This window comes from Helianthus annuus, chromosome 10 (assembly GCF_002127325.2).
Source record: "Helianthus annuus cultivar XRQ/B chromosome 10, HanXRQr2.0-SUNRISE, whole genome shotgun sequence".
In the NCBI taxonomy this organism is placed as follows: domain Eukaryota; kingdom Viridiplantae; phylum Streptophyta; class Magnoliopsida; order Asterales; family Asteraceae; genus Helianthus; species Helianthus annuus.
Window position 1 is genome coordinate 10,165,613 of NC_035442.2, and position 71,388 is coordinate 10,237,000.

The 71,388-nt window shown below is 40.5% G+C and overlaps 4 protein-coding genes, 1 long non-coding RNA gene and 2 other non-coding genes across 8 annotated transcripts; all 7 read right to left on the minus strand.

Annotated features, from left to right (window-relative positions):
* Positions 1-24,493: 24,493 nt before the first annotated feature.
* On the minus strand, positions 24,494-27,989 carry LOC110883970 (nuclear transport factor 2-like). Its single transcript, XM_022131634.2, has 6 exons — positions 27,675-27,989; positions 27,374-27,536; positions 26,346-26,470; positions 26,187-26,252; positions 25,946-26,027; positions 24,494-24,789 (listed from the first exon to the last, which is right to left on the minus strand). Exons 1-6 carry the CDS (start codon positions 27,987-27,989, stop codon positions 24,689-24,691), a joined length of 852 nt encoding a protein of 283 aa, XP_021987326.2. The 3' UTR covers positions 24,494-24,688.
* Positions 27,990-28,338: 349 nt separating this feature from the next.
* LOC110880712 (nuclear transport factor 2-like) lies at positions 28,339-29,984 on the minus strand. Its single transcript, XM_022129181.2, has 3 exons — positions 29,704-29,984; positions 29,492-29,626; positions 28,339-28,478 (listed from the first exon to the last, which is right to left on the minus strand). The coding sequence occupies exons 1-3, from the start codon at positions 29,740-29,742 to the stop codon at positions 28,353-28,355; spliced, it is 300 nt and encodes a 99-aa protein (XP_021984873.1). The 5' UTR covers positions 29,743-29,984; the 3' UTR covers positions 28,339-28,352.
* A 956-nt stretch (positions 29,985-30,940) lies between these two features.
* On the minus strand, positions 30,941-32,607 carry LOC110880713. Its single transcript, XM_022129182.2, has 4 exons — positions 32,426-32,607; positions 31,573-31,695; positions 31,416-31,496; positions 30,941-31,271 (listed from the first exon to the last, which is right to left on the minus strand). Exons 1-4 carry the CDS (start codon positions 32,487-32,489, stop codon positions 31,039-31,041), a joined length of 501 nt encoding a protein of 166 aa, XP_021984874.1. The 5' UTR covers positions 32,490-32,607; the 3' UTR covers positions 30,941-31,038.
* Positions 32,608-33,257: 650 nt separating this feature from the next.
* On the minus strand, positions 33,258-36,003 carry LOC110883971 (ras GTPase-activating protein-binding protein 1). Its single transcript, XM_022131635.2, has 5 exons — positions 35,850-36,003; positions 35,614-35,748; positions 34,456-34,693; positions 33,806-34,361; positions 33,258-33,499 (listed from the first exon to the last, which is right to left on the minus strand). Exons 1-4 carry the CDS (start codon positions 35,886-35,888, stop codon positions 33,817-33,819), a joined length of 957 nt encoding a protein of 318 aa, XP_021987327.1. The 5' UTR covers positions 35,889-36,003; the 3' UTR covers positions 33,258-33,499; positions 33,806-33,816.
* A 2,813-nt stretch (positions 36,004-38,816) lies between these two features.
* On the minus strand, positions 38,817-42,327 carry LOC110883972. Of its 2 annotated transcripts, XR_002560831.2 has the most exons (6): positions 41,799-42,326; positions 40,829-41,044; positions 40,363-40,644; positions 40,176-40,290; positions 39,731-40,102; positions 38,817-39,118 (listed from the first exon to the last, which is right to left on the minus strand). It is a non-coding gene; the product is annotated as an uncharacterized LOC110883972 (long non-coding RNA). The 2 variants fall into 2 exon arrangements; XR_002560830.2 differs by having other exon boundaries at positions 40,363-41,044; positions 41,799-42,327.
* A 10,552-nt stretch (positions 42,328-52,879) lies between these two features.
* On the minus strand, positions 52,880-52,986 carry LOC118483470. The gene has a single exon (XR_004870759.1). It is a non-coding gene; the product is annotated as a small nucleolar RNA R71 (small nucleolar RNA).
* Positions 52,987-58,988: 6,002 nt separating this feature from the next.
* LOC118483471 lies at positions 58,989-59,095 on the minus strand. Its single transcript, XR_004870760.1, has one exon. It is a non-coding gene; the product is annotated as a small nucleolar RNA R71 (small nucleolar RNA).
* Between the last annotated feature and the right edge of the window lie 12,293 nt (positions 59,096-71,388).

Sequence of the window (71,388 nt, forward strand, 5' to 3'; positions counted from 1 at the left end):
ATGGGTTTTTATGTGATCAAGTATATATAATCAAATTTTAACTAAGTTTGTCATGCCGTTTAATAATTTTCTTATGTTGGTTCTTTTTATCACGACTCTGTCGGTTGTAAACTTATAAAAAATATAACCTTGTTAGTCTTAGAATTCCCAACTTAAACTTAGACAAGTAAAAAAAAATGAAAATTTTTGAAAAAAAAAATTTGGGGTGATTATCGGTTCAAATAGAGTTTTATGTAAGGCTTGTTATTAGGACTTGCAAAATTCAAGGTTTTAGCATCCCACCCAAACTAAAATTACACATTGTCCTCAATGTGTCCCAAAAATAAATTTTTAGGTTGATTGAATGTGCAAAATGGTGTTAAAAGCAAAATTTTAGGTTACTGGCAGTCTGGACACGGCCCCGTGGTGACCGGGCACGGCCCCATGTTCAGGTGCCAGTAACAATAATTAAAGAAAAGAAACAGAAGCCTAGACACGGGGGCGTGTTCGGTGAACACGGCCCGTGTCCAGTTACCTGAACTGGGCATTTGTCTGCAGGTTGTTCAGCACGGGGTCGTGTTGGCTGGGCACGGCCCGTGCTGAGCTTACTGTAATGGAGAAATTGTTGTCGGATGGCCTTGTTTTTGTGCATGGGGCTATGTTTCTCGTTTCCCTTGTCATCCTTGACCACCATGAGTGTGTTTTATTTATTTCAACATCATCCAAACCTTAAAACCATCATTTCATAAAATTCATAGAGAATTACATAGTCCTAAAATACTAGTAGTTAGATAATTAAGCACAAGAAGTTTTAACCCAAGGAGCCCTAGCCTACAAGTTATTCTAATTAGCAAAATTTCCGAGAAGATAGTAGTCTCGGTTGAATGTGGCTTCATAGAACTCCTTTCTCCGGTTATGGACCCCTCATATGTCGGCGAGCCATTCCTCTATCTCCCTTGGGAGGAGAAAGGAGGGCTCGTTGGTACCGGTTTGAGGAGGTGTGGCTTCCACCGGGACTTCTTGCAGATCTCCAAGAGGGGGCTCCGCTGGAATATCATCCCATCCGGTAGGGTTATTGACTCCAAGTGCTAGGTTCCAATCCTCTTGAGGGAGGATGGGTTCCATGGGAGGTGTTACAAGAATATTTAACCTCTGGTGCAAGAGTTTAATTTCTTGGAAACTATTTTCCAGCCCTACCGTAAGATAATTTATACGGTCTATTAGGACCTCCTCTACCGAAGTCATTTCATCGATTGCTTCCCTTAGCGCCATGACGTTGTGTACAAGGGTAGCTTCAATGGAAGGTCTTCTTCCACTTCTACTGTTTCTCGAATGCACTGACGATGTTTCACTGTTTTCACTTGACATTCTGTGAAAATAAACCGAAAACAGCTTATTTAATGAAACAGTATTTTGGACACGGCCTCGTGCTCAATGAGCACGGCCCCGTGTTCACCTTTCTGCAGAATTTTGAAACAAGGAATCTTGAAGTTTTAAGTTATTTTTTTTAACTTGTGAAACCTTTTTGATCAATAATAACTTAAAACAATATTATACAACTTATTTTTAACAAGATTCCTTGAACAAAACTCAATATTTCTCACCATAAAGCTTGATTCTCAAACTTTACTGGAGGTTTTTGGAGAAAGATGAAGAAGAGGAAATGGATAAAAGAGGATAGGACAAGAGGGTTGTTGGAAACTTCGTTTAGAACATACCTAGGATCATGGTTGCAAAAGTCGCTAGGCGCTCCCTAGTCGGATTCGGGAGTACTCGGGAAGTACTCGGCTTAGGCGGAGATTACCCAGGGAGTAATTGGCCTGGGAGAAAAGTACTCGTGCCTCGGCAGCCTACCTTGTAGCGAGTACTCGGGGAGTACTCGGAGCCTAGGCGGGACTTTTACAACCATGCCTAGGATAGTTGAGAGAAGATTCCTTCAAATCTCTATCCCTAGATGGTCCAAATGTGCAGAATTCTTGGCTTCATTTATAGAAAACGACAGCGTGCTGGACACGGCCCCGTGTGCAGATAGAATCCTGACACAGTTTGTCCATATTCTGACGTAAAAGTCAGAAGGGAATCTTTTGGTGGACACGGGGCGTGTTGGCTGGACACGACCCCGTGTCGAGGGGCTGATTATGAAGTTCGTCTATTTCTAAGGAATCTATTCGGATTGGGTGGTTCCTTACTGGATGGAACAACCCCAAAGTGCCTAAGATACCTTAATTGTCCTAGACTAAGACGAGAACGCAAGAGGTTGTCGATGAGGGTGATTCCTATGTTTATTTTAGGTGGACAAGTCCAACCCTTTTCCGGGCTCTTATTAAAGAAGGTATATGCCGAATCGCTCAGGTCTATGTATGCACCGAACGAAGTCGATGGAGAGTCCTTCATGGCACAATCGGCACAGGGACGACTATCGTCCAAGTCTTTGCTAGAATTGAAGGTATTTTTGGGAGCAACGAGGTTGTTGGAATGCGATCCCAACACTTCTTCATGGTCATTGTCTTGGGATGGATTAATGAAATCCTTCCTAAGCTCTTTTAACCAATTTAGAACTAGATTTTCTAGTTGAAATAACTCATCAAGGAGCATTTCTCCTAGAATATCTGGCTGGGCGCATTCGAGGGAGGGAGAGATAGTGATTATTTTTACTTTCGCCCCTCTTAAGGTTATAGGGAGACGGCGGGTCTATATAGTGGGGCTTATAATTTAGAAAGTAACATTCTAATTCTTTATGTTTGCCTCCACATAATTGACACCACGTACCATAAGAGTGCCGAAAGTAAAAAAGATCATCATCACTCATTTTTGTGTCAGAAATTACCAACCGTCGGGATCTTACGGTTTTGTTTTCAGTAACTGAATCTTGGGCACGGGGGCGTGTTGAGTGGGCACGGCCCCGTGTTCAGCTAACTGTCTGAGTTAAAACAAGATTGCCAGTTCCAATGATTGGGCACGAGGCGTGTTCAGCGGGCACGGCCCGTGCTAAGTTCTGCAGAAGCTGAAAATTTAAGAAAATCCTAAAAAAATAAAAAGAAAATAAAAAAATGATTAGGCCGTTGATTCCTAACTTTCTTAAAATCCTTGTGTCCCCGGCAACGGCGCCAAAAACTTGATGTGCGTAAGTGTGTATATGTTTTAGATATATATTTTGAGCCCTTTTTTACACTTTAGCCAAGTTTTAATATTTATAAAACACGATATTTACTAACACTAAACACACATATGGGCAAGTGCACCCCTCGTGGACGTAGTATAGTGTTGGTAAGATACCGAGGTCGTCCAAGGACACAAGAGCTTTTAGTACCGGTTTATCTTCAACGTCTAATCAAATCAAATGTTAGAAAAAAGATTTTTAAACTAAGGAAATTAAACTAACTAAATGCCGAAAAATAAAATAAAAATAAAAACAGATAGACAAGATGAATCACTTGGATCCGACTCGTGTGTTAGTATAACCTTTGATTATTTTCGAACTTTTGCACTTGTTTAAGAGATTATCTTACTTATTGTAGTAGGCCCCTCTTTTGAAGGCGACGTTACCCTCAACCCAGTAGTTTGAGTCAGCAAGGATACAATCCTAAAGGGTCGGATTATTGAAAGATAATTAATTAAGTTATTAATGCAAATTATGGTAGGCCCCTCTTTTGGAGGGGACGCTACCCTCGACTAAGTAGTCTGAGTCAGCAGGGATACAGTCCTAAATAGCCGGGTTATAGTATTAATACTAGTTTACTTATGAGGGGATCAAAGAGTTTGGACCCCCGCCATCCAATACCTTTGGGTATTGAAGGAGGTCCTACTAAATTTGACCCAGGTCCTTTGCAGGACCTCTAAACGCTGAACAAGGGCAAGACCCTTACCAAACCGTTCCCTTAATCCCCGACCAGGTAGCCAACATACCTCCATATAGACCATGGAGATATGAATGGTGAAAAACTTTTATTTTATATAGACAGTAAAATAATGCCAAGACACCACGGACAAACGATAAGGAAGAATCACCTTCAACATAAGCAACTAGTTATTAAAGTCATTAATACAAAACCAATAAGAAGTGCAAAAGATTAAAAATAAAAAGTATTATACTAAACACTTGTCTTCACCAAGTGATGTAAGGGACTTAGGCAAACATGGCCTTGATTGTCAAGAACTCTTACGATCAATCTTGGATCCCGAGATGACTCACACACTCTATGATGGACAATGGATGATGGTGGTGGATGATGGTGTTGTGATGGTGGTGGGTGGTGGATGAAGTGTGAGAGAGGTGGTGTGCCAAGGGATGAGTTGCAATGGCTCCAAGCACTCCTATTTATAGGCTAAACAGAAGCCTGGGCACGGCCCCGTGCCCGTCTGACACTATCTCTCTTCATTAATTGTAATTCGTAATTACAATTAATGCGCCTGCAGTACTTTGGGCACGCCCCCGTGTTCACTGGGCACGGCCCCGTGGTGAGCAATAGAAGCTTCTACAGGTTTGTCTTTTCTGCTGCTTCTTGGGCACGGCCCCGTGCTCGCTGAGCACGGGGCGTGTTCAGTCTTCTGCCTTCTCTGTTTTGCTTTGGAGGATGCTGTCGAGGGGTCGGGCAGTCCATTTTTGTTCCCTTTCTTGTATTTATGTTAGATTTAGCTGTCTTTTTGCTTCTTTTCTTAATTTGAGCTCATTTAATCCTGAAAATACAAAAGGAAGACAAAAATACACTTTTTCCAACATTAGTACTTAAAAAGGGTTAGTTTTATGCCTCGTTTGATGTAATTTATATGTTGCATTTTACACACATCAAATATCCCCACACTTGAATCTTAGGGGGTAAGGATGATGGTGTAAGAGAAGTACAGGGGGATTATAAAGATTCAAATGGTGAAATTACCTTTATGCCCTTTGACTGTTTAAAGATAACATTGACTTTGACGCCGGGGGGTAAGGTTGCGACATAACAGTGAACAGTGGGGGGTAAAATTGCAATTATTTCCTTAGGGGGTAGACATGCCAATGACCCCTAACCTCAGGGGGTAAAATTGCAGTTTACTCTAAAATACGTAAACAGCGTGGTCATATCAAGCATCCCATATAGTGCTATTAAAGACGTTCATAATCAACAACCTGCCGCAATGCGCGGGTTTGCGTTAACTCGTTCTTAACATTTACCAACAAAATCAAATATTAACTGGTGTCATGACTAATGGATATGTCGGTTACCTTAATAACCAGGCGAGACGCAGTAGAAAGACAGTTGCTGATAGAGATAAATTTAAAGATTAAAATCCTAGCCACAATCAATCCATTAGCGAATGTAAAATTTCAGAAATCAATAGGATGAATTTAAAGATACGTAAGAGTTGGAGGGGTACTGCGTGCGTTCAAAAGACAGGCGAGGCTAAGCCATTGTGATTTGATGTCGTGGAGTTACATAGCAAATCATTTTCTTCAAAAGTTCACAAAATTGAAGTGGAACCCTAGAATCATGGTCGTATATCTATGTATCTTGTAATCGTTTCATACATGCAATTCCAAAAAATGACATAAATTGTTGACACATATGCTTAAATCAAACACAAAATCATGAATAAAAAGAAGAAATTAGAGGCTAACTTGTGAATAATGAAGAAATTAGGGCAGATCTAAGGACAAATTGAAACTCAAAATCACCGAAATCGTCTCCAAACTGCTAAATGATCCAACACAATGCCGCTGAAGCTTCCATAAAGCCGATCAATTGAAGAACGCCACTGTTCTCCCATTTGCTGATCAAATTCGGTCGCCAAAAAAGCTAAAAAACAACATCAAGATCCAGAACCGGTGTCGGAATCAATGGAAACTGTGATGGTTCAAATGACTGGGAGGTTGAACGACGTTGATCAGAAACAACAGAAAGAAATCAAAAGAGAAAAAAACAGTTTAGGAACTTACCTTCCTTTCACTCGCCGGAGGAACCCTAAGAACGATTCGATTTTCTTCTTTCGCCCAGTATTGTGTTTTGGTTTGGTGATGTTTAGAGGGAGATTGGACGATTATCATATATGTCACACCCGCTAAAATCAAAGTTGGGCATGATCTGGTATTTTCATTGCACAGTGGAAGTGTTTAATGCTAAGATTTCTAAAAAGTGAACGCCCGCTAAGTACTCGAATCCCCATGGGTTCTCCTATTCCAACCGTGCCATAAGTTGGCGAGTTCATAGTTTGTTCGAAAAGATTTAAAATAAATCTTTTTTAGTAACTGGTTTAATTATTGTTGAGTAAACATAATAAAACCATTTTTCTCGGCATGTCAATTGAAAACCCTGTTTTTGTAATATTTGAATAACCGTCGATGTCCGCGTAAGACAAAGACAACATGCCCGCATGAGCCTATAACCAACCTCGAGCTAGGAAGTGTCTCGCCAAACCGTTTACTCAAGATGGTAGACTAGCAGGCGGTTATAGTTCCGATATGTAATGGGGACTTCTCTGTACAGTTTTAAACGACCCTACGACCCTTGGTGTTGAGTAGTGGACAATCCAGTCCTTGTGTCTATAAGCAGGACCAACCAGTCCCCTTATTTGTATGTAGGACAAACCAGTCTTTGAGTCTGTAAGCAGGACCAACCAGTTCCCTTATTCATATGTAGCACAAACCAGTCCTTAAGTCTGTAAGCAGGACCAACTAGTCCCCTTATTCGTATGTAGGACAAACCAGTCCTTGAGTCTGTAAGCAGGACCAACCAGTCCCCTTATTCGTATCTGAGACAAACTAATCCTTGAGTCTGTAAGCAGGACCAACCAGTCCCCTTATTTGTATGTAGGACAATCCAGTTCCGTTGTAGCTAGGACATTCCTGTCACTAGCCATGAAACTCATGCACGTTCTGAAAATACGCGTGTGTTTTGTAAAACCGGTATGTTGAGCATAAACCTTTCGTAAACCATTTGAGTTAATTGAAATCCTTTTGCAACATGGTTTAGAAATATGAATCTTTTTGTTCCTTGAAATTGTGTACTTTTGCAAAACTTGTACGGCGCGAGAGAGTCTATCTTCTTGTCGATCTCAGGCAGTGAGTAACAATCTTTGGGACATGCCTTATTGATATCAGTGTAATCAACGCACATGCGCTATCCTCCATTAGACTTCTCGACCATAACAGGGTTTTCAACCCAACTTTGATAGCGCACCTCCCTCAGAGTTCCTGCTTTTAGTAGCTCGCAAACTTTCCCATTCATAGCTTTAGTCTTATCCGCCACTAGGCTGCGCCTTCTTTTCACTTTTGGCTCGACGGAGGGATAAGTGTTCAGACAATGTTCAGTGACATCGCGCGGGACACCGGTCATGTCAGCTGGAGTCCAGGCGAAAATGTCCATGTTCCTGAACAGTAACTGCTTGAGGTGCGTCCTGATGTTTGGTGAGATCGCATGGCCTATCGTCACCATTTGTTCTGGGTACTTGCGGTTCAAGACCCATTTTTCCGGCTCAGTTGCTGAAATTTTTGGCGCTTTAACTGGGCGCGCGTCCTCAGCTGCCATTACCTCCTTCTTTGCATAGATAATTGCCACCCCCGTATCTGTTGGGAAGCCGATGGCTGAGTGGGGTGTGGAGGTTACCATGTTCATTTCACCTTGGGTTTCTCTCCCAATTAGAACGGCATGCCTTGATTTGACTGGCATCACCATGAAGTTAACATTTGTAGTTCTTGAATGTTTCACGTCAGATAGCGTGACGGGGAAACTAATCTGGCCTAGTGGGAAGACCATCTCATTGAAGAATCCTGAAAGAGGATAATCGACAGGCTCAAGGCGCGCTTCGTCTTCATCATCAAACTGATTGAAGCATTGTTCATAGATAATATCAGCTGTACTCCCGGGATCAATAAAGATGTATTCTGTCTCATAGTGACCGATGATGTCGGTAATGACAACGGGGCGCGTGGCACGTGGACCCCCGCGCACTACCGGGAAGATGACTTGTTGTTCTTGCCATGCTTGCTCGAATGGGCGCTTGCCCTTGTCTCTCGCGTTGTATCTTGGTCCGTTGACCATGTGTGTCTCTAATCGCCTGACCTTCTTCTGATTTCCATCATCATTCCTCTGAATCTGACGCGTTTCCTTGCGCACGTTTTTTACCAGATGGCTTAATTTTCCGCCCTTCAAAGCTTTTTCAATTTCTTGCCTTAAACTGATACAGTCATCTGTCAGATGACTTGTATCCTTGTGAAAATCGCAGTACAGGTTTGGGTCTTGCCCCTTTTTGTTCGTCATAGGCTTTGTTGCCTTGAAGTCATGGTTCTCCGTCATGAGCACCTCTTTCGGTGTCTTGATGAGCAGAGTCCAGTGCTTTTCTCGATTCTCGTTCCTAACTGCTTTTCGATAACCAATGTGATCGATCGTGTCTCGCGCATCCTCTCTGAAGCGAGGCCTTTCATCATAACCACTGGATTGATTTGCTTTCCATCCAGGGTTCTTGTTTTTGTTTCGCCTGTTGCTATCGCGCGAGCTTCCTTTGAAAAAACGATCTTTAGTGTAAGAGTTCTTGGTACCGGCCAATGACTCTTCCGTCTGCGCTGCTATCTTCGCGACTTCCATGAGATTGTCCCACTCCTTGGGCATACCATCTTTTCCCATGATAGTCCTGATGAGGCTGTCACAGCGAATAGCTTTCTTGAAGTGAGCGCGCATTGTTCATTTACACCACCAATCTCTAAACACTCCTTTTTGAAGCGAGTGATGAAATCTTCTAGCCCCTCGTTGTCTCTGCACCAGATGTCTGTTACCTCAGCTGTGTCGCGCTGGTAACGTCTTTGCTGGATGAAATGATTTACGAATTGGGTTCTGAAGTCAACCCATGACGTGATCTTCCCTGGTGGAAGGCTGTCGAACTATGTGCGAGCAGCCCCTGTGAAAGTCTGGATAAACATATGGCACCGCATCGGCATGTTCCATTCTCCCATACAACCAACGCTTGTGAATACTCGGACATGATTGTCAGGATCAGTTAAACCATTGAACTTTCCCACTGTTGGTGGCAATTTTTCTTTTGATAGCGGGGCTAGAGCAATCTTTGGAATGAACTTCGAATGTTCCGCAGCTTCAGTTGGTCTATAGGCGAGGCTGAAGTCTCGTTCCGCTTCTTCGCTGTATGCGATGCGCTGCCTCGGCTTGTAGTATTCATGATTCTTCTGCAAACGGTTGAAGATTGAAGACCCTTCGTCATCTTGCCAAGTTGGGTCATTTTGGTCTGTGTCATCCCACTCGTTGTTCATTTGCGCGGCCCGAGCCGGCCATGAACTGGACCTTTTTGAACGTTTGACGGATGGTCATAATAACTGCATGTCTCCCCATGTGTGTCGCACGTGTCGTGCACGCTTGGCCTTCTCAGGGGAGGAGGTCTGTTTATTCTTCCTTGGATATTTTGCTGCGGGGGTGTCTGGCGCGCCCCCTGACTTGGACCCGGAGGGGTAACCAAGGATGGTTCAGCTTGCAGAATAGCTTGTTGTGTGCTCAAAGACTGATACGCATCATTTATGGTAGCAATTTGTTTGGCGTACCAGGAAGCTAGAGTTTCGCCTTCTGGTAGCCCGAGTAGCGCCGAAATGTTCGGGTTTGGAGCTGGGTTTGAAGGACCAGCAACATTACTTCCTGGGGTTCCCGTTGGAGTGATGCGAATGATGCTCGCGCGAGGTCCCCCAGTGTTTGTTATTTCGACTTCTCCTATCTCTTCAACAGGTTGGACTTGGACATTATGATTGTCCTCACCTAGTCCTGCGTTAGAGTTTGTGCCAAAACCGAAATCAGGAATGATTCCTTGACCAGCCATGATCAAGAAAACCGAAAAAACTCAAAAAAAAAAAAAAGAAGATGAAAGTGATTGCAAAAAATCGGTGGGCGCCAATGAAGAAACACGGAACTAATTTTAGGGTTAATTAGTTTGGTTTATGTTTCAAACATGATGGTTAATCTTCTTTTAACTTTCCTGAGCTCCTAGATGATCCAATCTTCCTGCAAAACAGAACACCGTTAGCTTGTTAAGAGGGGAATATGGGGGTTTCCCTCTTAACTAGGCTCCGGCGTGAGAATAAGTATCTGCTTTGAGGAAATAAGTGTGTGTTAAGAGTGAGAGTGAAGAGAGCAGAATGGAATAACCTGTGCATGAAGGTCTCTATTTATAGCCAGAGATGTGTAAGAAGAGATGGGCTGATGGGCCTCGGGCCGGGAGGCGACAACAGAGAATATCCTTCTTGTCTCACTGGTATAGACCGTTAGTGCCTTCTAGAAGATCTCCTGTGCTGGCGCACCTTGATTGGAGCCACGTGCCCCTGTTGTCGGCCTTGTTGTCCCTCTGCCATCAGCAGGTAAGTGGAGATCGTGGGGCAGGTGTCGCTGCCCCCTGATTGGTGCCACGTCGACGTCCTTGTGTACCTATTGTCTCCTGCACGTCAGACGATCGTGGAGCACGATAGAGCACAGCCTGGTGGATGCCGATTGGCTCTTTCTTCTGCCACTTGTACCTTGAGTACTTTCTGAAGTGGCCTTGCACTCTAACTCCTGCGCGGCCCTTGCTGAGCACGTAACTAGCCCGCGCAGGGTTATGGATGCTGAAGGCTTTTATTCAGAATGCTAAGTGTTGAAACTGATGTTCTCTCTTGTTTGGACCTCGCGCGATATGAGTCTTTGTTCAAGTTACCCGCGCGAGTATAAGATTGATTAGCTTGCTGAATAAAGAGTATGGTTCAGCACGCGACCTGAAAAGGTTTGCGTGACTTTTTGGGACCATACCCCTTCAGCTGTGTACAGGGAAAATTTTGGAAGATATAATTAATAATCTAACCTAACGCAATCATATTCTTTGGCTGGAGCACACTTTCAATCTCTGAAGTCAGTATTGGGACATTTGAAAAAAATGGTCTTTGATTACAAAAACTATATTCGTACCAATGATAAACTAATCAGATGAATAAAGCGAGTTAGGAGGTTGCCGTATGCAGGCGTGGATATAGCATACAACAAGGGGCAACCCCCGTTGCCCTTAACGCTCCGGCTGTAGTGTAAATCTTAGAAAAAATTTGACGTTTTTTTAGAAATCGCAACCCTCAAATCTATAAGTTCCTAATGGATATATTCTCAAATTCTCGGCATTGAGAGTGAGAAGTAGGGATGAGCATTTGACACTGGGTATCGGTACCCTTTTTGGAATTTTCGGTACCGGTAAAATAACGATTTTTACCTTCGAATACCGGTATCGTATCAATCATGTACCGAACATTTTCAGTATGTATACTGATACCCACTTTTAACGATCTCCTGTGCTGATACCACGCTCATTCTACATACATATAGATGTGTGATGTGCGTGAAGTGTGTTATATTTTTAGATATATATTTAAGCCCTTTTTACACTTTTAGCCAAGTTTTAAATTTATAAAACACGATATTTACTAACACTAAACACACATATGGGCAAGTGCACCCATCGTGGACGTAGTATAGTGTTGGTAAGATACCGAGGTCGTCCAAGGACACAAGAGCTTTTAATACCGGTTTATCCTCAACGTCTAATCAAATCAAAAAGTTAGAAAAATGTTTTAAACTAAGAAAAATAAAAACTAACTAAATGCTGAAAAAGAAAATAAAATAAAAACAGATAGACAAGATGAATCACTTGGATCCGACACGTGTATTAGTATAACCTTTGATTATTTTCGCACTTTTGCACTTGTTTAAGAGATTATCTTAGTTATTGTAGTAGGCCCCTCTTTTGAAGGCGACGTTACCCTCAACCCAGTAGTTTGAGTCAGCAAGGATACAATCCTAAAGGGTCGGATTATTGAAAGATAATGAATTAAGTTATTAATGCAAATTATGGTAGGCCCCGCTTTTGGCGGTGACGTTACCCTCGGCTAAGTAGTCTGAGTCAGCAGGGATACAGTCCTAAGTAGCCGGGTTATAGTATTAATAGTAGTTAGCTTATGAGGGGGTCAAAGAGTTTGGATCCCCGCCATCCAATACCTATGGGCATTGAAGGAGATCCTACTAAATTTGACCCAGGTCCCAAGCAGGACCTCTAAACGCTGAACAAGGGCAAGACCTTTACCAAACCGTTCCCTTAACCCCCGACCAGGTAGCCAACATACCTCCATATAGACCGTGGAGATATGAATGGTGAAAATCTTTTATTTTATATAGACAGTAAAATAATGCCAAGACACCACGGACAAACGATAAGGAAAGATCACCTTCAACATAAGTAACTAGTTATTAAAGTCATTAATACAAAACCAAATAAAAAGTGCAAAAGATTAAAAATAAAAAGTATTATACTAAACACTTGTCTTCACCAAGTGATGTAAGAGACTTAGGCAAACATGGCCTTGATTGTCAAGAACTCTTACGATCAATCTTGGATCCCGAGACGACTCACACACTCTATGATGGACAATGGATGATGGTGGTGGATGATGGTGTTATGGTGGTGGTGGGTGGTGGATGAAGTGTGAGAGAGGTGGTGTGCCAAGGGATGAGAGAGAATGAAGCCAAGCTCCTCTATTTATAGGCTGAACAGAACGCTGGACACGGCCCCGTGTCCGCTGGACACGGCCCCGTGCCCGTCTGACATTCTCTCTCTTCATTAATTGTAATTGCGAATTACAATTAATGCGCCTGCTGTACTTTCAACACGCCCCCGTGTCCGCTGGGCACGGCCCCGTGGTGAGCAATGGAAGCTTCTACTGGTTTGTCTTTTCTGCTGCTTCCTGGGCACGCCCCCGTGTTCACTGGACACGGGGCGTGTTCAGGCTCTGTTCTCTTCTCTTTGTCTTGGGAGGTGCCGTTGAGGGTCCGGGCAGTTTTCTTTTGTTCCTTTTCTTGTATTTATGGTAGAATTAGTGGTCTTTTTGCTTCTTTTGTGATTTTGAGCTCATTTCATCCTGAAAATACAAAAGGAAGACAAAAACACTCTTTTTCCAACATTAGTACTTAAAAAGGGTTAGTTTTATGCCTTAATTGATGTGTTTTATATGTTGCATTTTACACACATCAAATACCCCCACACTTGAACTTTTGCTTGTCCTCAAGCAAAACTCTTTTAATGTGGCTTACACTCCCAAATGGAATAGGTAGAAGAGAAGTTTTTTAACTTGTCTTAGAGTGTCGGGAATCCAAGGTTTGTATAGGTTCTATTTTTATTTTATTTACAATCTTATTCGTCATGGTTTATTTTGAACTTTTCATAAGATAAACTACTTAATTTGGCATAGCATGCCTTATTAAAATTCCATTTATATACAAGTTCACATACCTCACGGGAGATCACTCAATCACTCGGCCGAAGGTGTATATTTAAGTGGATCGCTCGAGAGCGGCACGGATTTACATTCTCCATATGCTTGCCAAGCGATCAATCCTCCTCCTTTTTAACTTTTACCTTTTGTAAATATCAAGAGGTCTTTTGGGGTGAAGGCTTGGGTTTAAAGGTGGGTGGTTGGTTAGTGGTTAGTAAAAAGGGCGAAAATCGTAACAAGTGTCGGTTTTTCGTGAAATACCTTATTTTTGGTGACATTTATTTTTGAAGTATTTCTCCAAACAAGCTTTTTGTAGCTTATGTTTGTTTTTGACTTCATTTTTTTTTTTTTTCGTCACGTAAAGGGTATGTTTATGAAAAACCGAGTTTGTTACTAAAATAAAGGTGAAAAAATGAAAAAGGTTTTTGGTGGGTAAAAAAAAAAAAAATTGTTTTGGGGGTAATGAAATGAAAGGTTTAGGCTCAAAGGGGTTTTCTAGGGGGGTTTTGGGTAGGTAAAAAAAATTGAAAATAATGGTTTTGAAAGAAAAATATTTAGTCCTAATGCCTCCATCATTTACTTACTTGGGCTTAAGTTGGTAAGGACCGGGAATGTATCGTCGTGGCAAGTTCTAGATTTGTAAAGACCGAGCGGCTATTCACACAAGAAACGAAAAATGAGCATTTAATCTAGATATGTGTATTTTTATGCTCAATAAAGGCTCAAAACTCACTTTTTGTGGGAATGGGTTTTTAATGTGACCAAGCATATATAATCGAATTTTAGCTAGACTTGTTATACCGTTTCATAATTTTCTTATGTTAGTTCTTTTTATCACGACGCTATCGGTTGTAAGTTTGTAAAAATATAACCCTTTTATAACTTGTTATTCCCAACTTAAACTAAGACAAGTAAAAAAAAAAATGAAAAAGTTTTTGAAAAAATTTGGGGTGTTTAGCGGTTCCAATAGAGTTTTGTGTAAGGCTTGTTTTAGGATTTTGCAAAATTCCAAGGTTTTAGCATCCCCCCCACACTTAAATTACACATTGTCCTCAATGTGTCCAAAAATAAAGTTTTTGGTTGATTTGAATATGTAAAATCGTGTTTAAAAACAAAGATTTGTGTTACTGGCGCTCTGGACACGGCCCCGTGTCCATTGAACACGGCCCCGTGGCGAACTGCCAGTAACGAAAAACTTACAGAGGGTGAACACGGGGGCGTGTTGGGTGAACACGGCCACGTGTCCGACAAAAATCTGCAGGTCAGTAGCCAAACAGCAGAACTGGGAGATGGACACGGGGGCGTGTTGGGTGAACACGTCCCCGTGGTGACAGTCTGTTAGCCGAAAAAAATAGGGTTTTCTCCCGGTTTCTCCCTCCTAGGGCTGCGAGTGCTAATGTTTAGCATTCTAACCCTTGCATTGCACCTGTTCAAGCATTCAATACCATCCAACCAAGCACAAACCATCCTAATCTTACCATAGTCAACTATTATCCAAACATAAAGTAAAAACAAAATAAAGATAAAAAGTAGTTAAGGAAAGTAAATTGTCTTGACAAATGGCACGCAGGCCATGAATTGTTCGATGGATAAGAAGGGTAATCAAACCTGTGGGCTCATCACCAGCTAGCCCTTTGCTCCTCCCAGCCTCCTACTCCATATCTTCATCACTGTCTTCACCTCCGCCTCCCTGCCTCGCCATGTACTCCCGGATGCTACCGATATCATCTTGTATATCGTTGACGCTGCGTTCGATAGCTCCTACCCGGAGGTGTGTGTTGTTGGCGAGGTTGTAGGTGTTCCGGGTGCACATGAGGTTTTCCTGCAAAAGATCATGCAAACTTTGGAAATTAGGAAAACTGCCTCCTTGAGAGGAGGATTGACCCTGTTCGCCTTGGGGAGGGTATTGGTACTGTGGAGGTGGTGCATGAAGAACTAGAGCCTCTTGCGGGTTCCATGCGTAGCCTTGCGTCCTCTGAAAGCTCACCGTCCCGTCCTCCGCTTCATAGAGCAAGTTCATGGCCCGGCAGATATGGTAATCAACCCGTCCCGACCATGGACTCCTTTCGAAGGATTTCGGGATGTTCGCGAAGTGCTTGAAAAGACGGTACACCCATCCCCCGAAGAAGATTGGTGTAGGAGCAGAGGCAAGGCGGTTCAAGTGCATGTTCCGCAGTAGGAGGTAAGGAACATCGAGAGGCTTCCGGTTGTGGATGCAGTGAAGGACAACCAAATCTCTAACCCCAACAACGCCACTACTGTCATGGCGTTGGTTCAGCGAGTACGTGAGGAGCCTGTGGATGTAGCGATATAACGGGTCTCTCAGTTTGGTACTCTTTGTGCTGCTGGAGTTGTAGATCCCCTCACCGATTTGAGCCCATGCGGCTTGGCGTTCTGTTGCGTCCAAGTCTCGCAATCCCCCGGTATTCTCTTCGTTCCCCGCTTCTTCGTCTTTGTACAGCCCAATGATCGATCCGAACTGCGCCATGGATGTTCTATAGGTCGTACCCCCACATCGAAACTCGACCGCCTCGTGATCAAACGGGTCGCGTCTCGAGTTGAAGATGAACGTGCTATAGAACTCCAATGTGCATTGGTGGACCGACCGAAGTCGGGTAGTCAATGCAACGTGCAGTGGACCCGTCACTATGTTGTTGAAGCGGTCCAGTTGGTTTACCATTGTCAGAAGATCGGTACATGCCCGCCTTGGATATTCTTCGGGTCTTGTTTGTAGGACCTCATAGCGAGCCCTGGCGTCAAGTTCGCTGGCATTGAACCGTGTGAATTTGGACATCTGAAAGGAATACAACAACAGTTAGTGCGAAACATGGAAATTCGGGTTGAAAACTGCAAACAGTGGGCTGGACACGGCCCCGTGTTCAGCGAACACGGCCCCGTGTTCAGGCGTCTGTAACACCTAATTTTCATTTTTTCGTCCCGGTTTCGAAAACCTGAAAATTTTTAGCCTAATACAGCGGTTTCCCCCGAAAATGAAACCCTAAGTGCCATTTTTCCAAAATCAAACCATTTACCCCTTCGATTTTGTGTTTTTCGGTTCAAGAACAAGGGTTTGTGCTTTTAGTTGGAAATCGGACGAATCCATCAACAATACATGTCTTTTTACTCCCTACTACTCTACTCTAAACTACTACTAACAATTTTCATCAAAAATTTTGAGTTCGATCCGGATGAACATGAAGAACCCTAGATTTCCCCCAATTTTTGATGTTTTAACTACATGCAAGTAACTAATCTAACTACTAAGAAGGATAGAATCATACCTTGACGTTGTTAGGCTTGGTGGTAACGTTCGAAATCGGCAGAAAATCGCTCTAAACCAGAGAGTTCTCGGCGAAACGGGGCGTGTGGAATGGTGTAACTGATAGAAAAAGAGGGTTTTATCCCGACAGTCGCCTCGACACGGCCCCGTGTTCAGCGAACACGGCCCCGTGCCGGGTGAAATTTTTGAAATTTTTTTTTTTTTTTTTCGTGTTCGTGTGCATGCCCCTTATCTCCGAATAGTGGTTAGACGATTTTACCGGTTTCGAATGTATACTTACCTGTAATATGTCGGGTATGAGTTTATTCGTTGACCGTTTGAAGTGCGATTTCCTCTTCCTCATCCTCAATGGATCCTCTGTAGAGTTTCAGCCGTTGGCCATTGACTTTAAATGGTGTCCCATTTCGAGTTTTAATTTCTACTGCACCGTGTGGAAAAACATGGGTGACTGAAAAAGGTCCCAACCACCTAGATTTTAACTTACCAGGAAACAATCGAAGTCGCGAATTGAACAGTAGAACTTGGTCTCCAATCCGAAATTCATTAGATTTAATATATTTATCATGCAAATTTTTCATTCTTTCTTTATAAATTTCGGAGTTAGAATATGCATAATTCCTAAGTTCTTCTAATTCGTTTATTTGACAAAATCGATTCTTACCGGCAACTTCTAAGTCTAAGTTTACGTTTTTTATTGCCCAGTAGGCCTTGTGAGCGATTTCTACTGGCAAGTGACAACTTTTTCCATAGACTAGTTTATATGGGGTTGTGCCTATAGTGGTTTTATAAGCGGTTCGAAAAGCCCATAAAGCGTCATCTAGTTTGTCAGCCCATTCTTTTTTATTTATCCCTACGGTTTTCTCAAGTATTCGTTTTAAACCTTGATTAGTCACTTCGGCTTGCCCATTTGTTTGAGGATGATATGCTGTTGAGACCCGGTGATAGACCCCATATCTTGTTAATATTTTTTCGAGTTGATGATTGCAAAAATGGGTACCTCTATCACTTATTAATGCCTTTGGTGTGCCGAAACGAGAGAACAATTTTTTTAGGAATTTTACCACTACTCTTCCATCATTTGTTGGAAGAGCTTCGGCCTCTGCCCATTTAGACAAGTAATCGACCGCCACAAGTATATATTTGTTTCCTTTTGAAGGTGGGAAAGGTCCCATGAAATCGAGTCCCCACACATCAAAGATTTCACAAACGAGAATGCCATTTTGAGGCATTTCGTTTTTGGAAGAAATATTACCCGATCTTTGGCAGGCATCACATGTCTTTACAAGGTTTTGTGCATCCTTGTAAATGGTTGGCCAGTAAAATCCCGAATCAAATACCTTTCTTGCGGTACTTGCGGCACCATGATGTCCTCCGTATGGACTTTCATGACAATGACGGAGTATTCTTCGTGCTTCATTACCATGGACACACCTTCGGATGAGTTGATCGGCACACATTTTGAAAAGATAGGGGTCTTCCCAAAAGTAATGCTTTACATCAGCAAAGAATTTATTCCTTTGATGATGTGGCCATCCTTTGGTGACTATACCGCTGGCTAAGAAATTAGCGTAGTCGGCATACCATGGTTCTTGTCTGCTTTCCATCATTTCCAGGGACTCCGTGGGAAATTTTTCGTTGATTTGCTCGTCCCTGGTTGTCTCCAAAGCTGGGTCTTCTAAGCGTGAGAGGTGATCTGCAGCAGTGTTTTCTGCTCCTCTTTTGTCCTTGATTTCAATGTCGAATTCTTGGAGGAGTAGAATCCACCTTATCAAACGGGGTTTTGCGTCTTGCTTCTTGAAGAGGTACCTGATGGCTGCATGGTCTGTATAAACTATTGTTTTAGAAAGAACAAGATAAGAACGAAATTTATCAAAAGCAAACACCACCGCTAGTAACTCTTTTTCTGTAGTTGTATAATTTTCTTGTGCATCATTTAGAGTTTTACTAGCATAATAAATTGGGTGGAAATGTTTTTCTTTTCTTTGTCCCAATACTGCTCCAACAGCAAAGTCGCTTGCATCGCACATGATTTCGAAAGGAAATTTCCAATCTGGTGCTATCATGATAGGTGCATTGACTAGCATTTCCTTGAGGGTTAGAAATGCTTGATTGCATTCCTTGTCAAAGATGAAGGGTGCATCTTTTTCAAGCAATTTTGTTAGAGGTCTTGAAATTTTCGAAAAGTCTTTGATAAACCTTCTATAGAATCCGGCATGCCCTAGGAAACTTCTGATTGCTCGCACGAAGGATGGAGGAGGTAATCGAGATATAGTCTCAATTTTTGCTCGATCAACTTCCATTCCTTCGCTTGAGATTTTATGTCCGAGTACTATTCCCTCTGTTACCATGAAATGGCATTTTTCCCAGTTAAGGGCGAGGTTAGTTTCCTCACATCGGGATAGCATTCGTTCAAGATTATCGAGGCATTGATCATATGAGTCTCCAAAGATGGAAAAGTCATCCATGAAGACTTCCATGGTTTTTTCAATCATATCATGGAAAATGGCGACCATACAACGTTGGAATGTTGCAGGCGCATTACATAGACCGAATGGCATGCGTCGATATGCAAAAGTTCCGTAGGGGCATGTGAAAGTTGTTTTCTCTTGGTCTTCTGGTGCTATCGGTATTTGGAAGTAACCTGAAAAACCATCTAAGAAACAATAAAATTTATGACCGGATAATCTTTCTAACATTTGATCAATGAAGGGCAAAGGAAAGTGGTCTTTCCTTGTTGCTTCATTTAATCTCCTATAGTCTATACAGACTCTCCATCCTGTGACGGTTCTTGTGGGTATTAATTCATTTTTCTCGTTAGTTATTACCGTCATACCTCCTTTCTTTGGGACTACTTGGACGGGACTTACCCACGGGCTATCGGAGATAGGGTAGATTAGTCCGGCGTCGAGTAGTTTGATGACTTCATTTTTAACCACTTCTTGAACATTGGGGTTCACTCTTCGTTGTGGTTGAATCACCGTTTTGTAGTCATCATTCATTAAAATTTTGTGCGTGCACATGGAAGGACTTATTCCCTTAATATCTACAAGCTTCCAAGCGATCGCATTTTTGTGTTTTTTAAGTAGGTTAACTAATTTTTCTTTTTCTAAGCTAGTTAATTTAGACGAAATAATTACAGGTAAACTACCATCTTTGCCTAGAAAAGCATATTCCAAACCCTTAGGGAGTTCTTTGAGCTCGATGGGTGGGTCTTTAGGAGACACCTTATTTTGTGGCTCATCTAGATCAAGAACTTTAAAAGTTTGTTCTATGGCTACCTCTTCGTCGACAAAGTGGTCTTCCTCGTGGTTTGTATCAGGTGGTTCAGCTTCATCTTCAATTAGGGGGTCATTGTTGCCAAAAGGATATTTCATTGAGCGCTCTAGATCTATGCTCCTTTTGAATGCCCCTAATTGAAGAGTTAGAGTGTTGAATTTCCGGTTTTTCAAAGCTTTGTGAGTTTGTACAAAAGGTTTTCCCAAGACTAGGGGGGCATCATCTAAGATGACGAAGTCGGTTGGGATTACCATTTGATTTGTTTGAACCAAAATATCTTCGACTACACCGATTGATTTCATTACTTTTCGGTCGGATAGAAAAATGGGTATTTGAAGTGGAGTAAAATCACTAATACTTAACTTTTCAAAAATGTAGTTGGGCATTATGTTAACACAAAGATCTTTATCAATAGTGACATTACTAATAAACGAATTTTGAAAGAAACATGGAACCGGTGTGATGTTAATTTCAAAAGGATCTTCTTTTATTAGCGAGGTTTGATCATTAGTTAACTTAACACTTACCATTTCTTTGATTTTAGCACTAGTGTTTAACTCTTTTAAAAACTTGGCATGAGGGGTTATTAAACAATGGTTTTCGAAAGTATGTGATAAGAGAATAATTTCCTCTAAATTAGACTCTTCTTGAATTTTAACATTATCGGACTCACCATTTTCGTTGTTTAACTCATGTCTCTGTTTTTCACTTTCTTGTTCTTCCATTTTTACATTTTCAACTATCTCTACGTTATTATTACTTTTTAACTCTTCTCTCGCGCGGGATTCCTCTTCCCTTGCGCGAGATTCTTTCATGCAACGTTCGATAGTTTTAATGTGTTCTAATATCCTATTGGTCACTTCGGTGAGATTGAAAGAATTTGGATCCTCTAAGCTTGAATCCGGTTGTTCGATCCTTGGTTCCTCATAGTACTCATATGAAGTAGATGGTTCACACCATTGTTCTTCATTATAAGTATATGATGGATAAGGGTCGAAACTTTGTTCTTCATAGTACTCATATGAGGTGGGTTGTTCACGCCATGGTTCCTCATAATAAGTGTATGAAGGTGGTGGCTCATATGTTGAATCTTCAAAGTATGAGTATGAAGGCTCATACCTTGGTTCATCAAAATATGAGTATGAGGAAGGAGGTTCATACCTTTGGTCTTCATAGGATGTGTATGAAGTTGATGGCTCGTACCTGGGCTCCTCATAATGGTTGTATGAATTGGATGGTTGATATGAGTTATTATATTGAACCGAGTGTGCATTACGACAATTAGTGCAATAATTACCCCTATAATCATCCTCATCATAGGTGTAGTTGTAACCTCTTGAGTATTGATCCATAGGAATCACTCAACAGACTACAACTGAGTCTCGGGACCAGAAAACAAAAATAAGACGGAAACAGAAGCTGGACACGGCCCCGTGTTGGGTGAACACGGCCCCGTGTTCAGGGACTGTATCTGGGCGTTTTAATTAAATTAACTGATCACGTTGAGCACGGGGGCGTGTTGAGTGAACACGGCCCCGTGGTCAGACTCTGTATCTGGGTGTCTACTCTAAAAATATGCAGCACGGGGGCGTGTTCAGCGAGCACGGCCCCGTGTTCAAGCTACTGTAAATGCAAAACTAAACTAAAATGCAGAAAAAAATGCGCGCGTTTTGAAAAGGTTTTGAAAAACTGATTAGGCCGTCGATTTTAAGCTTTCTTAAAATCCTTGTGTCCCCGGCAACGGCGCCAAAAACTTGATGTGCGTGAAGTGTGTTATATTTTTAGATATATATTTAAGCCCTTTTTACACTTTTAGCCAAGTTTTAAATTTATAAAACACGATATTTACTAACACTAAACACACATATGGGCAAGTGCACCCATCGTGGACGTAGTATAGTGTTGGTAAGATACCGAGGTCGTCCAAGGACACAAGAGCTTTTAATACCGGTTTATCCTCAACGTCTAATCAAATCAAAAAGTTAGAAAAATGTTTTAAACTAAGAAAAATAAAAACTAACTAAATGCTGAAAAAGAAAATAAAATAAAAACAGATAGACAAGATGAATCACTTGGATCCGACACGTGTATTAGTATAACCTTTGATTATTTTCGCACTTTTGCACTTGTTTAAGAGATTATCTTAGTTATTGTAGTAGGCCCCTCTTTTGAAGGCGACGTTACCCTCAACCCAGTAGTTTGAGTCAGCAAGGATACAATCCTAAAGGGTCGGATTATTGAAAGATAATGAATTAAGTTATTAATGCAAATTATGGTAGGCCCCGCTTTTGGCGGTGACGTTACCCTCGGCTAAGTAGTCTGAGTCAGCAGGGATACAGTCCTAAGTAGCCGGGTTATAGTATTAATAGTAGTTAGCTTATGAGGGGGTCAAAGAGTTTGGATCCCCGCCATCCAATACCTATGGGTATTGAAGGAGATCCTACTAAATTTGACCCAGGTCCCAAGCAGGACCTCTAAACGCTGAACAAGGGCAAGACCTTTACCAAACCGTTCCCTTAACCCCCGACCAGGTAGCCAACATACCTCCATATAGACCGTGGAGATATGAATGGTGAAAATCTTTTATTTTATATAGACAGTAAAATAATGCCAAGACACCACGGACAAACGATAAGGAAAGATCACCTTCAACATAAGTAACTAGTTATTAAAGTCATTAATACAAAACCAAATAAAAAGTGCAAAAGATTAAAAATAAAAAGTATTATACTAAACACTTGTCTTCACCAAGTGATGTAAGAGACTTAGGCAAACATGGCCTTGATTGTCAAGAACTCTTACGATCAATCTTGGATCCCGAGACGACTCACACACTCTATGATGGACAATGGATGATGGTGGTGGATGATGGTGTTATGGTGGTGGTGGGTGGTGGATGAAGTGTGAGAGAGGTGGTGTGCCAAGGGATGAGAGAGAATGAAGCCAAGCTCCTCTATTTATAGGCTGAACAGAACGCTGGACACGGCCCCGTGTCCGCTGGACACGGCCCCGTGCCCGTCTGACATTCTCTCTCTTCATTAATTGTAATTGCGAATTACAATTAATGCGCCTGCTGTACTTTCAACACGCCCCCGTGTCCGCTGGGCACGGCCCCGTGGTGAGCAATGGAAGCTTCTACTGGTTTGTCTTTTCTGCTGCTTCCTGGGCACGCCCCCGTGTTCACTGGACACGGGGCGTGTTCAGGCTCTGTTCTCTTCTCTTTGTCTTGGGAGGTGCCGTTGAGGGTCCGGGCAGTTTTCTTTTGTTCCTTTTCTTGTATTTATGGTAGAATTAGTGGTCTTTTTGCTTCTTTTGTGATTTTGAGCTCATTTCATCCTGAAAATACAAAAGGAAGACAAAAACACTCTTTTTCCAACATTAGTACTTAAAAAGGGTTAGTTTTATGCCTTAATTGATGTGTTTTATATGTTGCATTTTACACACATCAATGTGCCACTCTTGGGTTGGGCCTTGGTAATTGAGATGTCACCATTATACTATTGGACAGAGTTTTGGTTATGTGTTAATGTTTAATAGCATCCAAAAGTAAATCAATCAAACTCAATTAAATACCTAAAATACTCTTGATAGTGTAGCACCAAAATGTGTTTTCACTTAAGAGTATAATATGCCCAGAAACATAAAAACCAACAAATGCACTTATACATGGAGGCACGTCCATAGCAAAACCAATATTACTCAACAAATTTGTTATAAATACCATATTTTATAAATATAAACCTTAAACATAATGAAATATGCATACATTCGAGTTAATTTTTATTGTAAATACTATAGTACAAGGGTTAAAACAGTTCACACAACTTTGAACATTTTTACATTTGAGAACATCCATCTTGTTTCGGATAAAAAATAATTATAAGTACGTGAAGAGTAAGAAAATAAAGTTTAACTCTAACATATTTAACATCTGAGAACATCCATGTTTTACACACACGCACCCATAGATTTAGAGTTAAATGCCATTTCAAATTCAATCCAACGGCTAAAAATGAAACTCTGTCATATAAAATGACCGAATTGGCCTTCTCGTTAACAGAAAAAAAGGATGAAGTTAACCCAGTAGACTAAAATGGCAACTGTGAAACCTTTTTGGACCCACAGGTTAAAAATGAAACATTTGGACTAAACTGGCAAAATGGCCCAAACCACAGGGACTAAAATGGCATTTAACTCCATAGATTTATAACTATGCTTTAATTTTTGTCAACTACTTTTAATAATTATAACCCGTAAAATTGGTTAAGTACGCAACATCCCTATCGAAATATCAAAACACGCCGCTAGATCACCCTGTCCACCCTTGCCAATGCCTAAGGCTCGAACAACGCCTCTTTCCTCTCTTTGTTTCCCCTCTTACATAATCCGTCTTCTCGCATTTTCAGCAAAAACGATTCTTCTCTCTCCTTACCAAGAGCCTAAAACCAGGCATGGGCATGCTTTAATAAAAAAACATATTAATTTCCTGATTTGACTAAAGTAGTAGAGGGTTAACAAGTTCTGTAAGGAATGTTTTAACCAAGCAAAGCAAATCATTAGCCATCGAAGTTCCCGGTTTAACTGGTCAGTGTCTTACTATCTGGTATGATTTTCAAAGCATTGAACAGTTACTAAAACAAAGTAAGTTGTAAGTTACAAGAACAAGCATTTAATTTCTCAAGGTTTTACTAGAAATATCGACTTGATTAGCTACAAAAACTTGAGGTCATCTCATTAAGATCTTTGCAATTTTCATGCCAATACGGATTGCAAAAGGGCAGAAGTTGTTGATATGCAACAAGATGGAAACAACATTCACAAAGAGCGTATGACATCATAAAAGTGAACTTTGTTTCAAAACTGAACCTATGGTCAAAAACCAAAACCTGGTTATTTTCACTTTAGTAGCTACGGAGTCCATTACCCCTGCCGTTAGAAACACCACCATTACGTCCTTTTGTTGAATCATAACTTCCCCTTCCTCTCCCGCCTCCTCGTCCTCCTGTTCCAAAAAAATAAACAGTTCTTTTTAAATCACCGTATTGGCGGCAAAATAGGTGAGCCAATCAAATTAAGTAGCGGGTCAAAATCACCATTTTTGTTCAACTTTTCTCATCTAGGCTGTCAGGAATAAAACTCTAAACGCGTATTGACCCGATATAAAGTAAACGGGTAAAAGATTCCTATGCAGTTAATATTGGTGATATATCGGTTATCAATCCCCATGTCGAATATCAGTCAGAATATCGGTACCGATAACATCGGCGATATTGACCGATAGATCACCGATTTTCCCGACATCATAGATCTACCATCCGCCTTTCTTCTTATTGCTGCTATTAGTGTTTTAAGTCTTAATTGTTAAATTTGTTAGTGTTTTAAGTCTTAATAAGACCATGTGTAGTGGGGCGTTTTTTTTTTAAAAAAATTCAAAAAAAACGCCGAAACACGCCCTCAAGCCATTACGGCCCGGCGTTTTCGGGCGTTTTATTTGCCAAATTTGGTTTTGGCGTTTTTAAAACCACGCCTGCAGGTCAAGTGTTTGGCCAATAGCATTAACTCTTCATTTTTTTTAATCCAATAGGTGTTTTTTGTTGGTTTTTTATTTTTATTTAATTTTTTAGAAAAACGCCCAATAATGCCCACATCCCCACTACACCCATTTTAAAAAAACGCCCAATAATGCCCCTTGCTGACTGTACTGACACGTGGCGGAAAACGCCCTAGGGTAAGGGCATTATTCACCCAAACCACTACACATGGTCTAAGTTCCTACTTGCTACAATTGTTAGTGTTTTGCAAGTTGCAAAAGGTTAATTTGTTAATGGTAGTAGAGTATACTGATTTGTTAGTGTTAAATTGCTATATATTTATATTCTGCATGATATTAAAATTACCGATATCCCACCGTGATAACTGATATCTAAAATATCGGTCCTTGACCGATATCTGAATTTTTACCGCATTAACTGCATAGAAAAAATCCCATATCTACTGATTGTATCCTTGCAAAAACAAATAACATTCCAGAGGAGACGTAGGCTTGAAAATAGTGTTTTTTAACATTTTCTTTAAAGAAAACCATTAATTTAGATCGATAAAGTATGCGATATTTAAAAATAAACTAAAGATGTTTAAGAGAACTAATAAGCACATACTTCCTCCACGAGAACTGGTACTGCTGTTTGCTCTCCTTTCTTCAATATACACTTGCTTTCCAGCTATTTGAATTGGGGATGCCTACAATATTATAAGTAACGGGTCAAGTTCATATGAAAAAGTGCAAAAATGAAGGGGAAAAAAATCTTAATTGCACTTTTATCTCCAAATATGTACAAACAATACTAGAAAAAAAAAATTAAAAAAAAATACTAGAAACTGAATTCATGAAGATCAAACCTCAATAGCTTTCTGAACACCACTCATGTCCTCAAACTCTACAAATGCAAAGCAAATACCAACATCCTGTAAACATTACAAGTTAAGACTTTATACTACTAATAAATTAAAGATGGTTAACATATATTATATATATAGATATGTGACTAAAAATAAGACCTTGCGATTCTTTATGAACACACCATCCTGCTTAATTCTTCCAAAATTCTTGAACTCTTGAAGAATTTCTTGACTAGTAACAGAAGTGGGCAAATTCCGCACGTAAACAGACATCATCAATTCACCTAAAAGTTGTACACAGATGCTAAGAGATGGCTCAACAACACTAGTTTATACTTTATAACCATTCACATATTTTATGCAACATACATATTCACACAACAAAAGAAAGCAATATGTACACAGGCACACCAATAAAAGAACAAACGAAAAGTGGCTCAGTTATATTTAATAGGTCAAACAAATGAAGTTACAAAAAACTGCTAAAAATGGAATAAATCAAGAGTTGCCCGAAGTGTGTTTTAACGCATACAACATCCTAATACATTTTACTCTACAATAAACAATATTGATAGATCTATGTAGTTTTTGTACCCATATTTAGGGCTGTAATCGAGCCAAGTTGAGCTCGAGCCCGTACTTAAATGAACCAGCTCGGCTCAGCTCATTTAATTTATCGAGCTTAAAAGTCGAGCTCGGCTCGTGAAATGTTCAGCCAACTCAAGCTGACTCGTTAAATCTTAATTTTTAACTTTTTTTACAGATATTGATAACATTAAAAATAACAAAAAAAAATTACAAATATCTATAGGTATTTTTTTATTTTTTTAAGTATTTTAAAAACCGAAAGACATATTAAAAGTATTATATGTATAATTTTTTATGTTGTTGATTAATTTAACTTAAAATGTTAACACTTCAACCCCCTACCACATATTTTTTATTTTAATACATTTAGAAATTAAAATTAATCTATATAAAATAAAATAATTCAAGCCGGCTCACGAGTCGAGCCAGGCCTAGCTTGAGCTTTTTCCGAGCTGAGCTTTTTGAACACCCCTACCCATATTCTATGTAGTTTGACCCACTAAAAATTTACCCTTCTTGACCCAAATGCAATTAACCTGCAACATTACAGTCCCTTTTGTCACCATTATATTAAATGAAAAGAAGTTGTATGAATTTACCTTCTCCGTTAACTAAAGTATCCTCTGTAACATGGGATGCCGTTTCAGACACAAACGAAGCAACTGGATCTGGGGTTGGATGCCACTCAGGTGTAGGTGTGACACTCTTAATGGCTGGTGCTTGAGTAGAAACTGATGACATGGATTTCCTGTTTGATTGCAGCTATAAATAACCATTTTTATGGCAAAAAAGAAAAAAACAACATATTAGTAACAAACACTTGAATAACAACAAATAATAAAAGTCCCTTAAAATAGTAATCATAACAACAATGATTAAAAAAAGAAAAAGAAAACTTACTATAGAAGCGTAAGTGAACCTCACAGGTTGAGTTGGTTCTTGAACATATGTTGTTGTGTTTTGATGCAATGGCACTGGATTATACTCCACTGTGTTTGGATGAAAAGTCTCTTGAAAATAGTCAACACGGTCAAAAGAAGGTTGTTCCACTGGTGAATCTACATCATAGTCTTCACTGTCAAAACCATCTTCTTCTTGCTGCTGAGTTTGGTAAACTTGTGAAGAATAGTAGTCACGTTGATCTTTACTTTCCAAGTGTAATGAATTAAACTTTTCACTTGCATCTTCAACAACTGCTATTTTATAGTTAAACATCATTAAAATGCATTTTTTAAACTGATAAACCTTCGTATATTTTCTTTGAGTAAAAATGCCATTTTCGTCCCTGAGGTTTGGCTACTTTCGTCCAAAGGTTTGTTTTTCCGAATCTGGATCCAAAAGGTTTTAAATCTTGCCATTTTCATCGAACTCGTTAACTCCATCCATTTTTTAGCGTTAAGTCAGGGGTATTCTCATCTTTTTATACATTTTTTGTGATGATTAAAGGGTTTGGGTGGGGAGAAAGTCAACAAAGGTGGAATATTATTTCTTATAGTGATTTTTACTTAAAGAAAAATGTCTAAAAAGATGGAAATGCCCCTTACTTAAAAATACCTTCACTCCATGATTCAACAGAGTTTATGGTCTTGATTTCACTGAACCAGACACCACCACAATAATACCTTCACTCCATGATTCAACAGAGTTTATGGTCTTGATTTCAATCCCACTCAAGTGTAATGACTGAACAAGCATATGGATTTGCTGCAATAATAAAAAAAAAAATGTTTCTTAGATAATATAAGAATAATAAAAATAATACTCAAAAGGCAAGACAAATGACGGAAGAAAAATAAAATAAAACAAAGGCTAAAAAGAATGTAAATATGAGATGGCAAGCTTGTAGTTATGATTTATGAATGTAAAAGACACATGATGGCTCCTATTAAAGAACATGTGAGTATTTCTGGTCCCTTCAATATTTAAGAGAATATTAATGCTATTATGTAGGACCCAGGTTCTGCTTATTAAAAACATGTACAAATGGAACATAAAACCCTTAGGTCAATAAATGCATGCATACAGAAAGCCTGTACATACTGAATTCACATCAGCTCATAACATGCATCATGTGTCTAGAGGTTCCAATCATTCACCATTCCACCACTAACATACTTGGTTTTAAAAATGTGCGCAACACATGATGCAGTGATTCCATGATGCGTTCATCACATGGTGTGGTCTGATGCACCTTATGCAGTTGACCAGTATTTAACATATTGAACCTTTTTTGCAATCTGACTAACCAAGTCCGACCATCGATTGAGCAATTGCTTTGAGTATCCAAACAAAATAGACCATAGTTTGACCATATGAGGGCGGATGTACATAGATATGAGGGGTAGCCACCGCTACGGCTTGGCGCTCCAGCGGTAGTGTAAAATTAGTGTAAATTTTGGAAAAATTTGACGTTTTTTGTATTTCGTTACCGCTTATTTATAAAACGTTACCGCTTGGCGCGAATCCTAGATCCGCCATATCTAACCTTAGATAATGATTATATATCATATTTCATGTTAAAAAGTTGACTAGTTAGAATAGTCTATATAACTAACACCTCGCATCACACATCGAACTTTGGGATCAAAACGCATCGGCTAATTGAAACAAGCAAACAACTCAAACATCCATTCAATAAAATATAGCAGTAGCATATGCATACAAGTTTAGCTCAACAGAAGTTTAAAATTCTATTTAACAAAGTCAAACAGACTCACATATATCGCCGAAGCGGTCTGCGTCGATTCACCATCAACTCGAACCATAGTGCTAGAACCAGTGTAAAACTGGTGAGCAAATTGAGGCTGCTGCTGAAGCACCTGATAATATTGCTGAACAAAGTACGAACCGACCTAACAAAATCAAATCAAACATAATGTCAATTACACAACATTTTCGAGATTAAACGAGCGAGGATATAAACGGAAACCTGTGATGCAGTGACAGAAGATGAGAACAAGCTCGCCATTACAACAAACCGATCGAAAACCTAATTTCGTTAAACCCTAACCGACGAACAACAACGAATACCTAGGGTTTTACAGAGTGAAATTGAACACACAAATTGCATAAAATGGAATGGTGAATGTTCATTTTTGCTGTGGAGATTGTGATGATTTGAGAGTATTGAGTGTGAAAAGCCTCTGGTTTTTTTAGAGAGAGAAGATAAGATGAGAGAGAGGGGGGATTTTGAAAATTTTCGGTTTGTGAATTTGAAAGGGTTTTGGTTTATGGTAGCCGTTGGATTGGATATGAGGTGGACCGCGTGGATTGATTTTTGATGATGATGGTGATGAGGGAATGTTTTTTATTTATTTATTTTTATTTTTTAGAGTAAACTGTTAAAATGGTAAGATTTGATCACTTTTACCACTTCATCCGAAACTCAAATCTTTTAAATCTAGGTCCCTGTGGTTTCAATTTTGTTGTCATTTTCATCCAAAATCCAAATCTAGTCAGATATTTTAGTTAATATCCAGTTTTTTTTGTCTTTTTCCTCCCTTTTAATGAAGGGCAAAGTGGTCAGATTTTTTTTTTAATTTGTTATAATAAAACGTTAAAAGACATTTTCCCCTTCATTGAAAGAGAGAAAAAAGACAAAAAAGTTGGATGTTAACTGAAAAATCTGACCAGATTTTAATTTTGGATGAAAATGGCAACAAATTTAACCACAGAAACCCAGATTTAAAAGGTTTAAGTTTTGTACTAAAATGACCAAATCTCTATTTTTTATTCTTTTACTTTTAGTTTGGAAAAGGTTAAAATGGCCCTTCAAACTTTTATTAATGTCCTTTTTAATGTATTCGTTTTAATCATCAATACATACGCCTTGCAGGTATTAGTGATTTTTCGCTCCCATTATAGAGGGTAGATACATTATCACTACACCATATTCGTTAATAACACTTTTATCTTTACAACTCGTTAAAAGAGAGGAAATGCACTAAGGTAGGCATTGTCACACAAGTCACAATGCTTGTTGATTTATTCACAAAACAGATGATGTGTTAATAGTATTGTATATAATTTGTTTCAGTAGATAGATTTACCATGTTGATTAAATGTAAAGTTGACTCGATTCAAAATATAACTATAATAAAAAGAGCATTGTGTGTTATCTTATTATTTCATTTTAAACAATCTAGAAAATGAGAAAGAAAACAGACTGATCTTAAACAATTAATGTATAAGTAATTGCGCTTATGATAATCTGTAATCAAACAGGTCAAGGGTTTTAGTCAGTCGATCATAACTTTTCTTAACTTTACAAGGATTTTACATTGGCAATACATGTCTTGTCCTTTGAAACAGACGGTTTAGTGTAGTCTTTTATTCTCAGACGATACTGGGTGTTAGATGTTGGCCCTGTACCACGAATCCTTATGGGTGTGTTCTCTATATCAACACAAGTCGACTTAACTCTCCTTGAAGGTGCTTTGGGAATAGAATCTTGTTTCAGAGTCCTCTTATTCATCTCTTTGATTAAATGGTCATTGTCTGCGAGTAGAATGTTATAAAAACCAAATTGTAAACCACAAAGTTTGTAGTGGTTTAGACAACAAACGTTTGCCCCTAAAAACAATAGTTTTTACTCTTGATACAACATTGATGTTTTTGTTTAGCCAAGGACAATAGCCATACCGGGGCTAGATAAAACTGCACGAGGGCGTTGAACAACACGATCAATGTCCTTAGTCTGATGATTATTGAGTTGTCGCGGCCCTGGGTTTAGATCAAAATCAAAAAATCTTGTATAGACAAATGATGATAATATAAAAAAAATGCAACAAGTTACAACCTCTTGCCATCGTTGCCAAATCAGATGCACAATTTCGTCTCACTTTCGTATTAGAATCCACACGCGAGACAATTCGTGTTTTAGTGTCTTTTGTTGCGTCGGGCTGGATTAGATAACGAAGACCTGATATTATAATGTGAATTATATTATACAAGTTTAATTTAAGAAATAAATAATAGACAATTTAAACACAACCAGTGGGGGTTTGATGGTGTGCGGGGAGGACCTCCGTACAAGACCCGTGATTTCGAGGGGCACACGATTTAAAAAAAAAAAATCCGATATGTATATATTATTTTTTTAAATAGTAAACACATATCAATTCCAATATAGGCCCATTTACAAATCATTTTTATGTTTTAGAATTTAGCCCACTTGAAATTAGGTTTATTGAGCTCAATACTAATGTGATTTTTTTTAAATAATCATAAAACATTACGGAATGACACATTTTTTCAAGCTCGAACAAGGTACGTGAATTCTCAGAGACGCATCTGAACACAACAATAAATCGGGAGAAGGTATACACAATTACATATGAATCTTAGGGTGTTAATATAGCTAAAGTTTTATAAACAAAAAAGCTCATTCATCTTTTTTTTATCTATCAATATGTGCAAGAAATATCATGTGTAAGAAATATAAAATCTTACAAATTTAAAAAATTAAGGGTTGGCTCGCCGTGCGCGAGCAGGCCCACACTTTATCCAAACCAAAGTTTCAACTCAAATTTCAGCTCATTAAGAGTTTCTAAGTCAAACTGAGTTGGCTCCTTTTAATTTCGAGACTAGCCCAAACAAAATATGGCTTGGCTCGCGTGTTAAGCAACCAACCATAACGAATATAAGCATACCTTGTGATTTTAAACGAGAATACATATCTTCACCACGAGCTTCGACTAGGGCCTTGACCGTCATCTTGGAATACTTTTTGATTGATGAGTTGCTTATTTTCTTTGAGTTTATAAGAACTTGAAGATGGAATTAGGGTTTGTTGACAAAATATAAAGAAAAGTGGAGGGATGGACTCGATCTAAATGGAAGCAAAGTTGTTATAATTTGAGGTTTATGTGCATTGCTTGGCTTATAAGCCAAGATGAATTGATTCTGCATGCACTCATGTGCCTATATTACAAGTGCTTGGTTACATGACTTGGGTTCAAAGACATAAACAAATGAATAATGGTTCAATGTAGCTTGATTAATTCAAAAAGGAACCCAATGAGTGAATATTACTGAGAAATTTTGAACTTTATCATGTGAATAATGTTGGATTAATCGGGTTTGTTTGCGGGTCACACGAGTCGGTGCGTTATCGATCACAGGTGCTGAGTGTTTTAGTTTATTTTATTTAGGTTTCCTAATTCTAGTCTAGGGATGTTTTCTTGGGCATCAAGGTTTATTAGATAGGTTTATCTAGTTTGTTTATTTATTTTATTAATAGAGTTTGAGTCGGGTTAGGACTAGAATAAGTTTAGTATAAATAGATGGTTAAGGTCATTGTAATTAGTGTGCTCTCATTGATAAATTAATAAAAGAGTCGAACAAGTTTGTTCATATTGCGTGTTTGTTTATTCGATCAAGGGCCTGATTTCCAACAAATAAAACTTCCTCGATAAACTTAATCGACATTAAAACATGTAATTATATATGTTTTGGGAATGCATCTAAAAACACACCGGCAAATGATCTAAAAACCACGAAGCATATATACATGCTCATGATAAAAACTATCCAACATTCCGTTTTTAAGTTTCAACACCATCATCGGCATCACATCACCGTCCTCAAAAGATACGAATTGATAAAAAAAACTATGCAAAAACTAAACGTAGAACGACTACACTCTATAGTTAAACAAACTTGAAATCATCAAGCATGATCGCCACCTGCGCCTAGACTATCGATCTGCCTTCATTCTCTTCAAGCTACATAGCAAAATTGACAAATTCAGGTTCTAAGGTAAAATGTTCAAGCAAAAAGAGGCAATATTACATAGTTACTAAATAAAATATGGTAAAAGATATTAGTTAACAAAATGCTACTAATTTGACATATAATTTTATGAAGCTAAAATGTCTATAAAATATATTTAGTCTTTCAAAATAATCTGCTGTACTACAATTTTTTTTTTAAATTTATTTGTGTACCTCACAAAAAAGTTGTTAAAATTTTCTACATATGTAAATATTAGTTGGAAAATAGGTTTGGCCATTCTTAGTTCAACAGGATACCTTGGTTGATTTTATCCGCCAATGGACATGTCTCTTACGTCGAACGACATGAACCCCGAGACGATGACCGGGCATTGTAGCGTAACGACAAGAGGGGCCTCCTGGAAATCATTCGTTCGCAAGGTTGTTCCATCCATGATTTGCGAGGAGTGGTCTTGTCTCATAGGATGGTACGGTGAGAAAGTGTTTCGCCTGGACCTCCGAAACGACGCTGCTCTCCTTGAGCCCCTATTCCGCTTCCGCTTTTTGGGGCGCATAGCGCGTGCGGGCTTCTGTGTGTCAGCATCTTTCAGTAACGCGCACGCCTTCTCTCCCCTAACAAAACCTCTAACTTGATGTATCATGTCTTTGAATGTTTTTGGGTAGTTTTGTTTTAGATTCTTCACCAGTTGGTCGTTACGTACGCCATAAATAAAAGCCGATATCTTCATATCGTCGCTAGCTTGTGGGATCTGTGAGGATTCTTTGGTGAACCGGGACGTGAAGTCTTCAACGGTCTCACTGTCGTTTCTCTTGATATTAAAAATATCAGTGACGTCTTTTTCGTATATGACACCTAGAATTGAAGTCACAGTAATCAGTTTCTTAGTGTTTACGAATGTTTATAACTTAAAAAAGCTACTGTAAGAAGAAGAGACGAAGATGCATACCCGATAAGTCTTCCTCGCTAACATAGTGAAAAATATCATTCATAACAATAGCATGAGAAAACGGCTGAACAAGAGCAAGAGAAAACGTCTGAACAAACTTCCTCCGACCACTGAAGCTTTCCGATTTGACTGAACCAGACACCACCACAGTAATTCCTCCGCTCCATGATCCAACAGAGTTTACGGTCTTGATTTCAATCTCACTCAAGTGTAATGACTCAACAAGCGTTTGGATTTTCTGCGATACAAAAGAACCCGTTAATAAGATGATGCAGGACACAGACTCTGCTTACCATAAAGACTGAAAACATTGTTGAATACATCAAACAAGCAAATCTAGAGATTAACACCCTTCTTGGGCGTTTTTCACAAGAACGCCCACCAAGGGGTGTTCAAAACCGGATATCCGAAATTTTCGGATACCTCATTTCACTATCTGTGAATCAGTATCCGAAATTTCGGATATCCAATCAGAAAATGAATCGATATCCGAATATCCAGACATCCAGTTATTTATTATATTTTTTATTTTTTAAACTGGATATTTTAAGATATTTTTGGATATCAAAAAAAAGTTAAAAATATTTTCAGATATTTCGAATATCCAAAATTTTTTAAAATCACTATAAACACCCCAAAACCGACAATTGTGGATACTATTACAAAACTTAAACAAAGTCATCATAATTTTTTTTGAACGGCAAGGAACGACGTGACAACCACCGTGACACCGGGCGCTGTGGCCAAGATCGACTACTCGACCGCCGCCAGCCCCTTGGCTCTCCCTAGATGGGCGGAAACCCGACCTCGACCCGCCCAAAGGCACGACAGTGGAATAATCGGTAAAACCTCGCCTCCCATCCAAGTCAAACCGGCGCCACCCGTATTCGCTCTTCACCTGGATGCCGCAGAAAATAACGAGGGGAGCGGGAATCGAACCTGGGTCACAAGAAACACCAATTCTTTCCCCCAAAACCACTCCACCACTACTTCATTGGCAAAGTCATGATAAATTTGCCGTTCAAAAAATAAATAAATAAATACTTTTATCTCCATAATCAGCTTGTTTAGTTGTTTTGTTAAACCATAATCATCATAAGTTAAACCAAATAAATAGGACCTTCAAATCAGTTTATAAAAAAACGAAATAAAACTGACAGATATATCCGATGCGGACTGAGTAGACTCGCCATCAACTCGGATGATGGTACTAGAAGCGGTGTAAAACCGGTGAGCAAGTTCCGGCTGACGCTGAAGCACCTCATAGTAATGCTGCACAAACTTCGATCCAACCTAACAAAATCAAACAAAAAAAAGTAAGTTCGAACATGATATGTTGTGAATCAATCGTACAATGTTTTAGAGATTAAACGAAGGAGCAGAAAAACAAATACCTTTGAGATGGTGATCGAAGATGAGTATGAACTCGCCATTACCCACAACCCGATTAAAACCCTAATTTGTTTTAAACCCACAAAGAAGAACGAAGGGATATAGAGTGTGCTATACGAATACTGTTAGTACTGATAAAAGCTGAATGAGGTGGATGATCATGGTGAAGGGATATTATTTTCTGGTCCCTGTACTTTGAGGTTTTGCTAGTATGGTATTCAATGTTTGGGAAAAGGCTAAAATGGTCCTTCGAACTTTTGTCTTTTTTCGAACTTTTGTCTCACTTGTCAAAAACAGATGTATATGTTATATGGGTTTTATGTACATTTAAAATAATAATGTAATGGTAAGGGACTTATTTTCTACGGATCTAAGAAATTGGGCGAAACGGATGAATGAGATATAAGTATAAATTATTACACCAACACTAAAATAATTATCGAATGTCAGGGGGGCTGGGGCTTATCTCGGCCACGGATGTCTTCATTTACGGTTTTGTTGCCTCGCGAGCTCAATCGTGGGGGCTCCAAGATCACATCTTGCGCGAGAGTGGGGTTGTTGGGATGGATGGGGATTATGACATGGCTCTGGGGGGGGTTGCATAGACACCTCCCGGATTTGGATATTGGCGGTTTCGCTAACAGGGACACCGCCCTCCGAAGACCCAGAAGACTTTGGCGAGTGCTCTGTTTTGTCGTATCGCTCAGAATATTGGATCAGATTTCTGTACGACCCCTCGTCAGAACGCCGTCCTAGAATGTTTGCGGGGCCCCCACGCCCAAGATTTTCTATCGGTCATCCCCATCGAGGGCTTAGGCCAAAAGATGTCAGCCGTTGAATACCGTGCTATCTTAAAATATCGGCTCATGATTCCTATGTTCCCTGATGATGAGCAATGCCCGATTTGCCGGAAAGCTTGCTTAGACCAATTTGGGGAGCATGCTCTGCACTGTAAAGAACTGCCAGGTTTTAAGTATAGGCACGACTGGGTGCGGGATGTCTTGGGGGACATCCTCAAACGGGCGGGGATCTCGGTGAAGAAAGAAGCCCCCGTAAACTTTTTGACAGATCCAAGGGAAGGAAGATCCACATTGCGCCCTGCGGACGTGTTAGTTTTCGGGTGGGATGCAGGTAAACACGCGTGTGTCGATCTTACCGGGGTTTCCCCCCTTGTAGGCTTACGGGATACAGGTTTTGTCCCTGGTCAGGCAATTGCAAAGGCGGCAGCGAAGAAAATGGACAAACATGCAAAAGCCTGCGAGGATAATCAACATTCGTTTATCCCTTTTGCCTTTGATACCTTTGGCTCGCTAGCCCCAGAAGCCATCAGATTTCTTGAACGGGTCCAACGGGTTGTTCACAGCAACATTTCGTCTCCTAGAGATCGGGGTTTCGTTTTTACTAGGTTAGGTTTCGCTATTCAAAAAGGGGTAGCGGCGCAGCTTGTTGCCCGCTTACCGGCTATTTTGGTGTAATTGTCCTTAAAGTTGATATATAAATCTAGGATTTATTTAAAAAAAAAATTATCGAAAAACAATTATCCAAACTTTGAATCATATTGACGTTTCTGTCATTGTTTATTTGGTCCAATAGGGAGAGAGGAGACTCGAGATACATTGATTGCTGTTTGAAAATGGTTGTCAAACAATTAATGATTAGAGTATGTGTACTGGGGCTCCATATAACGCCATTTTCTCTCATAACGCCCTCATAACGCCCCCAACACCACTACGGGCGGTGTTATGAGGCAAAAAAAACTGGGCAACGCTATGGATATCGTGGCGTTGTGGAGGGAGCTTTCAAACCTTGGACCAATCAAAAAAAGGTTATTGTTTTTATAATTAATTAATAATATTGAAATTATTAAATAGGTAATGATGGGTAGGGGCTTTATGACTACGGGCTCTAGTGATATAACGCCCCATAAAGCCCCCGTGTGACGTGGCACGACACTTGTCGTATAACGCCCCACAAGGGGCTTTATGACTACACATGGCCTTATAAGGTTGCGGGGAGTGGGGGCGTTTGTTGGCAGCGGGGGATGCCCTTCAATGTCAGTTGTTCTACCCTGGGTTGCGTTGGTATGGCGTTGCTTCTTTGGCGTGGGTATTCAGTCTGGCGTGGGGCGGGGGCAGGGTGACTTGCCTGGCTTTGGTTGGCTGGTTTAATATGGCTAGCTTTAGTTGACTATTTTAATTAAAAAAATCACATGGCTGGCCACACCAAACTAAGCCATGCCACGCCACACCCCTTATTTTTCACCATAAGCTTGTGGATCCCACACTCACCACGTGTCGAGCAACACCCCCAACTCAAACTCCTCCACTCCCCGTAACCTAATATTATAGTTTTTTTTGTAACAAGTTAATAACTTGAAATAAGTAAAACACATCAAATACCTTCTTACTTGGTTTTCTTTATACAACATACTAGGTTATATACCCGTGAGCTTCACGGGTTATGGGTTGTGTTAAAAAAAAATTTATATCTATAAAAGTATTTTTTTTGTATGATTTATAACCTGATATCTCTTCGTGCTAATACCTATGTTTGGCAAACCTTACCAAGAAAAAAAAACAGAAATTGAATTACTTAGGGCATTTACTTCACTTCAATATGGCAATAAGTAATAGAAATTGCAATACTATTAATTCTCTACAAAATACCTATTTGATTTCAGATGGACACGGATCTGAATGAATATGGAGCTGACCTTTTGATTCGGATCATCCAACTTCCCGGGTAGTTTTATTTTATTACTTATTAAAAATTTATACTTTTTAAAAAATATAACATATTAATAGGTTATCACCCGTGAATACCCACGGGTTTTGAAATTTAAATTTTATGAAACACAATTGTATATATATTTTTAAAAAATGAATAATGCGTGATGACTAAGGTATATTAATTAAACATTAAGAACGTCTTCAAAATTAAAAATAGTTATCAACTATAAGAGAAAGAACAAAGTTGATCATATTCGTTAACATGATCATCAAAAGAATCTTAAAAAACTGAACCCCAACTTCTTGCTTAACATATGCAATGAAGGAAGTTGAAATTTCAATGGTCCAAAAATACAATACAATACTACCAATTGGCCGCCTAAGCATTTCTGCCTCCTAATATCTTTGGAAATGTTTAACCAAGTGTTCCTCCAATAGTGTTATTCATAGATGCATAAATAATATATAGGACTGGTTGACTTTTTCAACCATCATACTTGACTTTACAATGCAAACATACCATCAATCTTGTGTAATGCAAACTGCAAAATTAAAAAAAGGGCAAAAGTTAGTTATTCTAAACAAAGGTGCAAGAATGATGGTTTCTATTTGGGAAAACTGAATGTAAAAAGTATACTTTCAGTCAATTTTGTTAATGAAAATGCTCCCAGTATAGGCTTTTAAGGAACTATGCTATACGGCTATACCTCATAACGGGGTACTTCTTTGATTATATATTAATAACATATATTCTACAACCTACATTGTCTATAATATAAACTAACTGATACTAATAGTAAGATCCTTGTACGTGAGACATTTTTATTTTGCATCAGCGTTTTGGAATTTTCACAATGGTGGCTAATTTGCAACAAAAAACCCAATATGTTGATGCAAAAGGTTGGTAAATTAAAGGGAAACTATTTATAAAGAAAATCTAGCATGGTGGCGAAAAATATTTATAAAACATAATATGCTGATGCAAAAGTTTGGTATTTTCTATTATGCAAAAACTATGGTAGGTGAATACCACAGTGCTAGCAGCTAATGTTACGGTCCAACCAACCTAGTGGACAAAAATATCTAAAAATTACAACCTTCATGATTTGCATCTGACACGATTCAAGGTAGTGACTAAGAGAACCATTGCGTACCTTTCATCCATCACTATCAAGTATTTGGGATGTTGTGTCTGGAATGTGATATTGAATCCAAACCATGTAGTAGTTACTCGGTTGTTTCCTTTCCATATACGTCTAAATCCAAACCATGTTGTAGTTACTTTGCATGGGTTCGCGCGCGACCCACATATATATTAAAAAGATATACAAAAAGTTAATATATATTAAAACTCAAAAAATATACAAAAAAATTCATAAATCTCGTAATATCTCCTTGTAAACATCTTTACGTGCTCTCCACAAAATCCAGCAAGTAGAATAAAAGATAGATATCATCATTTTCCCTCGTGTCTTATTTCCACCTATTTTCCTTCTTGTCTAATTTCCACCAAGGCCCATGACCAACTGCAATAAGTAATAAAAATCAAAAGTGGTGAAAGGAGAATTCTAGATATTGAATAAAGATACTTTAACATACTTGGTTATTGGAAACAGAGCTATTGTTATGATTGAATCGATCATCCAATCTAAAATAAATGTTGTAGGTATCAAGCTAGGAATTAGCCCCCGGTCCTCCTATCTTGAAAAGAAACCTGTAAAAAAACAAACAATATAAAAAAACTTGCAGAAATGAAGTGGTTCAAGCCAATTAATAAAAAAAGAACCTGCTTGAATCGTGAATCGATTTCAATTGGAAGCTATGACTTGAGTTTGTGAGACAGATTGGTAGAATGGTAACACCAATTGAACGGAATGACACTATCCGGTAGAATGGTAGTTCTTTTTGTAAGACAACCCCGATTGAAAAACCCGTCCATAACGCCTCTTCGTATCCTTTACTAATTCAACTCTTTCTTAGTCATCGCATGATTGTCGCTCAAATACCAAGTGAAAAAGGGAAACTGCCAAATACAAGCCTAGTTCCCTCATAGATCAAGTTTTGTAATCTAGGAAAGTAATGCGCCAAAGTAAAGTATAGATAGTCATAGTTAAAACCATAAACTTGTATGTTGTCTAATCTAAGGTTCTTATTAATGTATATACCCGAACTTCACAAAAAATGCAAATCACATTTAAAAGCTTGTAAAAGTCTATACCAACTCAAACTAATATACAAATGAATGCGTATACCTTTGGGATTCGTTTTAGGCATTCTCTCCAAAGCTTCCAAAATGTTGATTCTTAAGAAACCTCTTCTTAACAAAATCAAACTTTTCCCGAGATTTAGCTACCTCATCGTTAGAATCCAACCAACCTACCTCACACATGTTTTCTTCTTCAACAATTTTCCTACATTTTGATCAGAAAACATTCTTGCCTTTTATCCATAAAATCCACTCTCGGAACCTAAATTCCAAACAGAATACAATAAGTTCCCGTCACAAAAAAATTTGTAATTCCTGAAGTAAAAAATTTAACCCACTGCAAACCAGATCCATGTAGATTCAATCATAAGACCTCTTAATTATCTTAATTGTACATACATATTCTAAGACTCTAAGCAAGTTAATGATAACATTTTCATCAAAAATAATACAAAAGCAGTGATTCCCCTACTTTAAAAATCATGAGCCAATATCTCCTATAAAACTTCACAAATCAAAACCACATAAATAGATATAAAGCATTCAATTACAAGATAAACAAACCTTCTCACGTACGCTTCCAACGAATGAATACTACTAATAATTGAAGGCAACCATTATTAGGCTTTTTTAAAGGGTTTAAAAATAGCGATTTCGTGCACAAAAGTTCACCAGGTTTAAAGTCTAGGATATACGAGGGGCAAACTCTTGAATCCGCACAAGAAATCACCAAGAACTGTTTTTACAATCGTTAGTAAGCATAACAGTTACAACAACCTTGAATAACTAAGTCATGATAATAAATGATTAGAAAACACCTTTGGGGCTTGTGCTTGAGCAAGTTCTTGATAGTACTCTAGGGTTTCCCGGTTCGACAAAAAAACAATAACCAGCCAAAAAAAGCTCACTTAAACATATCATCAAACAGCTTATCTGCATTACTACACAGTACTCGTAAACGCACACCACACCAACAAAGAACAAAATAAAAAGGGTATGTTAAACAGAGAAATTACAGTTGATGTTGAAGCAGACGATCTAGCCAACTCTGCTTTGTAAATACCAGAAGATCCGAGAAATAATTGGGCGACAATTACGTTGAAGAAGAGAAATTGTCGTGGCTTCTGAATTGGCTTTTATAGAACATAAAACCCAAATCGGCTTCTATCAATCTTAATCTGATCTTCACGGTCTCTATTGTACCTCTCTACATCCTAATCTCTCGATTTTTTTATGTTTTTTGAAGACGGATTTTCCACATCACGTAACTTCCATGACGGTTCAGGTGAGTTGCGACCAAAAATTAAACGGGGTTAGATACTTCATTTGCCAATTACTTTGGAAATCATCATCTTCCAATTGATCTTCGACACTTTCATGGAGGAGGTGTGTGAATTGGGAAGAGAGCAGATCCAGATTCAGAAACCCTTTGAGAAGGAGAATGAAGAAAGAGAAAAATGAGTTTGAAATTTGAAATGAGATTTGAGTGAAGAGGAAAGGGAAAGATGGGGATGGGGGCGTGTGTACTGCAGGGTGAAAAGGATGTTACAAGAGGTGGGTTTTTCTAAGAATTGACTTAGTGTTTTTATTAAACATAAAAATAAAAAATCTATTAAAATTACACATAGGATTTATTTAAAATGGATGTTTAGAATTATGACACGTGTCTTGCTAAACTTTTGCTTTATTATATAGGAAGATTTATAACGAAACCGAAGTTATGCGTGTGTATATATACAAATAGTATCTTTGTTGTAATATATTTAGAACCTCACCAATATTTATTTTTATAAATTTTGATCGTGACACATAAAACATATGCAGGCATCATTTCAGGAATATCATGGCTTTTTCTTTTTAGATTTTCTCATTTGGTTGTTGTACCGAGTGTCGATACCGTAGCAATATTGTTACGAAATAGACCTATACCGACAAAATTCCCGTCGCGAAGTACGGGGGAACTTTACTAGTTTGTAATAAAACACGTAAAAGTATTTTAGTTAGTTGTTCTCTATCATTTTTAGTTCTGTGATACATGTCTTATTCTTTGAAATGAACGGTTTTGTGTATTCTTTTATTTTGGACGGTACTATGTGATAAACGTTGGACTTGTACCACGAATCATTACGGGTGCATTGTGTATGTCTAACACAAGTCAACTTAAATCTCCTTGGGGGTGCTTCGGTAGCTGAATCCTCTTTTAGAGTCTTCTTATTCATCTCTTTGGTCAAATGGTCTTAATATGAATCCTTATGGGTGCATTGTCTATGTCAAAACAAGTCAACTTAACTATCCAAGTAGGTGTTTTGGTAGTAAATCCTCTTTTAGAATCTTCTTATTCATCACTTTGGTCAAATGGTCATTATCTGTGAGTGTAACGGCACAAAAGCCAAATTGTATAGATATGAAAGTGCATTATTTTAAGCAACACACCATGTACAAAGACAAATAATCTCTAACAAGTATAACAAATAGCAATCATTAGCATTGCAACAAGAAAGTATTAGCCGAAAAAACGCATGCCTATAACTAACAATGCAATGTGCATCACCAGTAAATGTGATAAATTAAGGTGCTGTTTGTTTTTTGGCCAGAAGTACTTCTAGCCACTTATGTCTGCGCGATGCAGACGCGCGCAGACGTTTGATGTCTGCAGCTTGTTTGTTTTCTCGCAGACCTTTCATTAAAAAAGGTCTGCGAGACCTCTTCTTGAAGCAGACATGGACCCAAGTCTTCTCCTCGCAGACGTTTACCTCTTCTTGGCACCACCTCCACCTCCGACACCACTGCTCCGCCACCACCTCCACTCCGCCACCACCTCCACCTCCGACACCCCTGCTCCGCCATCACCTCCACCTCCGACACCCCTGCTCCGCCACCACCTCCACCTCCGACACCCCTGCTCCGACACCATCATCGTCATCATCTGTTATCATCATCATCATCGACCACCACATCCCTGCCACCACCACCACATCCCTGCCCAAAAACCCCATATCGAACCAAAACCCTAAATCGAACAAACCCCCAAATCGAGAGAGTGGGAGAGATACCGACATACCGTAGAGAGAGAGAGAGATCGGTGGTGGTGGTGCTACCAGATCGGAGATCGGTGGTGGTGCTTGAACCGAAACCCTAAATCGAAAAAAACCCCAAATCGATGAGAGAGAGAGATCGAGGGAGGAGACCATCATCATCATCGGTGGAGGAGATCGGTGGTGGTGCTTGAACAGCATGAGACCATCATCATCATCATCGGAGATCGGTGGTGACGGTGGTGACGGTGGTGATGAAGGCAGAGAGAGAGAGATCAAGGGGGGAGAGTGTGACGGGGGTGGGTGGTTGCGACGGGGGAGGTTTGTGGTGACGGTGGTGACGGCGGTGCTTGGTGGTGGTGATGAAGGCAGAGAGGAGAGAGATCGAGGTTTGTGTGTGAAAGTGTGTAGTGTGTGTCTGAGAAGATGTTTTATAAAATAAAAAAAAACAAACCCTCTTTTCCTTGCAGCTGCAGACATTTGGTCCACCTCTTCTCCTGCAGATGCCTGCAGATGTGGTCCGCAGACTGCAGACCTTTTCCCACAGAAAAAACAAACAGCACCTAAGTGAGTGGGACGAATAACATGTTAAGACGAAACTTTTATATAACGCCGGTTGGAATGTTGGATTGATCCAGTTGATTTTGTCTGATTTTTTTTAAATTGCATAATAAATATACTTTTGTTAAAAAAAATATAATATATGACTAAAACAGTCGAGTATTTGTCATCGATTTATATCTTTATCGAAAACTTAAATGATGAGAAGCTGATACAAGAGTTGGTGGATTCTCATATTGAAGACTCAAAAACCAGTCAGTCCGACCTGGCTAGAGCTATGACTTCAGATGGCCAAGCAATGAACCTGCAAGATCACAAGGAAACGAGCACGCCGTTAGCCTCGTCACAGGGAGGGGGGCCTCTCTGTGACCAAGCTCGGGCGTGAGAATAAGTATTTGTGAGGAGAAAGTAGGTCAGGGAGAGAGAGAGGAGAGTTTAGAGAGAGAGAATAGCAGTTACCAGTTTTGGTGATTTAAGTATGGTATTTATAGACTTTGGGTGTGCTGACGTGGAAAGTTAGTTAGGGTCGGACCAGTCATTGTCATGGCGGTTATGCTTATGGGCCCCAGTTTGTTATGGCGTATCACTATATTCGTCCGCTCCGTTTGTGGCTAGGGATTGGTCCGACCTTGAGTACTATGACTCGATTCTATGTCTGACGTCGATTCGGTCCGACCAAGGACGTATCCTCATCAAGTCCCCCTAGTTCGTAGTGTTTGTTTAGCAAAAACTTCGAACTATTTGTCGGAGTGTTTTGAGATCCGGGGTTTCCGTTGACGGTTTTTATTGATTTTCAAAATTTGAAATTTGGCGGTGACCTTGGTCTCGTGACCGTCGGTTAACTTTAGCTTTTCCTTTTTGAAGTGACGCTTGATGTGCGTCAGTTGTCGTGACGTGTCATTTTTCTATTGGTTCTTTTTGAGGCGGTGCTATTTCCCCTATAAAAAGACGAAAAAGCGATTTTTTGTTTTCACTTTTTTACTTCGTCTTCCTCATTTTACCTTCTTCTTCTCTGAGGCGAATTGATTCGTTCAAACAGGTCAGTGCCCTTCTTCTTTTTTATTATGGCGAACAAAAGCAACTTATCTGGTTGCTTTAATATTTTGACGCAGAAAGGTTTAGATTGGTACATAGATAGCTATGCAATTCCTGCTTCGTTGCACCCTGTTCTTCCCAAAAAGAACACGCCTATCTATCCCTTCGTTCCGGGGAAAATAGGAATTTATACTCGCCTTTTCGACTACTGCAACTATCGTCTTCCTTTGACGAAGTTCTTGGTCGGAGTTCTGCTGTTCCATGAGGTTCACCTAACTCAGATGAACCCTTTTGGCCTTGCCAAGGTGTGTCATTTTGAGTTGGCTTGTCGTGGCTTGGGGTCCGACCGGATTTGGATGTGTTCCGGGCTTTTTACAAGTTGAATCGGTCCGGCAACTGGTATACTTTCGAAGTTAGAAACAAGAATTCTTGTTGTTATACATGGATCACTACAAGTATTAAGGACTGGAAGGATCACTTTTTCTTGGTTGATGACCGATGCGTTCCGGAGTTTATGACATGGAGGTTAAAGAAGTCGAAGCTCCCGCCTCCTCTTCCTGAAGACTTCGAATATAATACAAAATTATATGCGGATTTGATCAAGGAGGCCGGACGCATACAAAAATATCCAGAACACATCCTTGTCATGGGGCGGGTTAGCACGATTTGGTCCGAACCGGAGTGGTATCCTACCCTCAAATGGAATAAAGAGGGTCAGTTGTGCGGTGTTTTTCGTATTTATGTTGATTGTTTTATTTTCTTCTTCATTTGATATTCTGTTGGGTCGTAGATGTTATTTACCGTTTATCTTTTTGTGTAGCTATGGGCTTAAAAGAGGCTTTGCGGTTAAAGTCTTTTGATTCGAATGAGCTTGACATTCGGGCCACCAAGACTCCGAAAGGTGATCCTCCGTATTTGTACCTTGTGAATGAGAATCTTTATCAGATTCGTGAGCCCGAAGCTCCTGGTGATCAAGGTGGTTCGGCGGTTCAGGGTGGTTCGGGTTCTGCCCCCGTGGCAAGGGTGCTGAATGTTGCTCCGGTTCAGGCGGCGGTTATGGTTGATGATGCTAAGGGTCGTAAAACCAGCGCAATAGGGACGAAAGGATCTGGTTCCAAATTTGTGATCGAGGACGAGGGGGTCCACCTTTCTGTTGAGGACGCCGAAACGCGTGCTAGTGGTGAAAAGGGAGGTGATGAAGACGAGGAGGATGAAGGGGGTGAGAAAGAACAGCCTCAGATTAGCTTAAAAAGAAAACGGGCTGTTTCGACTAAAGCTGACCCGAAGCTCAAGCAAGTGAAGAGGAAGAAGGCAGAATTCAAGACTATCACGCTCGACGATGACGACCAAGTTACCGAGTTTTCTACTGCCGGAGGCATACTGGAGAATTTAGATGCCCATCTCCATGGGGGCCGCACTCCGAGGGATCATCTGCTAAAAACTCCGTTGAGTCCGCTATCTTTCGGATGAGGGGGCGTTAAGGTTGTTACTGATATCCGCACGTCCGATCCCAAAAAGACCGAACCTTCTTCTTCGGGTAAGTTCACCACGGGGGTTGCATCTAATGTATCTAGGCCGAGCGCTTCGCCAATTGATGGTTGGGACAGTGCCTCTTCCTCTCCTTTATGGTATGATACTGAAGTTATCTTCTTATCCCGGGAGTTAGGTTCGGGTGGCATGGAAGACATGGATTCGGCTCGTGCGTTGGAAAAATATGTACCGGAGTGGTCATTGGCGAACAAAGACAGGATTGTGGACGCTCTTTCAGCCAAGATGGCTTTATTTCATTTGGGAACCCCTGCCGAACATTCTTACTACCGAAAAATGAGCAGGCCGGAGCTTGGGAATGCCCTGATGTTGAATCAAGCTCAATCGAATTCTCTAGTGGTAGAGACGTATAAACGCTGGGTTGAATCGGAGTCGTCGTGCCACAAACTTAAGCGTGAAATTGCTAATCTGAAGGGCGAAGGTGATGTCCGATCGAAGACGAAACAAGAGCTGGCTTCCCTCCTGTAACACCTCAAAAATTTACGTCCAATAATGCATTGACACGTGTCATAGACTTTGCATATGCGAAAACATACTTTAGAGGGACTAAAGTTGACAAACAGTGAAAACTATGGCACGTAAGGGTCCAAAGTGTCAACAATGGATAAATAGACTCCATAATAACCCTACATAATGTTTATAACCCTAAACGGATGGATCATGGATCATACGAAGCGGAAATTGCACGAAAGTGAGGAATTACAAACTATAGGGGCTAAAAGTGTCAACATGTTGAATTTATACATCTGAGTGATCTTTTGGCAGACCCGAAGCCTTGTAATGCTAAAATATACTCACTAGAATATGTGGTAAAAATTTCATGAAGTTTCGTTATCGTATGAGAAAGTTATGGCCAAAACCGTACTTGAGGGGTTAAAAGCGTCAACGTCGAATTTCATGACTTTTCGGGTGAGCGCAAAGTTAACCGAGGACATTACCATGTTGGTAAAAGTCCCAAGGTTCTTAAAAACCAAATTTGAGGGTTTACGAGTCAAGATATATAGCCAAAACCTCACGTGCGAAGACAGGGACCAAAACTGCAACTTTGAATCAAAGTTTGGGAGCTGCAGACCCAGGCGGCCCGCCTGGGCAGCCTAATGCGGGTCGCGACCCATGCCCAGGTGCAGCAATTCGCGATCAGGGGCTGTTTAGTCCGAATTTTGAGTGCTTGACAGCTTTCTCCACCTCTAAAACTCACCAATGGATGGCCATGCATGTCTAGGACACCTGTTGCACTCTTGTAACACCTGAATTCCCCATTTAATCAGATCATTTCTTCACAATTGAGGGACTTGTGTTAGTAACAAGAACACTCACAACTTCAAGAATTCACAAGGCTTCTCCAGGGACTTTCTGATCATCAAGGCAGCCTCATAGGGATTCCTAAGCTTCATTAGGACCTTTGTAAGCATTCATATCATTCTCTAATTCGTTCTAGCTTTGATTATTAGCCAAAAGTTAAACCATTGTTCATATAGTTTGACTTTTCGATTAAACGAGTTTGGCTCTGTCATTTCTCAAATTGAAACCACTTATAAGTTGGTATTTATGTGGGAAACAAACCCTCAAAAGGGTATTCTCTGATTCCCACTCTAAGCATGCTATTTGTCGAGTCAAAGATGTTCTTAAAAAGTCAACAGAAATCGCTTTTGCGAAATATAGCATAAATGGTAATGTAGATGACATGCAATCAGTTTGATCATCAAAAATAAATTATAATGAATATAAGAATGTGTTTTATCATAATCAACTCGACAATCTTTAGTATAAACTCGGATCGGAACCGAAAGTCTTATAAAACGACTTTTTCGTTGACTCTCGATTCGGATCCATGCATGCATGTTTGAGATCTGCATTAGAGTTTATTTTTTTTGACCATTTTTATTTAAGGTTAACTCTCTGGAATTTTTACAACTTGAGTCTATGATTAACCGATTCATATGCATGTTTCCGATTTATGCTTAAAGTTGACTATTTTGCCCTTTTTGATATAAAACGTGATTTTTGGAAAAGTGAAAGAGTAGAATTCTTTATTCCTGATTTATAAACTTGCACCGAAAATTTGAGACCAGTTGGAGGTCCAAATTTTGAGTTATGGCCGATATCGTAAAACTATAGCTTTATGTAAAATAAACGGCGCATTTAGCGTATAACCTATTTAAGGCCACTTTTTGATATAAAACTTTTTACCCACTGATGTTATATAATATTTTGGTATTTTTGATGATTTTTATTTAATTTTTGGCTGATCGTATCATAGGTCGCTAAGTTGATTCGGTTAATACCGGTTTTGACCGTTTAAGCCATAAAATGAGTTTTATAAATCCTTTTGACCCCAAACCTTTTTCTACTGATTTTATTTGTTAAATAAATTATTTTGAGCATTCTGGAAATATAAAAATCTCAGCTTTCTTTTGAAAACCCGGAAACGGCTCTAAATCGCCTTTCTAAGCGTTTTTAGCGCATGGTATGCGTTATACCCATATTAAACACATAAGATTCATACCTACTGATGTATTTAGCATATTTTCATATAATAACAGTAAGTATGAGATTTTGAACTCAGATTTCCAGTTTTGACATTTTTAGCCCTTGTGAAATTACCAAAATACCCCTACGGTGCATAGTTTGATTTTAAATGATAAGTTTCGTATATGGGTCATACCCTACTGTTATAATATGTCAAACTAAGTATATTTACTGTATAAATCAGACCCGTAACTTAGATTTCCAATTTAACTCTTTTATAATCTTTTAAATGACCAAAATGCCCTTATAAGGCATAAATTGAGTTTAAATTCATTCGGGGCATAATAGAACATAACTTGCTGATATTATATCATATTTAAAGCATATTATCTCAGGGAACTTGCATATGACTCTTTTACCTACCCGTAACGCCATTTTAGCGTTCGGTTCGGTTTATGTAACTAGTTTGCGTAAATTGACCGAAACGGGTCAAACATTATCATTTTTGTCTCAAAATCCAGAATGTATTTAGTATACCCATATTATACAAGTATTCAAACTTGTCAGGTCTAAATCACATTCTATCCGGTCTTCGCTTAATCGTGCGCTTGAACCGTATCGTCCTTAAAACTTACCGGTCAAGCTTAGGCTTAAATAAAAGACCCGTTAGGAATCTAATAGGTTATTATAAACCTTTGTTCCAGAATAGGAGGCCCAGTAAAAGCTACCTACACTTGCCAATTGTGATTCATACTTACTCAGGTAAATACATTTTGACTTATTTTCCCTATACGGGCTTGGGGTACGGTATATAGAATACCGCTTGATCGAGCGTACAAATCTTGCACCCTTGGGTATGTGATGTGTGTAAAATGCAACATATAAAACACATCAATTAAGGCATAAAACTAACCCTTTTTTAGTACTAATGTTGGAAAAAGAGTGTTTTTGTCTTCCTTTTTGTATTTTCAGGATGAAATGAGCTCAAAATCACAAAAGAAGCAAAAAGACAGCTAATTCTACCATAAATACAAGAAAAGGAACAAAAGTAGACTGCCCGGACCCTCAACGGCACCTCCCAAAGCAAAAAGGAAGAAACAGAGTCTGAACACGCCCCGTGTCCAGCGAACACGGGGGTGTGCCCAGGAAGCAGCAGAAAAGACAAACCAGTAGAAGCTTCCATTGCCCACCACGGGGCCGTGTCCAGCGAGCACGGGGGCGTGGTGAAAGTACAGCAGGCGCATTAATTGTAATTCGCAATTACAATTAATGAGGAGAGAGAGTGTCAGGCGGGCACGGGGCCGTGTCCAGCGGACACGGGGCCGTGTCCAGCCTTCTGTTCAGCCTATAAATAGAGGAGCTTGGCTTCATTCTCTCTCATCCCTTGGCACACCACCTCTCTCACACTTCATCCACCACCCACCACCACCATAACACCATCATCCACCACCATCATCCATTGTCCATCGTAGAGTGTGTGAGTCGTCTCGGGATCCAAGATTGATCGTAAGAGTTCTTGACAATCAAGGCCATGTTTGCCTAAGTCTCTTACATCACTTGGTGAAGACAAGTGTTTAGTATAATACTTTTTATTTTTAATCTTTTGCACTTTTTATTTGGTTTTGTATTAATGACTTTAATAACTAGTTACTTATGTTGAAGGTGATCTTTCCTTATCGTTTGTCCGTGGTGTCTTGGCATTATTTTACTGTCTATATAAAATAAAAGATTTTCACCATTCATATCTCCACGGTCTATATGGAGGTATGTTGGCTACCTGGTCGGGGGTTAAGGGAACGGTTTGGTAAGGGTCTTGCCCTTGTTCAGCGTTTAGAGGTCCTGCTTGGGACCTGGGTCAAATTTAGTAGGATCTCCTTCAATGCCCATAGGTATTGGATGGCGGGGATCCAAACTCTTTGACCCCCTCATAAGTTAACTACTATTAATACTATAACCCGGCTATTTAGGACTGTATCCCTGCTGACTCAGACTACTTAGCCGAGGGTAACGTCACCGCCAGAAGCGGGGCCTACCACAATTTGCATTAATAACTTAATTCATTATCTTTCAAAAATCCGACCCTTTAGGATTGTATCCTTGCTGACTCAAACTACTGGGTTGAGGGTAACGTCGCCTTCAAAAGAGGGGCCTACTACAATAACTAAGATAATCTCTTAAACAAGTGCAAAAGTGCGAAAATAATCAAAGGTTATACTAATACACGTGTCGGATCCAAGTGATTCATCTTGTCTATCTGTTTTATTTTTATTTTTATTTTCAGCATTTAGTTAGTTTTTATTTTTTCTTAGTTTAAAACATTTTTCTAACCTTTTTGATTTGATTAGACGTTGAGGATAAACCGGTATTAAAAGCTCTTGTGTCCTTGGACGACCTCGGTATCTTACCAACACTATACTACGTCCACGATGGGTGCACTTGCCCATATGTGTGTTTAGTGTTAGTGAATATCGTGTTTTATAAATTTAAAACTTGGCTAAAAGTGTAAAAAGGGCTTAAATATATATTAAAAACATATACACACTTCACGCACATCAAGTTTTTTGGTGCCGCTGCCGGGGACACAAGGATTTTAAGAAAGTTAGGAATCAACGGCCTAATCATATTTTTATTTTTCTTTAATTTTTTAGGATTTTTTCTTAGATTTTCAGCTTCTGCAGAGCTCAGCACGGGGCCGTGCCTGGTCGGACACGGGCCGTGCTCAGCAAAGTTACTGGCAGTTTTTGTTTTTCAAGTTACAGAAGGCTGACCACGGGGCCGTGCCGGTGCAACACGGGGCCGTGTCCAACTTCCAGTAACTGGGATCTGGAAAACAATCACTGTATTTCCGACCACGGGGCCGTGTTCGCTCAACACGGGGCCGTGGTGAACCTTCTGACCGACATTCTTTTTTGTTTTTATTGCAGGACTTGGAACCCGACACCATCCTCACGTAGTGTATGAGCTCCAGTTCCAATAAAGACATAAAAGAACCGCTAGAAGAACCCGAACGCTTTCTCAGCAAAAGGTTAAAAGCCAAAAACCAAGAGAAGGTTTCGGGTGATCCACCCCCAATGGCGGACCAACGTACCCTTATGGATTATCTACGGCCCACCGTAGGTAATCTAGGCGCCGCTATCAATGCTCTGAATGTCGAAGCCAATAACTTCGAACTTCGACCGCATTTGATACAAATGCTCCAAAACTCCGCAACCTTCCACGGGCTTGCGGACGAGGATCCTCATCTACATATAACTAATTTCTTAGAAATATGTGATACCTTTCGGATCAATGGAGCATCAAACGACGCCATACGCCTCCGTATGTTTCCGTTCTCACTAAAGGACCGAGCAAAAGCTTGGCTCAACACCCTCCCAGCTGGATCGGTAAACACCTGGGATGAACTAGCCCAAAAGTTTCTATATAAGTATTTCCCTCCTTCTAAAACTGCTAAATTAATGGCTGAAATTAACACATACTCACAAGAGGACGGGGAATCCTTATATGAAACATGGGAAAGGTTCAAGGAGCTATTACGCAAGTGTCCCCATCATGGCCTCGCAATACGGAAACAAGTATCCACTTTCTACAATGGATTGTTGCCACACACTAGGCAGACACTTGATTCTAGCTCCGGGGGACTTTTAGGTAATCGACGCCCACACGAAATATATAATCAGATTGAGGAAATTGCTCAAACCAATTTTCAATGGCACACTCCCCGGGGAAATAAGTCTATCGCCCCGGGCGCCCATAAGGTCGACGAAAGCACCTCTTTACAAGCCCAAATCGAGGTCCTTTCTTCAAAAATAAAAAAATTAGAAATGACAAAAACAGTCTCGGTTATGGCTTGTGAAGGGTGTGGTGGGTCACATGAAAATTGGAGTTGCATGAAAGAAACGGACGATCAACAAGAAATGGTAAACTACATTGATAATAGACCTAGGCCGTCGGGTCCTCCAACGGGAACTTACAACCAAGGATGGCGAAACCACCCAAACCTTGGTTGGAGGGAAACCGGCAATAGTAGTAACCAACAAACCCAACGAACAAACTTTCAGCAATCAAGAAATGAGTCACAAAATTTCACTCAACAACAAGGTGGACGAGAAAGGCTCGAAGATACTATATCTCGCCTCGTCTCCGACACTGAAAAGAAAAACTCGGAAAGATTTCTACAATTAGAATCTAATTTTAGGAATCAACAAGCTAGCATTCAAAACATAGAAAAACAAATAAATCAACTAGCACAAATTTTTTCCGAGAGACCTGAAGGCGCATTACCCAGCAATACCGAAACAAACCCAAAGGCGCAAGTTCACCTCATCACACTACGAAACCGCACCGTAGGGCCTGCAGAAGTACCTCCACCAACGGAAGAAACAATGCCAACACATCTGCAGGAAAAGAACTCTCCCCCATCACCAGAGCCTACCAAGGCTTCTCGAGTTCCGTACCCCGGTAGGTTAATTCGTCAAAAGACCAATGAGCAATTCGCAAAATTCGAAAGTCTGTTAAAACAATTGCATGTCAATATTCCTTTTATCGAAGTCCTAACCCAAATGCCCAAATACTCTAAATTTATGAGGGACTTCCTTACACATAAAAAGAAAATTGAAAATTTGCAATTAGTTAATTTAGGCGAAGAATGCTCTGCCCTCGTACTCAATAAACTACCCCAAAAGAAAATCGATCCCGGAAGTTTCACGATTCCATGTTCAATAGGGGAATCACCCGTTCGCAATGCCTTGGCCGACTTAGGGGCTAGCATTAACCTCATGCCCTCATCGATGTTCAAAAGGCTTGGCTTGGGAACCACGAGCCCTACAAAAATAAGCATACAACTCGCTGATCGATCAGTCAAGTTCCCACAAGGTGTCATCGAGAATGTCTTGGTAAGGGTAAGCAAATTCGTTTATCCCGTTGACTTTGTCATACTCGACATGGAGGAAGACACCGAGGTCCCCCTTATCCTAGGGAGACCCTTCCTTGCCACAGCACAAGCAGTGGTAGACATGAATGAAGGGACACTGACTTTGAGGTATGGGGACGATGAGGTGAAGTTCGGAGTTGGGAAGAAAATAGAGGACGACGACCCAGTCAATTACATGAAGGTTATTGATTCAAGCTTGGATGCCGCTCTCCGACGGTGTAACTTGGGAAGCAAGGCACTCCACTCAGAAGATATATAACCAGGAATCGGGTCTAGCCAAGGACCCTTATAAACGTGGCGCACCACGGAGGCATTCCGCGGATCTATCCTTAGTTTAGTTTAGTTTAATCTTTTAATTTTTGCAGAATAAAACACACTCATGGTGGTAATGGATGAAAAAGGGAACGAGAAAAATGGAACCATGCACGAAGAACAGAGCAACCCGACAAAAATCTCCATCACAGAAGGCTCAACACGGGCCGTGCCCAACCAACACGGCCCCGTGCTGAGCCCCTGCAGAAAAATCACCCAGTTCAGGTAACTGGACACGGGCCGTGTTCAGCGGACACGCCCCCGTGTCCAGGCTTCTGTTTCAATTCTGTAATTTTTGTTACTGGCACTTGACCACGGGGCCGTGCCCGGTGAACACGGGGCCGTGTCCAGGATGCCAGTAACATAAATCTTTGCTTTTTAACACACTTTTATACATTCTAATCAACCAAAAATATTATTTTTGGACACATTGAGGACAATGTGTAATTTAAGTGTGGGGGGGATGATAAAACCTTGAAATTTTGCAAAATCCTAAACACAAGCCTTACACAAAACTCTATTGGAACCGCTAAACACCCCAAATTTTTTCAAAAACTTTTTCATTTTTTTTATTTACTTGTCTTAGTTTAAGTTGGGAAGAACAAGTTCTAAAAAGGTTATATTTTTACAAGTTTACAACCGATAGCGTCGTGATAAAAAAAGGAACCAACATAAGAAAATTATGAAACGGCATAACAAGTCTAGTTTAAAATTCGATTATATATGCTTGGTCACATTAAAAACCCATTCCCACAAAAGTAAGTTTTGAGCCTTTATTGAGCATAAAAATACACATATTTAGATTAAATGCTCATTTTTCGTTTCTTGTGTGAATAGCCGCTCGGTCCTTACAAATCTAGAACTTGCCACGACGATACATTCCCGGTCCTTACCAACTTAAACCCAAGTAAGTAAATGATGGAGGCATTAGGACTAACCATTTTTCTTTCAAAACCATTATTTTTCTTTTTTTTTTACCTACCCCAAATCCCCCTAGATAGCCCCTTTGAGCCTAAACCTTTCATTTCATTACCCCAAAACCCTTTTTACCCACCAAATACCTTTTTATTTTTTTTTTTTTAGTAACAAGTTCGCTTTTTCGTAAAAATCGCCTTTTTATGTGACGCAAAAAAAAAATATATGATGATGAAGTCAAAAACAAACAAAAGCTATAAAAAGCTTGTTTGGAGAAATACTTCAAAAATAAAAAGTCACTAAAAATAAGGTACTTCACGAAAACCGACGCTTGTTACGATTTTCGCCCTTTTTACTAACCACTAACCAACCACCCACCTTTAAACCCAAGCCTTCACCCAAAAAGTCCTCTTGATATTTACAAAGGTAAAAAGTTAAAAAGGAGGAGGATTGATTGCTTGGCAAGCCTATGGAAGACATAAGTTCCGTGCCGCTCTCGAGTGATTCACTAAAATATACACCTTCGGCCGAGTGTTGAGTGATCTCCCGTGAGGTATGTGAACTTGTATATAAATGGAATTTTAATAAGGCATGCTATGCCCAAATAAGTAATTTATCTTATGAAAAGTTCAAAATAAATCATAACGAATAGGATTGTAAATAAATAAAAATAAAGCCTATAAAAACCTTGGATTCCCGACACTCTAGGACAAGCTAAAAAACTTCTCTTCTACCTATTTCCATTTGGGAGTGTAAGCCACATTTAAAGAGTTTTGCTTGAGGACAAGCAAAAGTTCAAGTGTGGGGGTATTTGATGTGTGTAAAATGCAACATATAAAACACATCAATTAAGGCATAAAACTAACCCTTTTTTAGTACTAATGTTGGAAAAAGAGTGTTTTTGTCTTCCTTTTGTATTTTCAGGATGAAATGAGCTCAAAATCACAAAAGAAGCAAAAAGACAGCTAATTCTACCATAAATACAAGAAAAGGAACAAAAGTAGACTGCCCGGACCCTCAACGGCACCTCCCAAAGCAAAAAGGAAGAAACAGAGTCTGAACACGCCCCGTGTCCAGCGAACACGGGGGTGTGCCCAGGAAGCAGCAGAAAAGACAAACCAGTAGAAGCTTCCATTGCCCACCACGGGGCCGTGTCCAGCGAGCACAGGGGCGTGGTGAAAGTACAGCAGGCGCATTAATTGTAATTCGCAATTACAATTAATGAGGAGAGAGAGTGTCAGGCGGGCACGGGGCCGTGTCCAGCGGACACGGGGCCGTGTCCAGCCTTCTGTTCAGCCTATAAATAGAGGAGCTTGGCTTCATTCTCTCTCATCCCTTGGCACACCACCTCTCTCACACTTCATCCACCACCCACCACCACCATAACACCATCATCCACCACCATCATCCATTGTCCATCGTAGAGTGTGTGAGTCGTCTCGGGATCCAAGATTGATCGTAAGAGTTCTTGACAATCAAGGCCATGTTTGCCTAAGTCTCTTACATCACTTGGTGAAGACAAGTGTTTAGTATAATACTTTTTATTTTTAATCTTTTGCACTTTTTATTTGGTTTTGTATTAATGACTTTAATAACTAGTTACTTATGTTGAAGGTGATCTTTCCTTATCGTTTGTCCGTGGTGTCTTGGCATTATTTTACTGTCTATATAAAATAAAAGATTTTCACCATTCATATCTCCACGGTCTATATGGAGGTATGTTGGCTACCTGGTCGGGGGTTAAGGGAACGGTTTGGTAAGGGTCTTGCCCTTGTTCAGCGTTTAGAGGTCCTGCTTGGGACCTGGGTCAAATTTAGTAGGATCTCCTTCAATGCCCATAGGTATTGGATGGCGGGGATCCAAACTCTTTGACCCCCTCATAAGTTAACTACTATTAATACTATAACCCGGCTATTTAGGACTGTATCCCTGCTGACTCAGACTACTTAGCCGAGGGTAACGTCACCGCCAGAAGCGGGGCCTACCACAATTTGCATTAATAACTTAATTCATTATCTTTCAAAAATCCGACCCTTTAGGATTGTATCCTTGCTGACTCAAACTACTGGGTTGAGGGTAACGTCGCCTTCAAAAGAGGGGCCTACTACAATAACTAAGATAATCTCTTAAACAAGTGCAAAAGTGCGAAAATAATCAAAGGTTATACTAATACACGTGTCGGATCCAAGTGATTCATCTTGTCTATCTGTTTTATTTTTATTTTTATTTTCAGCATTTAGTTAGTTTTTATTTTTTCTTAGTTTAAAACATTTTTCTAACCTTTTTGATTTGATTAGACGTTGAGGATAAACCGGTATTAAAAGCTCTTGTGTCCTTGGACGACCTCGGTATCTTACCAACACTATACTACGTCCACGATGGGTGCACTTGCCCATATGTGTGTTTAGTGTTAGTGAATATCGTGTTTTATAAATTTAAAACTTGGCTAAAAGTGTAAAAAGGGCTTAAATATATATTAAAAACATATACACACTTCACGCACATCAAGTTTTTTGGTGCCGCTGCCGGGGACACAAGGATTTTAAGAAAGTTAGGAATCAACGGCCTAATCATATTTTTATTTTTCTTTAATTTTTTAGGATTTTTTCTTAGATTTTCAGCTTCTGCAGAGCTCAGCACGGGGCCGTGCCTGGTCGGACACGGGCCGTGCTCAGCAAAGTTACTGGCAGTTTTTGTTTTTCAAGTTACAGAAGGCTGACCACGGGGCCGTGCCGGTGCAACACGGGGCCGTGTCCAACTTCCAGTAACTGGGATCTGGAAAACAATCACTGTATTTCCGACCACGGGGCCGTGTTCGCTCAACACGGGGCCGTGGTGAACCTTCTGACCGACATTCTTTTTTGTTTTTATTGCAGGACTTGGAACCCGACACCATCCTCACGTAGTGTATGAGCTCCAGTTCCAATAAAGACATAAAAGAACCGCTAGAAGAACCCGAACGCTTTCTCAGCAAAAGGTTAAAAGCCAAAAACCAAGAGAAGGTTTCGGGTGATCCACCCCCAATGGCGGACCAACGTACCCTTATGGATTATCTACGGCCCACCGTAGGTAATCTAGGCGCCGCTATCAATGCTCTGAATGTCGAAGCCAATAACTTCGAACTTCGACCGCATTTGATACAAATGCTCCAAAACTCCGCAACCTTCCACGGGCTTGCGGACGAGGATCCTCATCTACATATAACTAATTTCTTAGAAATATGTGATACCTTTCGGATCAATGGAGCATCAAACGACGCCATACGCCTCCGTATGTTTCCGTTCTCACTAAAGGACCGAGCAAAAGCTTGGCTCAACACCCTCCCAGCTGGATCGGTAAACACCTGGGATGAACTAGCCCAAAAGTTTCTATATAAGTATTTCCCTCCTTCTAAAACTGCTAAATTAATGGCTGAAATTAACACATACTCACAAGAGGACGGGGAATCCTTATATGAAACATGGGAAAGGTTCAAGGAGCTATTACGCAAGTGTCCCCATCATGGCCTCGCAATATGGAAACAAGTATCCACTTTCTACAATGGATTGTTGCCACACACTAGGCAGACACTTGATTCTAGCTCCGGGGGACTTTTAGGTAATCGACGCCCACACGAAATATATAATCAGATTGAGGAAATTGCTCAAACCAATTTTCAATGGCACACTCCCCGGGGAAATAAGTCTATCGCCCCGGGCGCCCATAAGGTCGACGAAAGCACCTCTTTACAAGCCCAAATCGAGGTCCTTTCTTCAAAAATAAAAAAATTAGAAATGACAAAAACAGTCTCGGTTATGGCTTGTGAAGGGTGTGGTGGGTCACATGAAAATTGGAGTTGCATGAAAGAAACGGACGATCAACAAGAAATGGTAAACTACATTGATAATAGACCTAGGCCGTCGGGTCCTCCAACGGGAACTTACAACCAAGGATGGCGAAACCACCCAAACCTTGGTTGGAGGGAAACCGGCAATAGTAGTAACCAACAAACCCAACGAACAAACTTTCAGCAATCAAGAAATGAGTCACAAAATTTCACTCAACAACAAGGTGGACGAGAAAGGCTCGAAGATACTATATCTCGCCTCGTCTCCGACACTGAAAAGAAAAACTCGGAAAGATTTCTACAATTAGAATCTAATTTTAGGAATCAACAAGCTAGCATTCAAAACATAGAAAAACAAATAAATCAACTAGCACAAATTTTTTCCGAGAGACCTGAAGGCGCATTACCCAGCAATACCGAAACAAACCCAAAGGCGCAAGTTCACCTCATCACACTACGAAACCGCACCGTAGGGCCTGCAGAAGTACCTCCACCAACGGAAGAAACAATGCCAACACATCTGCAGGAAAAGAACTCTCCCCCATCACCAGAGCCTACCAAGGCTTCTCGAGTTCCGTACCCCGGTAGGTTAATTCGTCAAAAGACCAATGAGCAATTCGCAAAATTCGAAAGTCTGTTAAAACAATTGCATGTCAATATTCCTTTTATCGAAGTCCTAACCCAAATGCCCAAATACTCTAAATTTATGAGGGACTTCCTTACACATAAAAAGAAAATTGAAAATTTGCAATTAGTTAATTTAGGCGAAGAATGCTCTGCCCTCGTACTCAATAAACTACCCCAAAAGAAAATCGATCCCGGAAGTTTCACGATTCCATGTTCAATAGGGGAATCACCCGTTCGCAATGCCTTGGCCGACTTAGGGGCTAGCATTAACCTCATGCCCTCATCGATGTTCAAAAGGCTTGGCTTGGGAACCACGAGCCCTACAAAAATAAGCATACAACTCGCTGATCGATCAGTCAAGTTCCCACAAGGTGTCATCGAGAATGTCTTGGTAAGGGTAAGCAAATTCGTTTATCCCGTTGACTTTGTCATACTCGACATGGAGGAAGACACCGAGGTCCCCCTTATCCTAGGGAGACCCTTCCTTGCCACAGCACAAGCAGTGGTAGACATGAATGAAGGGACACTGACTTTGAGGTATGGGGACGATGAGGTGAAGTTCGGAGTTGGGAAGAAAATAGAGGACGACGACCCAGTCAATTACATGAAGGTTATTGATTCAAGCTTGGATGCCGCTCTCCGACGGTGTAACTTGGGAAGCAAGGCACTCCACTCAGAAGATATATAACCAGGAATCGGGTCTAGCCAAGGACCCTTATAAACGTGGCGCACCACGGAGGCATTCCGCGGATCTATCCTTAGTTTAGTTTAGTTTAATCTTTTAATTTTTGCAGAATAAAACACACTCATGGTGGTAATGGATGAAAAGGGAACGAGAAAAATGGAACCATGCACGAAGAACAGAGCAACCCGACAAAAATCTCCATCACAGAAGGCTCAACACGGGCCGTGCCCAACCAACACGGCCCCGTGCTGAGCCCCTGCAGAAAAATCACCCAGTTCAGGTAACTGGACACGGGCCGTGTTCAGCGGACACGCCCCCGTGTCCAGGCTTCTGTTTCAATTCTGTAATTTTTGTTACTGGCACTTGACCACGGGGCCGTGCCCGGTGAACACGGGGCCGTGTCCAGGATGCCAGTAACATAAATCTTTGCTTTTTAACACACTTTTATACATTCTAATCAACCAAAAATATTATTTTTGGACACATTGAGGACAATGTGTAATTTAAGTGTGGGGGGGATGATAAAACCTTGAAATTTTGCAAAATCCTAAACACAAGCCTTACACAAAACTCTATTGGAACCGCTAAACACCCCAAATTTTTTCAAAAACTTTTTCATTTTTTTTATTTACTTGTCTTAGTTTAAGTTGGGAAGAACAAGTTCTAAAAAGGTTATATTTTTACAAGTTTACAACCGATAGCGTCGTGATAAAAAAAGGAACCAACATAAGAAAATTATGAAACGGCATAACAAGTCTAGTTTAAAATTCGATTATATATGCTTGGTCACATTAAAAACCCATTCCCACAAAAGTAAGTTTTGAGCCTTTATTGAGCATAAAAATACACATATTTAGATTAAATGCTCATTTTTCGTTTCTTGTGTGAATAGCCGCTCGGTCCTTACAAATCTAGAACTTGCCACGACGATACATTCCCGGTCCTTACCAACTTAAACCCAAGTAAGTAAATGATGGAGGCATTAGGACTAACCATTTTTCTTTCAAAACCATTATTTTTCTTTTTTTTTTTACCTACCCAAAATCCCCCTAGATAGCCCCTTTGAGCCTAAACCTTTCATTTCATTACCCCAAAACCCTTTTTACCCACCAAATACCTTTTTATTTATTTTTTTTTTAGTAACAAGTTCGCTTTTTCGTAAAAATCGCCTTTTTATGTGACGCAAAAAAAAAATATGATGATGAAGTCAAAAACAAACAAAAGCTATAAAAAGCTTGTTTGGAGAAATACTTCAAAAATAAAAAGTCACTAAAAATAAGGTACTTCACGAAAACCGACGCTTGTTACGATTTTCGCCCTTTTTACTAACCACTAACCAACCACCCACCTTTAAACCCAAGCCTTCACCCAAAAAGTCCTCTTGATATTTACAAAGGTAAAAAGTTAAAAAGGAGGAGGATTGATTGCTTGGCGAGCCTATGGAAGACATAAGTTCCGTGCCGCTCTCGAGTGATTCACTAAAATATACACCTTCGGCCGAGTGTTGAGTGATCTCCCGTGAGGTATGTGAACTTGTATATAAATGGAATTTTAATAAGGCATGCTATGCCCAAATAAGTAATTTATCTTATGAAAAGTTCAAAATAAATCATAACGAATAGGATTGTAAATAAATAAAAATAAAGCCTATAAAAACCTTGGATTCCCGACACTCTAGGACAAGCTAAAAAACTTCTCTTCTACCTATTCCATTTGGGAGTGTAAGCCACATTTAAAGAGTTTTGCTTGAGGACAAGCAAAAGTTCAAGTGTGGGGGTATTTGATGTGTGTAAAATGCAACATATAAAACACATCAATTAAGGCATAAAACTAACCCTTTTTAGTACTAATGTTGGAAAAAGAGTGTTTTTGTCTTCCTTTTGTATTTTCAGGATGAAATGAGCTCAAAATCACAAAAGAAGCAAAAAGACAGCTAATTCTACCATAAATACAAGAAAAGGAACAAAAGTAGACTGCCCGGACCCTCAACGGCACCTCCCAAAGCAAAAAGGAAGAAACAGAGTCTGAACACGCCCCGTGTCCAGCGAACACGGGGGTGTGCCCAGGAAGCAGCAGAAAAGACAAACCAGTAGAAGCTTCCATTGCCCACCACGGGGCCGTGTCCAGCGAGCACAGGGGCGTGGTGAAAGTACAGCAGGCGCATTAATTGTAATTCGCAATTACAATTAATGAGGAGAGAGAGTGTCAGGCGGGCACGGGGCCGTGTCCAGCGGACACGGGGCCGTGTCCAGCCTTCTGTTCAGCCTATAAATAGAGGAGCTTGGCTTCATTCTCTCTCATCCCTTGGCACACCACCTCTCTCACACTTCATCCACCACCCACCACCACCATAACACCATCATCCACCACCATCATCCATTGTCCATCGTAGAGTGTGTGAGTCGTCTCGGGATCCAAGATTGATCGTAAGAGTTCTTGACAATCAAGGCCATGTTTGCCTAAGTCTCTTACATCACTTGGTGAAGACAAGTGTTTAGTATAATACTTTTTATTTTTAATCTTTTGCACTTTTTATTTGGTTTTGTATTAATGACTTTAATAACTAGTTACTTATGTTGAAGGTGATCTTTCCTTATCGTTTGTCCGTGGTGTCTTGGCATTATTTTACTGTCTATATAAAATAAAAGATTTTCACCATTCATATCTCCACGGTCTATATGGAGGTATGTTGGCTACCTGGTCGGGGGTTAAGGGAACGGTTTGGTAAGGGTCTTGCCCTTGTTCAGCGTTTAGAGGTCCTGCTTGGGACCTGGGTCAAATTTAGTAGGATCTCCTTCAATGCCCATAGGTATTGGATGGCGGGGATCCAAACTCTTTGACCCCCTCATAAGTTAACTACTATTAATACTATAACCCGGCTATTTAGGACTGTATCCCTGCTGACTCAGACTACTTAGCCGAGGGTAACGTCACCGCCAGAAGCGGGGCCTACCACAATTTGCATTAATAACTTAATTCATTATCTTTCAAAAATCCGACCCTTTAGGATTGTATCCTTGCTGACTCAAACTACTGGGTTGAGGGTAACGTCGCCTTCAAAAGAGGGGCCTACTACAATAACTAAGATAATCTCTTAAACAAGTGCAAAAGTGCGAAAATAATCAAAGGTTATACTAATACACGTGTCGGATCCAAGTGATTCATCTTGTCTATCTGTTTTATTTTTATTTTTATTTTCAGCATTTAGTTAGTTTTTATTTTTTCTTAGTTTAAAACATTTTTCTAACCTTTTTGATTTGATTAGACGTTGAGGATAAACCGGTATTAAAAGCTCTTGTGTCCTTGGACGACCTCGGTATCTTACCAACACTATACTACGTCCACGATGGGTGCACTTGCCCATATGTGTGTTTAGTGTTAGTGAATATCGTGTTTTATAAATTTAAAACTTGGCTAAAAGTGTAAAAAGGGCTTAAATATATATTAAAAACATATACACACTTCACGCACATCAGTATGCAATTGGAATAATTTGATCGGCTCGTTTAAACAGTCTTGTTTTACTTTAAGCCTTTGGGGGGTTAATGACCGTGTCCCGGATATCCTTGGCATTATCTTACGAGATGGCCACGACCAGAGCACGGGGTGTAGGCGTACACCCGTCGTGTATAACTCTTTAATGTGGTGTGTCTATTAATCTTTAACCCGGACAAGATCCCGGGCTACCGAACGCACGAGTAGCATGTAATTCGTTCACAAGTTTATATTGCATAATTATCCCAAGTTATAAAAATGTTTTATGCCATGTGCATTTAAATCAATTTTCAATCATTTTCAAGATGAGTCAGTTAATTTGTATTTACCAGTGTAAACTGACGTATTTTCCCAAAAGGTTAAGTGCAGGTACTATACGTACTAGGCTGGCTGTTTCCTAAGAGCGTCCACAATAGTCTCGCAAGCTCGGACGACAATAAACTGTTGAACAATTATCTTATTTTATTTGATCCGCCTGTGGATCCGTTTCAACTATTCGTGATATTTAAATATTACATTTTATTTAAAGTTGAAATGAATCTATTTCTGCTTCCGCTGTGCATTATATTATTGTGTTGTTTGTCTATGACGACGCCAACTACGTCACCATACCCCACACCGGGCCCACCGGTGACACGTGGAGATCGGGATGTGACAGGTTGGTATTAGAGCCAACACTGAGTGAATTAAACACTAGCCTTTGTGTTTAATCTCAGTTACACAATTGCACATTCCTCGATTTTCGAGTCTAGACAAAGAACTTAGGAAATGTTCAAATTTCTTTTATTTTCTAACTTTGTCTTATATATATTTGTTGTACCACTTGTTTGATTTTTGACAGGTTCAAGATGCCGCCACGTGTACGAGGAAGGGGACGAGGAGCATTCGCCACCTCTCATGACCATGAGGCAGGTCCTTCGCATAGGCGAGCCCCATCAGCATCCCATAACACTGATGCCCGAGATCTTTGGAGATCGTTCGCTGAACCCGCTAGGCACTCACTGAGTACCTCACCTTCCCTACCACACTCTTTTGGGCCTCATTCTGAAAATGAGCCCCACAACTCCCACCAATCCTACATTCCTCTTCACCAGTCACCTTACGACTACCCAGCACCCGTCTATCAGGGCCTGTACAACCCTGATGCCTATTTGGAAGAACCAGTGGGTCATAACCCACTAGGACCGGAAGACCACTTCTCGGGTGGCAATGAGATGGAGGTCAATGAGGATACCGATCCTTCCATGCCACCGTCCGGCACACCTAACCACCCCATTGAGATATCTGATGGGTCACCGTTCAGAGGATCACCTTACAATGGTCCCGATAGTTTCGAGGAGAGATTCAAGCAGCACGACTGGGTTTTTACCCCTAGCTACCATAACTCTCCCATGCACCAGTCCTACCACAGCTCCCCTGTGCACTCACAGCATCACTCCCAGCAGCAGCCTCAGCAGCAGGATCCTTCTGAGGGATTCTGGCGTGACGTGGTCACTCCGCCGCCGCCACCACCTCCGGTTTTGCCTCCTCCGCCTCAGAGGCAAAGGAGGAACGCCCGTATGTCTACGCGAGGAGGGATACGCATTGGCACCCCTCGACATTCAGGTAGCAGTCGCTACTCGCCGCTTCACGAGGAGTCAGAGATGGGAGAATCTCAGCATCCCGTCTCAGAGGTGACTTCTGCGCCTATTGCGCCACTGCCATCGCAGAACTTTGGAGAGCCAATCCCTGCGTATGCTAGCGCAGCACAGTTCAACCCTTTCGAGCCGACTTTTCCCCCAGGTTATGACTATACAGGGGATCCCTACTGGTTAGCTTCGGGCTACAACCCTCTCAATCAGGAGAGTGCTTTTGGAGGTCCCTGGGCTACGGGACAATCAACTTTTGGATACTTACCGCATGGCTACCAGCAGCCGCAGCCTCCACAGCCACCGCAGTATCAGCCACCGCCGCCGGCGCCGATGATGTCGCCACCGCAAGTCCAGGAAATCCTGCAAGGGATAAACGATGTGCGACGTGAATTGCGTCATGAAATGCGGGAAGATCGCCGCCATAACCGCGGAATGTTTAAGAAGATGGTTGACTTGATCAAGGGTAAGGGTAAGAAGGATTATTAAATCCTTTGTTTGTTAGCTCATTTACTCATGTCCCTGCGTGGACATTTATTCCTGTACTCTACCCCTGCGTAGGTATATTTCTCTTGTTCTACCCCTGCGTGGGTATGTTGTTTCTGTTTAACCCCTGCGTGGGTTTGTTTTGTTGTTTTGTTTGTTATTTGGTTTAGCCCCTGCGTGGGCATGTCATTTGAGTAAAAGTCCCGTTTAGGGCAAAATTGTACTAGTTTACTTTATTAAAAATGGTTAATTTAAGTATTTCATTTTATCTATGTGCATGAACATAATATGCAAATAAATGAAAAATATCAAATGTTATTTTGATTTACCATTCTAATAAGAATCTTAAGAAGGTAAAACCTAGCTTGAATGTCTTATTAAAAGGCCTGGCCAATATGGTAAAACCTGGATAAAAAGATTCAAATCCCTGTTAACATCTGCAAACATGTTAGCATTCTTGACTAGCGTGATCTGTAAAATCACACATGTCACCCTTTTAATAAATTATCTACAGATTGTATCTGTATACATGTCTGATTATGACATGATGCCTACGGGTTATGACTATGTCATATAAAACAAAAAGGCAGTTGTGGTTTATAACTCCCTGCCAAGCAAAGGATTATTTGTTTAATTATACAAATCTAATCCTATAAAATTCTAAATTTAAAATTTAGAAGTTGTCCGAAGTGACTAGGCCTATGGTGCCAATATATATATTTCATTCTATGATATAGTTGCTAATAAAAGTACCGAATGAAATTAAATAAATTAACTATTATGGCTATTAATACCATGGTTAATAAATCGTCAAGAACGATAATACTGTTAGGTTTCTAAATAGACATTGTCCTTACTTTATTGTAGCTCTTAAAGCTACATAGCAAAATCGGAAGAAACAAACAGTCGTTCTGAGGAACACCCTGATAACACTAAGATTCATGTGACTGGTGCGGAACTACAAGCACTGGTAGAAAATGTTGTTGCCAAGGCCATGGATAGGCAATTCAGGGAATCGAGCGGGACTCGGAGTAGGACCCGAACCGTATCGCACGTCAAGCCCAAGACTCATTCGGAGGCTCATAGCAAGCCGCCTTCTAAGAAAAATGAGCCGAAGAAGGATGATGAGGATAATCACTCCTCCAACCACAGCAGTGTACCGAAACAAGAAATCAAGCAGAAGCATGATACGCACAGTAAGTCCTGTACCTACAAATATTTCGTCTCATGCAAACCCAGAGATTTTACTGGGGAGAAAGGGGCAGTCGACTGCATGACGTGGTTAGATGAGATGGATACGGTTGTTGATATCAGCGGGTGTGCTGATAGGGACGTAGTGAAGTACGTGTCCCAGTCATTTAAAGGAGACGCACTAGCATGGTGGAAATCTCTCCTACAAGCTGCCGGTAAGGCCACACTGTACGGTATGACATGGGATCAGTTTGTAGCTCTGATCAAGGAAAATTTCTGCCCGCAACATGAGGTCGAAAGGATTGAGTCGGATTTCGTATCCCTAGTGATGAAGAACCTCGACTGTCAGGCATATCTCACCACCTTCAATACCTTATCTCAATTAGTGCCATATTTGGTAACCCCTGAGCCGAGAAGGATCGCCCGTTTTATTGGGGGTTTGGCACCAGAGATCAAGGCGAGCGTTAAGGCATCAAGGCCTACGACGTTCAGATCAGTAGCTGATCTATCCCTCTCCCTCACTCAAGATGTAGTCAGATTGAGAGCCCTTAAAAGCTCGGAGGAAAACAAGAGGAAACGTGAGGATGACACCTCACGAAGATCGGAGAAACGACACCGAGGGAACAACGACCACAGGAAAGGGTCGGGATTCAAGAAGGGAGATCATCAGTCGGGTGAGAAACCCAGATGCAAGGTTTGTAGGAAGCATCATTTTGGGAGATGCAGGCAGGAGTCTAGATCTCAATCTCAGCAGAAATTATGTGGGACTTGTAAGTCCCCGGATCATAAGGCGTTAGATTGTAAGAAACTTAAGGATGCAACTTCTTATGGTTGCAATGAGAAAGGGCACATCCGACCTAATTGCCCAAAGAATGCTAAAAAGGCCGATGATGGAAAGAAGACCAATGCGAGAGTCTTCAAAATGGACGCTAAGGAAGCAGTTCAGGACGACAACGTCATTACAGGTACTTTTCTTGTAAATGATGTTTTTGCTAGAGTTCTATTTGATTCAGGAGCAGATAAGTCATTCGTAGATGATAAATTTTGTAAGTTGTTAAACCTACCTGTTAAAACCTTAAGAGTGAAGTATGAGGTGGAATTAGCCGATGGAACCATAGAAACCGCCTCGACTGTTCTAGATGGATGTGTTATATCCATTAGGAATCATTCTTTCCCGTTATCCTTGCTTCCCTTTAAGCTAGCTGGATTCGATATAGTGATAGGCATGGATTGGTTATCGCGTAACCAAGCCCAGATTGTATGCAACAGAAAGCAAGTGGTAGTTAAGACTCCGTCTGGTGAGTCACTCACTATCCAAGGAGATACCCAGCATGGATTGCCTGAGCAAGTGTCCATGCTCAAGGCGTCCAGATGTCTACAGAAGGGATGTGTCATTTATATGGCACAAGTTACTATTGATGAGCCAAAGCCGAAGATCGAAGATATCCCGGTTATCTCAGAATACCCTGAAGTATTTCCTGAAGAACTACCCGGTTTGCCACCGGATAGGCAAGTGGAGTTTCGAATAGACATCATTCCGGGTGCAGCGCCTGTAGCAAGAGCACCATATAGATTGGCACCAACGGAGATGAAGGAGTTGAGGACGCAGTTGGATGATCTGTTAGCTAAGGGTTTTATTAGACCTAGCTCGTCTCCTTGGGGAGCGCCAATCTTGTTCGTTAAAAAGAAGGATGGATCGATGCGTCTGTGCATCGATTACCGTGAGCTTAACAAAGTCACTATTAAGAATAGGTATCCTTTACCCAGGATCGACGATCTGTTCGATCAGTTGCAAGGAGCAAGTTACTTTTCAAAGATTGACCTGAGGTCAGGCTATCATCAGTTGAAGGTCAAGGATGAAGATGTGCACAAGACAGCGTTTAGGACTCGTTATGGACATTACGAGTTCCTAGTGATGCTGTTTGGGCTCACTAACGCACCAGCCGCATTCATGGATCTCATGAATCGCGTCTGCAAACCTTATTTGGATAAATTTGTTATCGTCTTTATTGACGACATCCTTATCTACTCGAAGAACCAAGCTGACCATGAGAAACACCTTCGTTGTATTCTCAAACTCCTACACCGTGAGAAACTTTATGCCAAATTTTCGAAGTGTGAATTTTGGCTTCGAGAAGTCCAGTTCCTTGGACATGTGGTAAGTGAGCGTGGAATCCAAGTAGATCCCGCAAAGGTAGAAGCAGTCATGAATTGGCAAGAGCCAAGGACTCCTACCGAGATTCGTAGTTTCCTTGGACTAGTAGGATACTATAGGCGATTTATCGAGAACTTTTCAAGGATTGCTGCGCCCCTAACTTCGTTGACTCGTAAGAAGATTAAGTTTGACTGGGGCCCTAAGCAGCAGGAATCCTTCGACATTCTGAAGAAGAAGTTGAGCAATGCACCAGTGCTGACATTGCCTGATGGTATAGAAGATTTTGTGGTGTACTGTGATGCGTCACATACTGGTATGGGTTGTGTACTCATGCAGAGAGGTAAAGTCATTGCCTACGCTTCTCGACAGTTAAAGGTGCACGAGAAGAACTACACCACCCACGACTTGGAACTGGGTGTTGTTGTATTTGCATTGAAGCTATGGAGACATTACTTGTATGGAACCAAGTGTATAATTTATTCGGATCACAAGAGCCTTCAGCACTTGTTCAATCAGAAGGAATTGAACATGCGACAAAGGCGATGGATGGAAACTTTAAATGATTACGACTGTGAGATAAGATACCATCCAGGCAAGGCAAATGTGGTTGCCGACGCCCTAAGCAGGAAAGAAAGAGTGAAACCGATCAGAATCAATGCCAAGCGCATTGAAATAAGGAATAATTTGAACGAAAGGGTGTTAGCTGCACAGAAGGAAGCTGTGTTGGAAGCTAACTATCCTGAAGAGAAGTTAGGAGTAACTGAGGAGCAGTTATCCTACGACAAAGATGGAATGCTAAGACTAAACGGACGAATATGGGTTCCAGTTTATGGAGGACTTCGGGATGTTATCCTCCAGGAAGCCCACAGCTCTAAATATTCCGTTCATCCTGGAGCAGATAAGATGTACCAGGATCTAAAGGCAAACTACTGGTGGATTGGTTTGAAGAAGTCTGTAGCAGAGCATGTAGCTAAATGTTTGACTTGTGCTCAAGTCAAGGCTGAACATCAGAAGCCGTCAGGTTTGCTTCAACAACCTGAAATTCCCAAGTGGAAATGGGAAATGGTGACAATGGATTTCATCACCAAGTTGCCAAAGACGAGAAAGGGAAATGATACCATATGGGTCATAGTAGATAGACTGACGAAGTCAGCTCATTTTCTACCCATCAAGGAGACGTATAGCTCCGATATGTTAGCTCAATTATACGTTGATAAGATTGTAGCGCTACATGGTATACCTGTATCTATTATCTCTGATAGAGATACTAGATATACGTCGCATTTTTGGAAGAGTTTCCAACAATCATTGGGCACTCGTTTGAATTTTAGTACGGCTTATCATCCTCAGACTGATGGTCAGAGTGAGCGTACTATTCAAACTTTGGAAGACATGCTGCGTGCATGTGCGATCGACTTGGGTGGTAGTTGGGATAAGAACCTACCACTGATTGAATTCTCCTACAACAATAGCTACCATTCCAGCATAAAAGCCGCGCCTTTTGAGGCCTTATACGGTAGGAAGTGTAGATCGCCCATCTGTTGGGCAGAAGTTGGAGATGTCCAACTATCAGGACCAGAAATCGTTTTTGAGACAACAGACAAGATTGTTCAGATTCGCGATCGTTTGAAAGCTGCCAGGGATAGGCAGAAGAGTTATGCGGATCCTAAGCGCAAAGATTTTCACTTCGATGTAGGTGATAAGGTGT

Bases quoted from the DNA above. Each gene is read 5' to 3' on its own strand.
- LOC110883970 (XM_022131634.2), bottom strand. From the start codon at position 27,989: ATGTTTAACTATAAAATAGCAGTTGTTGAAGATGCAAGTGAAAAGTTT. The intron at 26,471-27,373 runs GTAAATTCATAC...TACAACTTTTAG, and splicing joins TACTTTAGTTAACGGAGAAG to GTGAATTGATGATGTCTGTT. The intron at 26,028-26,186 runs GTTTGATCTTCA...ATAATATTGTAG, and splicing joins GTGTTCAGAAAGCTATTGAG to GCATCCCCAATTCAAATAGC.
- LOC110880712 (XM_022129181.2), bottom strand. From the start codon at position 29,742: ATGGCGAGCTTGTTCTCATCTTCTGTCACTGCATCACAG. The intron at 29,627-29,703 runs GTTTCCGTTTAT...TGATTTTGTTAG, and splicing joins CTTCTGTCACTGCATCACAG to GTCGGTTCGTACTTTGTTCA. The intron at 28,479-29,491 runs GTGAGTCTGTTT...TTATTATTGCAG, and splicing joins AGACCGCTTCGGCGATATAT to CAAATCCATATGCTTGTTCA.
- LOC110883971 (XM_022131635.2), bottom strand. From the start codon at position 35,888: ATGGCGAGTTCATACTCATCTTCGATCACCATCTCAAAG. The intron at 35,749-35,849 runs GTATTTGTTTTT...TGATTTTGTTAG, and splicing joins CTTCGATCACCATCTCAAAG to GTTGGATCGAAGTTTGTGCA. The intron at 34,694-35,613 runs GTCAGTTTTATT...TTTGTATCGCAG, and splicing joins AGTCCGCATCGGATATATCT to AAAATCCAAACGCTTGTTGA.
- LOC110880713 (XM_022129182.2), bottom strand. From the start codon at position 32,489: ATGACGGTCAAGGCCCTAGTCGAAGCTCGTGGTGAAGATATGTATTCT. The intron at 31,696-32,425 runs GTATGCTTATAT...TTATAATATCAG, and splicing joins TTCTCGTTTAAAATCACAAG to GTCTTCGTTATCTAATCCAG. The intron at 31,497-31,572 runs GTTGTAACTTGT...ATCTAAACCCAG, and splicing joins TTTGGCAACGATGGCAAGAG to GGCCGCGACAACTCAATAAT.